Source organism: Hyperolius riggenbachi, chromosome 2, assembly GCF_040937935.1.
Source record: "Hyperolius riggenbachi isolate aHypRig1 chromosome 2, aHypRig1.pri, whole genome shotgun sequence".
NCBI classification, from domain to species: Eukaryota; Metazoa; Chordata; class Amphibia; order Anura; family Hyperoliidae; genus Hyperolius; species Hyperolius riggenbachi.
Window position 1 is genome coordinate 142687146 of NC_090647.1, and position 60948 is coordinate 142748093.

Sequence of the window (60948 nt, forward strand, 5' to 3'; positions counted from 1 at the left end):
TTAAGGAAGTATTAGTAATTTCTGTCTTACTGGGAAGTAACACTGAGTTATCCATGGTACAGGGTGGAATTACAGGAACTTCAATTTCACACAAAAGGAGCTCTGAATCACTCGCTGAATCAGCCAAAGGTGCTGAAGCAGGCGAGTCCTCAGGAACTGAGGAAGTGGAACAATCTCCACTTGACAGTGTGTCTTCCCTGGTATCAACTGATTGAATTGCATAAAAATCGTCCAGAATCATTCTCCACACATCGATCAATGGAGCCACAAAGTCATACCCACACACACCAGTTTTTATTAGGTTATAGGCAGACTTAATGCATGCATTCAATACTAATTCACTTTTTGCACTGTAAAACTGACAAAATGAACTTGCATCTTTCTTCCATTCATAGACCAGAGCTTCCATCTCTCCTTTCTCAAATGGAGGATCCCATGCATATTTAACAGCTGAGCATTCCGGCTGATCATAGTTTGCAAATGTGTTAGTGGCAGAAACATACATTGGGTTATTTAGCAGGTGATTGGCCGATTTCTTATTCCTAAGGATCTCCAATACCTGTAGCAAGTATTGAACTGTAGTGTATGCAAATTTCCCTTGCTGCACGAATAAATTGATCTGTTCAATACTCTGTAATATATCTTCATAATCATATTCAGATAATTCATTTAAACAAGAACTTTTATTTTCCCTGGCTAGCAATGAAAGTTCATTAGTAGTTTCATAGGTCCATTTGACTCCCCTGAATGGTGACTGAATTTCATTATCTACTACTGGCGGAGTCTCATTACAGATCTGATGCGCAGTCGCCAAGGGCAACGACTCCGCTGATTGTAACGCTTTTCTTTTGGAGCGTTTACGTTTGGCTTTAGACCCTGCTGCCTTAGCAGAAGAAAAGTTATCAGAACAATTATCTGCTTGCTGATTATTTTTGTAGGCAGTAGAAGGAGCAGCTGATTGACAAGCTGCCAGGAGCTTATCAAAAGGGCTAGGCAAACCGGTTTTGCGCAGCCAGTTATGGATCACAAACGCTAGAAATTCCAGTGGTCTTTCTTTTAAATTGGTATGATCCAAGACATCGTAGGCCCACTGAAACAATCTTCCCTTAAATAAAACATAAACTAGCTGGGGGGCCCACGTTGAAACAGGAGTAGCCTGGAGCTCAGGATTGGCCAGGAACCTGGCACATTCAGAAAAAAACTCATTTTCTGTTTCAGAATTGAGCTTCTCAAATTTCTTAAAGGAACAGGAACCATAACAAACAGTGTCATTTTTGCTGGGAACCCCCCCCACAATGGGGATTGGTAATGGGGCTACCATAATGTTACGCTTGGGGGTGTAATCTCCACAGTCAGCATACAACACATAAGCTGACGTGAAGGAGGTACACACACCAGCACAAGGGATCAGGATATCCCCAGTTTAGTGGAGGAGAGGACTGACTCCAATAGGAGATTGTGGTGCACAGAGCCGGTGCAGATCTGAACAGCCACAAACACTTTCGTAATAACGTCTCAGCGCAAAGTAGCGCTGAGCGCATAAACCAGGACTGAGGAGATCAGGACAGGTAGACAGAATGAACGCTTGCTAGCTAGCGATTACTTAGCGACAGCAAGCGTCCAAAACCAGACAGACTGGAATGAGGCAGCCAATGCGTTGCGGCGATGGCGTGCCTCACAAAGACAGGACAGGAGAGACAGGAAACAGCAGGATCGAGATAGATGAACGCAACACAGATAAATATACAATAAGTATGTTTTCCTAGCGTATTACAATTACAGCTATCAATGAAACTATTCGTAACGTCTGACTAACATATGTATATATTGGCAATGAACCGATATATGACATAAGCAGGAACTCTGACTAAGACTGAAGTAATACAGGGAACAGGACTCAGAAGGATTCGCTATCTCTTCGCAGAGATGAACGCAATCCACAAACAGGACCAGGAACAGGATTCAGAAGGATTCGTTATCTCTTCGCAGAGATGAACGCAATCCACAAACAGGACCAGGAACAGGATAACTAGCTCAGCACGGGTGTTCACGATACGCGCAAACTACCAAAACGTGCTGGAAAACTGACTAACTGAACACAGGAAATAAACAGTTCGTGTACGTATATATCAGCGACACTGATATATTAACGTAACACGAATACAAGGAAAATAACAAAATGCGCAAGTATGCGTATATATTGGCGATGAACCAATATATGACACAAGACAAGCAAGTAGCAACTTCTAGAACAAGAGCAGAACTAGGAGGACTCGCTGACCCCTTCGCAGGAGTCAGCGCAGTCCACACGGACCAGGAACGAGGTGGGGCACGAGCAGAGTAACAGATAGAGTCTGAAACTATGGTAGCCCATGAGGCATTGCAGGAAGCAGTTCTTTATACTGAGGTCATCCAATGGGAGCAGACCTGCAGACTCCCACACAAGTGAATGGTAATTAATCACAGGCTGATAGCAGGAAAAGGCAGACAATGATATGCAGCCTGTAGGAAAGGGACTGCCCCTCCACTGCAGCAGACAATGTTTGTTTACACAAAAGCATATTAACCCCCCTGGCGGTTTGCAAAAAATCCGCCAGGGGGCAGCAAATCTTTTTTTTTAATTTTTTTTTTTTTTTTTTTCATGTAGCGAGACAAAGTCTCGCTACATGATAGCCGCTGCTCAGCGGCATCCCCCCAGCCCCTCCGATCGCCTCCGGCGATCGGAGATCAGGAGATCCCGTTCAAAGAACGGGATCTCCTGGAGGGCTTCCCCCGTCGCCATGGCGACGGGCGGGATGACGTCACCGACGTCATCGACGTCGTGACGTCAGAGGGGACTCCGATCTGCCCCATAGCGCTGCCTGGCACTGATTGGCCAGGCAGCGCACGGGGTCTGGGGGGGGGGCGGCCGCGGCGAGAGGAATTGCGGCGGATCGGCGGGTAGCGGCGGCGATCAGATGCTACACGCAGCTAGCAAAGTGCTAGCTGCGTGTAGCAAAAAAAAAATTATGCAAATCGGCCCAGCGGGGCCTGAGCGGTGCCTCCCGGCGGCATAGCCCGTGCTCAGCACGGGCTTACCGCCAGGGAGGTTAAACTGTCATTAACTTCAGAGCGACTGCAGATGGAATCAGCAACTAGTTTAAGTGCAAACCAAACTATGCAAGCAAATGCATGTAATGACATTAGAACTGTTTGGTTTGCAATACCACTGCAGTCAACAGTAAACGCTGCAGAAGTGATCATAACACTCGCCTTGTATTTCAGTGCGCGGTGCATTTCCCACAGTTAACGGTTGTGAATCCAGGCACAACATTTCTGGCTGTTCCTCCATTGACCTTTGAAAGGTGGAAGTTTGTTGGGCTGGGAATAGCTCCTGCGAATACCCCATTGTGTCCTGAGGTAATTCATCGGGCTGGTTATCTGGCAGTTGTGTGCGTGGTGTCGCTGCCGGTTGTGTCAGCTTTGTGCCCACTGGCTCCTTGTAACTGGCTGAGGACTCGGACCTCGTGCGTGATGTGCTGGTGCTGCTTAACCCACTGCTGGACGCTTGAGCGGTCATCCAAGTAATTATCTGGTCCTGTTCTTTTGGATTTGTGAGGGTTGTTGTCCTGGACAACATGGGCGGTATTGAGTGGGTTTTCTTGGGTGCTCCCCTGTGGCCTGTACGTGAACCGTCAGGGGAAACACCTCTTCCCTTGCCCCTCCCTCTTTCACCGGATTTCTTCCTCATTTCACTTATCCTTACAGTACACGCTGACTGGCAGCAGTACAGTGGCAGTACAGAAATGCTATACAGTACCACTATTCCCAGCAGCGACACAGAGCACAATGCTATACAGTGACGGGTGAGCGGTGTACCACTATTCCCAGCAGCGACACAGAGCACAATGCTATACAGTGACGGGTGAGCGGTGTACCACTATTCCCAGCAGACACAGAACAGTACACAGAATGCTATATAGTGTGGCTGAACGAGCGGTGTACCACTATTCCCAGCAGACACAGAACAGTACACAGAATGCTATATAGTGTGGCTGAACGAGCGGTGTACTACTGTTCCCAGCAGACACAGAACAGTACACAGAATGCTATATAGTGTGGCTGAACGAGCGGTGTACCACTGTTCCCAGCAGACACAGAACAGTACACAGAATGCTATATAGTGTGGCTGAACGAGCGGTGTACCACTATTCCCAGCAGACACAGAACAGTACACAGAATGCTATATAGTGTGGCTGAACGAGCGGTGTACTACTGTTCCCAGCAGACACAGAACAGTACACAGAATGCTATATAGTGTGGCTGAACGAGCGGTGTACTACTGTTCCCAGCAGACACAGAACAGTACACAGAATGCTATATAGTGTGGCTGAACGAGCGGTGTACTACTGTTCCCAGCAGACACAGAACAGTACACAGAATGCTATATAGTGTGGCTGAACGAGCGGTGTACTACTGTTCCCAGCAGACACAGAACAGTACACAGAATGCTATATAGTGTGGCTGAACGAGCGGTGTACCACTATTCCCAGCAGACACAGAACAGTACACAGAATGCTATATAGTGTGGCTGAACGAGCGGTGTACTACTGTTCCCAGCAGACACAGAACAGTACACAGAATGCTATATAGTGTGGCTGAACGAGCGGTGTACTACTGTTCCCAGCAGACACAGAACAGTACACAGAATGCTATATAGTGTGGCTGAACGAGCGGTGTACCACTGTTCCCAGCAGACACAGAACAGTACACAGAATGCTATATAGTGTGGCTGAACGAGCGGTGTACCACTATTCCCAGCAGACACAGAACAGTACACAGAATGCTATATAGTGTGGCTGAACGAGCGGTGTACTACTGTTCCCAGCAGACACAGAACAGTACACAGAATGCTATATAGTGTGGCTGAACGAGCGGTGTACTACTGTTCCCAGCAGACACAGAACAGTACACAGAATGCTATATAGTGTGGCTGAACGAGCGGTGTACCACTATTCCCAGCAGACACAGAACAGTACACAGAATGCTATATAGTGTGGCTGAACGAGCGGTGTACTACTGTTCCCAGCAGACACAGAACAGTACACAGAATGCTATATAGTGTGGCTGAACGAGCGGTGTACTACTGTTCCCAGCAGACACAGAACAGTACACAGAATGCTATATAGTGTGGCTGAACGAGCGGTGTACTACTGTTCCCAGCAGACACAGAACAGTACACAGAATGCTATATAGTGTGGCTGAACGAGCGGTGTACCACTATTCCCAGCAGACACAGAACAGTACACAGAATGCTATATAGTGTGGCTGAACGAGCGGTGTACTACTGTTCCCAGCAGACACAGAACAGTACACAGAATGCTATATAGTGTGGCTGAACGAGCGGTGTACTACTGTTCCCAGCAGACACAGAACAGTACACAGAATGCTATATAGTGTGGCTGAACGAGCGGTGTACCACTATTCCCAGCAGACACAGAACAGTACACAGAATGCTATATAGTGTGGCTGAACGAGCGGTGTACTACTGTTCCCAGCAGACACAGAACAGTACACAGAATGCTATATAGTGTGGCTGAACGAGCGGTGTACTACTGTTCCCAGCAGACACAGAACAGTACACAGAATGCTATATAGTGTGGCTGAACGAGCGGTGTACTACTGTTCCCAGCAGACACAGAACAGTACACAGAATGCTATATAGTGTGGCTGAACGAGCGGTGTACTACTGTTCCCAGCAGACACAGAACAGTACACAGAATGCTATATAGTGTGGCTGAACGAGCGGTGTACCACTGTTCCCAGCAGACACAGAACAGTACACAGAATGCTATATAGTGTGGCTGAACGAGCGGTGTACCACTGTTCCCAGCAGACACAGAACAGTACACAGAATGCTATATAGTGTGGCTGAACGAGCGGTGTACTACTGTTCCCAGCAGACACAGAACAGTACACAGAATGCTATATAGTGTGGCTGAACGAGCGGTGTACTACTGTTCCCAGCAGACACAGAACAGTACACAGAATGCTATATAGTGTGGCTGAACGAGCGGTGTACTACTGTTCCCAGCAGACACAGAACAGTACACAGAATGCTATATAGTGTGGCTGAACGAGCGGTGTACTACTGTTCCCAGCAGACACAGAACAGTACACAGAATGCTATATAGTGTGGCTGAACGAGCGGTGTACTACTGTTCCCAGCAGACACAGAACAGTACACAGAATGCTATATAGTGTGGCTGAACGAGCGGTGTACTACTGTTCCCAGCAGTGACACACAATGACTGGGGGGGACCCTGGCTAGCGTGGCTGGAGCGCGAACTACCCTGCCTGCCTACCCAAAGCTAAACCCACAGACAAATGGCGGAGATATGACGTGGTTCGGGTATTTATTTACCCGAACCACGTGACAGTTCGGCCAATCAGAGCGCGTTCGGGTCCGAACCACGTGACCCGTTCGGCCAATCACAGCGCTAGCCGAACGTTCGGGGAACGTTCGGCCATGCGCTCTTAGTTCGGCCATATGGCCGAACGGTTTGGCCGAGCACCGTCAGGTGTTCGGCCGAACTCGAACATCACCCGAACAGGGTGATGTTCTGCAGAACCCGAACAGTGGCGAACACTGTTCGCCCAACACTAATACTGCCCTGGCATTTTAGGGACCCTAAACCTTGAGGAGTAGTCTTGAAACCAAATGTCGCAAAATGACCTGTGAAATCCTAATTGTACTCATTGGACTTTGGGCCCCTTAGCGCACTTAGGGTGTAAAAAAGTGCCACACATGTGGTATCGCCGTACTCAGGAGAAGTAGTATAATGTGTTTTTACACATACCCATGCTGGGTGGGAGAAATATCTCTGTAAATGACAATTGTTTGATTTTTTTTACACACAATTGTCCATTTACAGAGAGATTTCTCCCACCCAGCATGGGTGTGTGTAAAATACACCCAAAAACACATTATACTACTTCTCCTGAGTACGGCGATACCAAATGTGTGACACTTTTTTGCAGCCTATGTGTGCTAAGGGGCCCAATGTCCTATTATGGGCAGCACGGTGGCGTAGTGGTTAGCGCTCTCGCCTTGCAGCGCTGGATCCCTGGTTCAAATCCCAGCCACGGCACTATCTGCAAAGAGTTTGTATGTTCTCTCCGTGTCTACGTGGGTTTCCTCCGGGCACTCCGGTTTCCTCCCACATTCCAAAAACATACAGATATATTAATTGGCTCCCCCTAAAATTGGCCTTAGACTACATAATATAGACATATGACAATGGTTGGGATTAGATTGTGAGCTCCTTTGAGGGACAGTTAGTGACAAGACAATATATATATATATACACTGTACAGCGCTGCGTAATATGTTGGCGCTATATAAATACTAAATAATAATAAAAAAAATAATAATTCACAGGTCATTTTAAGGCATTTGTTTTTTAAGACTACTCCTCACGGTTTAGGGCCCCTAAAATGCCAGGGCAGTATAGGAACCTCACAAGTGACCCCATTTTAGAAAGAAGACACCCCAAGGTATTCCGTTAGGTGTATGGCGAGTTCATAGAAGATTTTATTTTTTGTCACAAGTTAGTGAAAAATGACACTTTGTGAAAAAAAACAATTAAAATCAATTTCCGCTAACTTTTGACAAAAAAATAAAATCTTCTATGAACTCGTCATACACCTAACAGAATACCTTGGGGTGTCTTCTTTCTAAAATGTGGTCACTTGTCGGGTTCCTATACCGCCCTGGCATTTTACGGGCCCAAAACCGCGAGTAGTCTGGAAACCAAATGTCTCAAAATGACTGTTCAGGGGTATAAGCATCTGCAAATTTTGATAAAAGCATGGTGGCGTAGTGGTTAGCTCTCTCGCCTTGCAGCGCTGGGTCCCTGGTTCGAATTCCAGCCAGGGCACTATCTGCAAAGAGTTTGTATGTTCTCTCCGTGTCTGCGTGGGTTTCCTCCGGGCACTCCGGTTTCCTCCCACATTCCAAAAACATATGGATAAGTTAATTGGCTCCCCCTAAAAAAAAAAAAAAAAAAAATTGGCCCTAGACTACAGTACTTACACTACATAATATAGACATATGGCAATGGTAGGGATTAGATTGTGAGCTTCTTTGAGGGACAGTTAGTGACAAGATATATATATATATATATATATATATATATATATATATATATATATACACTGTACAGCGCTGCGTAATATGTCGGCGCTATATAAATACTAAATAATAATAATAATAATAATAAAAGGTGGTCTATGAGGGGGCAAATTTTGTGGAACCGGTCATAAGCAGGGTGGCCTTTTAGATGACAGGTTGTATTGAGCCTGATCTGATGGATAGGAGTGCTAGGGGGGTGACAGGAGGTGATTGATGGGTGTCTCAGGGGGTGGTTAGAGGGGAAAATAGATGCAATCAATGCACTGGGGAGGTGATCGGAAGGGGGTCTGAGGGGGATCTGAGGGTTTGGCCGAGTGATCAGGAGCCCACACGGGGCAAATTAGGGCCTGATCTGATGGGTAGGTGTGCTAGGGGGTGACAGGAGGTGATTGATGGGTGTCTCAAGGTGTGATTAGAGGGGGGAAAAGATGCAAGCAATGCACTGGCGAGGTGATCAAGGCTGGGGTCTGAGGGCGTTCTGAGGGTGTGGGCGGGTGATTGAGTGCCCTAGGGGCAGATAGGGGTCTAATCTGATGGGTAGCAGTGACCGGGAGTGATTGATGGGTAATTAGTGGGTGTTTAGGGTAGAGAACAGATGTAAACAATGCACTTGGGAGGTGATCTGACGTCAGATCTGCGGGCGATCTATTGGTGTGGGTGGGTGATCAGATTGCCCGCAAGGGGCAGGTTAGGGGCTGATTGATGGGTGGCAGTGACAGGGGGTGATTGATGGGTGATTGACAGGTGATCAGTGGGTTATTACAGGGAAGAACAGATGTAAATAATGCACTGGAGAATTGATAAGGGGGGGTCTGAGGGCAATCTTAGCGTGTAGGATTGGGTGCCCGCAAGGGGCAGATTAGGGTCTGATCTGATGGGTAACAGTGACAGGGGGTGATAGGGGGTGATTGATGGGTGATTGATGGGTAATTAATGGGTGTTTAGGGTAGAGAACAGTTGTAAACAATGCACTTGGGAGGTGATCTGACGTCGGATCTGCGGGCGATCTATTGGTGTGGGTGGGTGATCAGATTGCCCGCAAGGGGCAGGTTAGGGGCTGATTGATGGGTGGCAGTGACAGGGGGTGATTGATGGGTGGCAGTGACAGGGGGTGATTGATGGGTGATTGACAGGTGATCAGTGGGTTATTACAGGGAAGAACAGATGTAAATAATGCACTGGCGAATTGATAAGGGGGGGTCTGAGGGCAATCTGAGCGTGTAGGCGGGTGATTGGGTGCCCGCAAGGGGCAGATTAGGGTCTGATCTGATGGGTAACAGTGACAGGTGGTGATAGGGGGTGATTGATGGGTAATTAGTGGGTGTTTAGGGTAGAGAACAGATGTAAACAATGCACTTGGGAGGTGATCTGACGTCGGATCTGCGGGCAATCTATTGGTGTGGGTGGGTGATCAGATTGCCCGCAAAAGGCAGGTTAGGGGCTGATTGATGGGTGGCAGTGACAGGGGGTGATTGATGGGTGATTGACAGGTGATCAGTGGGTTATTACAGGGGGGATAGAGGCATACAGTACACAGGGGGGGGGGGGGGTCTGGGGAGAATCTGAGGGGTGGGGGGTGATCAGGAGGGAGCAGGGGGCAGTTTAGGGCATACAAAAAATAGCGTTTACTGATAGTGACAGGGAGTGATTGATGGGTGATTAGGGGGGTGATTGGGTGCAAACAGTGTTCTGGGGGGTGGGCAGGGGGGGGGGGTCTGAAGGCTGGGGTGGGAGATCAGGGGGGCTGTGGGTGAAAAAAAAAATGTGTGGTGTATACTTACTACTGCTTCCTCTTCGCTGGTGGTCTCTGGAACAATGAGACCACGAGGCGAGGAGGAAGCGTGTATAAAGCACTTTGTTTACCTAGCAAAGTGCTTTATACACTTAATTTAACTCGATTGCGGATTTCCTCCGCCCGCCGGCGCTGCTAATTGGCCGGGGACTGGAGTCTAAGTCCCCGGCCATCGATCCCCTGCGGAGGATCGCGTCACGGATGACGCGATCGCTCCGCCCATGCCCGTACAAGGACCGCCGCCTCTGTGCATGCGGCGGTCCTTGCGGGATCCACTTTCCAGCCGCCCCTGTGCAGTGGGCGGTCCTTAAGTGGTTAAAGCTCTCTTTCTCCTCTTTCCAATGATATATAAACCGCCGCCCTATGCCTTTTAGTTTTTGCTATTTTCGCAATTGCCACGGCCACGAATTCAAACGCGAAAATAGAGAAAACTAAAAGGCGTAGGGCCGCGGTTTATGTGTCAACAGAAAGAGGAGAAAGAGAGCTGTAAAATGACATCCATCTTTCCATAGTTACATTCTATTACACAGGGCGACTTTTTCCTAAAGTCAGCAGCTCCATTCTGCTGAATGGAGCTGCTGACTTTGAGATAAAGTCGCCCTGTGTAAAGGTAGCCATACACTGGTCGATTTGCCATCAGATTCGACCAACAGACAGATCCCTATCTGATCGAATCTGATCAGAGAGGGATTGTATGGCTACCTTTACTGCAAACAGATTGTGAACCGATTTCAGCCTGAAACCGATCACAATCTGTTGTGGTGGTGGTGCTGCTGCCGCCGCTTCCCCCGCCCGCATACATTACCTGCTCCGCTGGTGCGACTGCCGCCGGTCACCGCTCTTCTTCTTCTTCTCCGTCTCCGCTCTGGTCTGCTCTGGTCTCCGGCATGCTTCCATTCTTCCTGTCTGGGGGAAGTTTAAACAGTAGAGCGCCCTCTACTGTTTAAACTTCCTGCCGGGACAGGAAGAAGGGAAGCATGCCGGAGGAGACCAGACCAGAGCCGATACGGAGAAGAGCGGACACCCGGGAGTTGCGCCGGCGGAGCAGGTAATGTATGCGGCTCCATTGCGTCGGTCGTCGGGCACTCGAACGCCGCTAGCGATGCGCTCTCTACCCGCGGGCGATCGACGGTTATTTTCCGCACGGCGCGATCGACGGGATCGGACGGAATGGATCGACATTCGGCGTGTAGCGTGAACGATTGGCAGCAGATTCGATCCCAGTGATCGAATCTGCTGTCGAAACGGGCGCAAATCGGGCCAGTGTATGGCCACCTTAATACAATGTAACTATGGAAAGTTGGATATCATTTTAAAGCTCTCTTTCTACTCTTTCTGATGACACATAAACCGCGGCCCTACGCCTTTCCTTTTAATTCTCTCTATTTTCGCGTTTGAAATCGCGGCTGCGGCAATTTTGATTGCGAAAATAGCAAAAACTAAAAGGCATAGGGCGGCGGTTTATATATCATTGGAAAGAGGAGAAAGAGAGCTTTAAAATTATATGCATCTTTCCATAGTTTCTGCACTGCTCGGAGTCCCTTTAAAATTCAATCACACTGGTCCTTTATATCCTGGTTCATTTTTCTTCATATTAACGTTTTAAAATAAGAAATATATTGATTTAAAGTGAACCTTAACCGAAATTTTAAAAAAAGTTTCACTTACCTGGGGCTTCCTCAAGCCCCCTGCAGCCGTCCTGTGCACTTGCTGGTCAGGTGCACCGTCACGGGTTAGTTTCAGTTTCAGCAGCGGCGGGGCACTGGAGGATAGTCGAGGACCGGCGGGGGCACAGGACGGCTGCAGGGGGCTTGAGGAAGCCCCAGGTAAGTGATTTTTTTTTTTTTTTAATTTTAGTTAAGGTTCACTTTAAAGAGACTCTGTAACAAAAAAAAATCCCCTGGGGGTACTTCCCCTGGTAGGGGGAAGCCTCTGGATCCTAATGAGGCTTCCCCTGTCCTCCTGTGTCCCATGGCGGTCTTGCTGCAGCCCGCGGAACGCACAGGCGACAATTTGTGGCGCTGTGCAACATTTACCTTTTCTGGCTCCACTGGTGGCGCTGTTGCGGCTCTTTTGACGGAGATAGGCGTAAATAGCCGATCTCTGTCGGGTCCGCTCTACTGCGCAGGCGACTTGCGCCTGCGTAGTAGAGCGGCCCGACGGAGATCGCCTATTTTCACCTATCTCCGTGCAGAGAACTGGTACTGCTCCTGCGCTGGAGCCCAGGAGGTAAATATTTACATCCACGCCGTTCCGGGAGGATTTTCTCCGCCGCCGTGGGACACAGGAGGAATCCTATCGAGTCTTCCCCCTACCGAGGCGAGTACCCCCCAGGGGATGTTTTTGGTTACAGTTCCTCTTTAAAGGATGAGAATAAAGTTTAGAGTGAAATAAATACATTTCTCAGGAGAAAAATACATATATTTACATAGATATGTACATCAGTCCTAAAAGAGGGAAACATGAGGAAGAAAGGTGGACAGGGCTCCCAAAGATGGACTGTCCCTCCAAAAGGACAGCTGGGAGCTATGCAATAGCACAGAGCCACTTGTGCAAGGAGGAAAAAGCCAAACACCAGCAGCTCCGTGCTACCGAGCAAGCATGGCCCGTACCTTGCACCTGTGCAGCATGGCCGCACAAATACATAAAAGAGAGCATGGCCAAGAGCAATATTCCGTATTAATATTGAATACTGTAAAAAGGGACTCAGCAGAGCAGGGGAGGACTGGGACCTTTCAGCCTGGGAGGGGAAACACAAACTAGAGGCCCGTTTCCATGGCAGCCCCAGCACAAATGACGTCAGACACGCACCACACGTGCTACATTGCTACATGCTGGTAGTCAGGTGGAAATACAGCAAGGACACTTCCAGGGCAGTGTGACGGGTAAAGTATAACTGCACAGGCACCGGTGGTCACATAATACATTTGGAGGGATGACAGCAAGAGGTTACCGTTGTGTCCGTCGTTCGTGATTATCGCACGTCGTTACCGCTGCTCACCAAATCAACCACATCGGCCAGAGATTTCCCAGCATCTCAGATTCAACCAATTTCCGACCAAAATCAGTCAGATCGTCAATTGGGCATGCTTGTGGCGGCACCGATTTTCACCCAATCCGATAATAATTATCAAAACAGTTGGTTGGTCGCCGAGACAACAGATGTACCGCCATATTAATTCCCCAAGACTCTCCCCCCCCCACACACACACTTATGTCCATAGAGGTACTGTCCCAACAGAAGAGGGACAGTTGGGAGCTATAATGGTGTGAAAGCAGCGTTTTTTTTTCTATGAACCCTGCAGGCAAGCCTCTGCTCTGCATCTTGCTGTGTACATTTACCAGCTTACACTTGCTCTAATTGCTCTGTAATTGCACCTTTATTTCTCTCAGCCAGCCTAATGTTTCACATTGCCTTATACAAAAACCTGAATGCAGCAGGCACTGTACCAGCCCTAAATCATTAAATGAGAGGCAGCCTGGGGGGAAATTTCCCCCTTGGCTAGTCCTCCCCTGCAGCAGAGATAGAATAGGGAAACTGGACTGTACAGCGGCTTCCTTCTACTTTATTTTTTCTGGCTTTAGGTCCCCAGCTCAGACTATCCCTCTGCAGCCTCAGAAGACACAGCACAGAGCAGAGCAGACGCGCAACTGCAGCCAGGGAACCCTAAGCAGCAGAGACCCAGGACGCATGACGTAGCCGTCACGCTGACGCTCGGCCCACGTCGGTTCCGGAAGTGATGTTGGACAGTGTGTGGCTGTTAGGCAGCAGTACGGAGATAGCCGGGGGAGCGGTGACAGCAGTGACAGGATACTGGTGTCGGTAGCGGCTGCTGGGGGAGCTGCCCCCTCTCTACCTCCGGAGGAACGGGGCAGGGTAAGGACAGCAGCAGCAGCTTCCTGCTATGTGTATCCATATGTGTGCGACCCGTCCATGTATAAGCTATACCCAGAGGCCTGACTGACCCTCCTCAGCTACTGGAAACAGCACGGTGACAGCAGCCTTCAGCTGCCTGTGCTGCCCCTGTGTATGCAGGCAGGCACTAGTGACACTTACATTACTACTTGGGGAGAGGTAGTGGAATAGTGAAGTAGCACATGACGATTGCTGGTCAGTGTTGACAGCAACAGCTTTCTGAAGTTGTCATTGAGGACCCAGGAGACCCCATTCTTGTTATGTCAATATAGAGTTGAGGGAGTGTATATGTTTTGCTCACATCTTCTTTGTATTGTATTCTGTTAACTGTAGGCAAAAAGCTAGGTTTCCTTGGATTGAGAAGCATGTAAAACTTCTTGTTAGGTTGTGCATAGAAATGAAACATTCAACTCTACGTGATTTTTTTTTTGTCTTCTACTTCTACTGAAATTGATGGGGGTTGCACCAAAACTTTGCACAGGGTTACTTTGCACAGCGTTAATCCGATCTGGAAAGGTAATGATGTTAATTCTGAATTAGTAACCCTGTGATCACAGCTATTGCCATGCATGGCAACGCTTTAGTGTCTGAATACTTGGATTAAAGGTGAAACACACTGTAGAGGAAATATGGAATACGCAGTTTTATGTGTGCATTGCTGGAAGGTTGTTGGTTCTAGTCTACTTTAGGCGACAGGGAACAGTTCTCCAATTACAGTACCCTCCTACAGCACTAAGCATTGTGACTGGCCAAGTAGTGTGGGTCTAGTTTACTACACCCCAGTCAAAACCTGGCAATTCAACACAGTGCTGTCCACTCAATCACATTAGCTGAATTTCCCTATGAGGTTTCCTGATGGGTCCCCTAAAGTAGAATAGCACCAGGAGTTTAGTTTTGCTGCTGTTGTAAAATTTCCATCACTATAGTGCTGTAATTTTTATTTTACAGCCAGCTAACTGACAGCTCAATGTACTGCTTAACTCCCATAGCAACAGTGCTGCTTGTATTCTCTTTGGTGTGCTGTTGCCTTTGAATCGTCCAGAAACTTTCACCATGTGCTGTTGCCTTGGAATCGTCCAGAAACTTTCACCATACTGCAGAAGTATTACCACAAAAAAAGCACAGAATTGCATTGCAAAGCGCATTGCATTTGTCTGTTTGCATTTTCCTTTCTGTGGATCACACAGGCTTTTGAATTTAACTGTGTGTGCAGTGGTGTAGCTAGAGATTATGGGGCCCCCAGATGTAGGCATTCTTGAGCACTGCCACCCCTATGGATATGAGTTAATTTTGCAATTTACATTCTCCTGCAATCTACACTGCTTATAGTCTATGGGCACTGAGATAATGTCAGAGGATGAAAGAACACAAGAAGGTTAATAGTGAATACATCAAGTACTACCTGGGCCCCTCTCTGCTCCAGGGCCTCATAGCAGATGCTATGGCTATTGCTACGCCCCTGTGTGTACGTCTCTGCACAATAAAGTGTGCAACAATGCATTTGAAAAATGCAAAAGCGTTAGTGGGAATGCCAATATTCCCTTTGACATAATGCATGCATACATGTTTGCTGTGTACAAGCTGTTATGCATTTTGAACACCTTTGCTAATCCATTGACTGTAGGAAAACTTTTGAACGCTCCGCTGATGGCCAGCAGTTAGATCGCTCTCCGATCATCTGATCAGAGAGAGGATCCATCTGCTCAATTGCCTCCACACAGATTTTCAGTCGATTTCATAATAAAATCTTCAAAAAACCGTGTGCCTACCAGGTCCCTGTTCCCCTGTTAAAGTAATTATATTTAAAGCAGACCTAAAGTGGGACGAGAGGAAAGGTTAACTTCTTTAGCAGTTGGAAGCCTTCTGTAGTCAGCAGAAACATCACCTGTTTTCCCAGAATACTCTGGGAGGAGAATTCTGCACAACTAAACAGCATAGGCTAAACATCACTGGGATAGTATGTATGTATGTGTTTCTGTTGCTGAGACCAGGGTGATTAACATAAAATTGGGTATCCTGAACAATTTACTTCAGTATAATGTTGTTATTGTAAACTCCAAGTTACCAACAAGAGTGGTTTATTAAATCAGAAATTGTCCCATAAATGGCCCAGCATTCCCTTGTGCATTCTCTGCTGCAAAGGAGCAACCCTGTCCTCCCATTGGAGGTACAGTACACGCACTTACACATTTGGGGGACTACAAGGTTAAGTATACCTTAGGGCTGCATAGCCAGGCTGGACCTGTTGCTGGTACAATATCCAGGGCTCCTTAAGAATTGCAGCCATCACTGAATAGATGTGTGGCACTTGCTTCCTGTGAGTGGCTCCCAATACCTCAGCAGGTGGCACTTGCAGCACCAGCCTGAAGAGAGAAGCAGACCATGAGTTTCACACTGACATATGACCCACTTTATACTATATCTAGAGTCCGTATCAAGTAGGGGCAAAAATAACAAAACTAGTTTACTATAACAGAAATTTTATTATATCAGAGATTACTATACCAGGCATTGCTCCCATAGACTTATAATGAAGATTGGCTGGGATCTGAAGAGAGTTTACTATACCCAAATGTTTACTAAACCCAAATGTATTATGAGAGTTTACTGTATATTCCACTCTGTCATTACAGTGCCTCTTTAAAGGACTACTATCGTGAAAATCTCAAAATTTTAAATACGTGTAAACACATACAAATAAGAAGTGTGTTTCTTCCAGAGAAAAATGAGCCATACATTTATTTTTCTCCTATGTTGCTGTCACTTATTGTAGCTAGTAGAAATCTGACAGAACCGACAGGTTTTGGACTAGGCTATCTCCTCATGAGGTAGCTTTGGGGTTTTGTTTATTTTCAAAAGTGCATAGTGGATAGCAGTTGCTCTGTCCAACTGCCAAAAAAGTGTGCAGCGAGCAGGGACTTCAGGCATACTGCTTAATTTACTGATGAAATACAACAATATAAGACATGTTATGCCTGTGAATATATTTTTTGTACTGGTTAACTAGTCCTGTGATTCAAATAACCCAACAACATAAAAGAGCCAGCATATTTTATTCTGTAAAGGTGCATAAACGCATCTGATTTTATGCCCGATTGTCGTTCAAACCGGACGTTTGAACGACTTTTCACTTAAACAAAAAGTCGTTCGGACTCCTTGTACACAGACGACAGAACGTTTGAAATGCTAATTACAGATAATTTACGTGTCGTTTGACTGGTCAGTGGACTAGATCAAATGACTGATGAAACGACTTGTTGTTTGAAAGTCTATTAGTTTGATACCAATAGACTTTCAAACAACAAGTCGTTTATACACTTGTACGGACCTAACTGTCGTTTGTAGACAATTAGTCCATGGATCCGCCAAGCAGATCAGTCAAAACTGCCACTATCAGTCTAAAGACCCTTCGTACACACGCCAAACTATCGTTCAAACGACCGGTTTGAACGACAAGTCGTTCACAAATATCAGCTGTGTGTACTTACCTTTACTCTGCAGCTAATTATCACAGCATGAACAAAGCTCCCTCCAAACCTGCTGATAGGACAGGTCAGCATATAAGTGATACTGCATGTTTTCTGCTGTAATAGAGGAGGTACAGTTAGCAATGCTGTATAGATGAGCCTAATTAGCTTTCTGTGCATCTGTGCCCTACACAGACTCTATAACTGACTGCAAAGAGTTCAGAAGTTAATATCAACCATTTCAGAACCAAGTATTAAAGAAAACCTGAAGTGAGATAAATATGGAGGCCGCTGATGTTTTGCTCCACTGGTGCAGAATGAGCATGCAGCTCAGATGCTCTGTCCCTGATCTGACTCCAATGGTTGCATGCCATTATAAATAAGCCTACATTCACAATGTTGCGTTGCAGTACGGTCAAATGGCACTTTGTAACGTGGCTTGCTGCAATGCTATGTACTACCACCGATGCAACATTCACAGTGTGGCGGGTGAGGTGCAATATAACGGTGGCTAGCATCTTAATGTAGTGTGTTACTGCAAAATGTGTGCATTAACAGTGACAGTGAAGCATACTTTTCATTGGTATTATGCTTCACTGTACTTCACTGTTTACATTGCAATGCGCAGATAATATGCTGCACCTCTCTTTCCCTGTCACAGGGAACACAATGCCCACTGTGAACATAGCCTTAAAGGAAACCTCCAATGAGGCAGCCGTCCTGTGCCCTCGCCGCAGCTCCGATGGCTCCCGGTCTTCTCCGCTGCAGAACCCGACTTCGCCAGGTTGGGTTCCGGGTCAGCGTCTTCTGCGCTGCACCGTGCGGGTCACGTGGTCCGGCCGACGTCATCAGGACAGTACTGCGCAGGCACTTTAAGGCAGCCATACAATGGTCGATTGCCACCAGATCGACCAGCAGATAGATTACTCTGTGATCGAATCTGATCAAAGAGGGATATATTGGCTGCCTACACTGCAAACAGATTTTAAATCGATTTCACTATGAAATCGATTCACAATCTGTGGAGCTGCCGCCGCCCCCTGCATACATTACCTGTCCCCCGCTCTCAGCTGTCCCTTCTCTGCTCTGGGTTTCAGCTTCACTTTACTTCCTGTTGGGGGAAGTTTAAACAGTAGAGGGCGCTCTACTGTTTAAACTTCCCTCGACAGGAAGTAAGTGAAGCCACCCGGAGCCCAGTGCGGAGAAGGGACACACACCGGCGGAACAAGTAATGTATTGCCACTAGCTTCGATCGTCGGACATTCGAACGCCGCTATCGAGGCACTCCCGACCCGCCGGCGATCGACCAAAATTTTCCATGCGGACAGATGGGATTGATTGATTCCGGACGGAAATCGGTTGATCGGTCAGCATTTACGCATCGATTTCACAGCAGATTCGATCAGTGATCGAATCTGCTGTCTATCGGCGGGAAATCGAGTAAGTGTATGGGCACCTTTAGTGTAGTACTACTGAAGTTGAACTTTCCTGGTATCACATTTTTTTTTCACTGCTGTTTGATTGCCTTATTTGTATAGATAACCCCCTGGTTTATTAACCTTTACAATGAAAAAAGGGACCTCAGACAAGTTCTTAGTAGGCCTAGTACATCATATTCTTTATGGACCCTCTATAGGCTGCACTTCTGTTGCTGGTACTTTTTGTGTCAGTGTTGGGATCCAGTAAATGTGCAGCATAAGCTTACTGTACTAAACTAAAAGCCATGAATGTTAAGCTGCGTTAAACCAAGTTAAAACTGCAATAGCCATGGCAAGAAATGTAATTGTAGAGGGTTGTGCAGTTATTTCACGCACCCAGATTCCAGGCAGAGCTATCTTTGTGTGTAAGCTGAAGATTTCATGACTACAATGTGTCATAGTTGCTCTTGTGCTCTGCCACATATAGGACGGGTTTAAGGTGCCAATTAGGGATATTGATTGAACAATCTTACCAAATCTATGTGGTAGAAGGATGAAGTGAGGGAATATACTGTACTACGAACGGTTATTTATTTATTGTATTTATAAAGCGCCAACATATGACGCAGCGCTGATACTTTAGGTAGTCCAATCAAGCATGCAAAGATCTGGGGCTCCACCTGGATTTCTTGCAGCAAGTTGCTAATTTATTGTGCAAATATCACAGCATTAATCACTAATGCTTTAATCCTCTTACACACATACAAGGCATGTCACATGTCGCCCGGCAGGGCTGGGTCAAAATCTGTCAGCCTTTCACTACCCACTGTAACCCAAATATAGGAAAAGTCATTTATTTGTTTACACTGGGAGAAATGTACATTTTATTCGTAATTAAATTTCACAATTTTGTAAAATTTAAAATTGCATACACATGAAGTGTACATTTCTCCCAGAGTCAAATGTAATATAACTTGTTTCCTATGTCACTTACAGAAGATAGTGAAAATCTGACAGCTGTCAGGTTTTGGACTAGTCCACCTCCTCATGAGGGGTTTTCAGTAGGAAAGGGGTAATTGTCTGATATCTTTGTATAGATCCTTTTTGAGGGACTGCTTTTGTAAAGAATAAAGGCGATATTGAGAATCTCCCATGATGAGACCACCATTGAAAGCTATATGGGGTCTGTACAGTACTGGCCTAAAGTTTTGACCGTGACAAATGTTGTGTTTTGCAAACTTTGCTGCTTCAGTATTTGTGGATTATTTTTCTTCTCCTTTTACTTTTCTTTTTTTTAGAATGTGGCTGCTGAAGTCAAAGGCGTAGCAATAGGGGTTGCAGAGGTTGCGACCGCATTGGGGCCCTTGGGGCAGAGGGGCCCTGTAGGGCCCTTCCTCAACTGCAGTTTTAGCTCTCTATTGGTCCTGTGCTCATAATAATCACTTCTATAGATGCTTTGAATATTGGTAATCATTAACAAACTGCTCCCCATCCCCTTCTTGCACCTCTGACACTGTAGTTTTCATTGGGACGTTTTGGTGCGCCGTATCAATTGTTATGTATAGAGTGCTTGGGGGGCCCCATTTTAAAACTTGCATCGGGGCCCACAGCTCCTTAGCTACTCCACTGGCTGAAGTATAAACATTTCATTCATTTCAAAGGCCTTTATTGGCAAATAATCAAGCTTATGCAAACAGTGAATATTTACTGTACTGTCTATTCTTCTGCAGTTTGTGCTGTCCTGCTGGATATCCGTTTTTGGTGCCAAATCCAGACGGTGATCCATTCCTGTCTAGTTTAGTGCTGACCACAGTTTGTGAGCCTGGTTTTTGAGAATCGACCATAGGTTCTCAGTGTACTGTAAATGAGATCTTATGCTGTGCATAGACGGTATGTTTCTGATGGCTTGATTGATAATTTCTGACGTGTCCAATCACTGCCTGGATCGATTCCTGGCTCGATCTCCGTGGGCAGACAATGGGCAAAAACGAAGCGCTGATAAGGAAGTGCCTGCGGGGACGAGCGGGAATCGATCCGCGCCGCTGGCTCGATTCCGGCGCATAAACATACCGTCTATGCCCAGCATTAGTTACCATGCCACAGGTTCAAAATGTCATTGTTCTGATATCTGAGCCACTTTATTACTATTGTCTTGTAAAATGGTGCAGCATCACAGTGAAAATGCACATATAATCATCAAATTGTGCCTGTTTTTTTGGGAGACATTGCTCTTAAAGGACAACTGTAGTGAAAAGAATATGGAGGCCGCCATATTTATTTCCTTTTAATCAATACCAGTTGCCTGGCATCCCTTCTGGTCTGCTTGGCTGCAATAGTGTCTGAATCACACCAGAAACAAGCATGCAGCTAATAACAATAATGACAGAAAGACCTTATCTTCATATGCTTGTTCAGGGTCTATGGCTAAACATTTTAAAGGGCATGGGATCAGCAGGATAGCCAGGCAACTGGTATTGCTTAAAAGGAAATAAACATGGTAGCTTCCATATCCCTCTTGCTACAGATGTCCTTTAAAGCTTGTTATGATACCATTGTTTATTCATAGCAGTGTTGAGCAGAATTGTGAGCCAACTCCTCCGATGAGAACCCTACATACCGGTAATTGGTTCAGGATGCTTTACTATTGCCACAACACAGGACTCATGGAAGCATTTTCCTGCTCTTTATCAATTTTTCCAGGAGTACCAAAAAGGATTCATCATAAAAATAACTTCCAGTCTTCTACTGTTCATGCCTTGTACTTTCTGTAGAATTTCCATCTGCCCTTAGTGTTTTTCTTTGAATGACTTGGCTTCTTTGCCACCCTTTATGAAAACAAGGCTATTGTCCAAAAATCTTTGCCTCGCTGTGTGTGCAGACTCATGTCAACCTGCTGCCAAACACTGAGCAATCTCTGCATTGGTCGCAACACGATATTGTAGCCAATTTCTTTGGAGAATCTAAGTCACATCCACCTGGAGATCCTAGGATAATCCCATAAAAGAATACTTATTTTTTGTATTTTGGGAGAGGGTACTAGGCAAACATAACTTCCCCCAATACTAATGGAAACAATAGGAAATATTCTCACATCCTGTATCAATTAAATAACAAATGGCTGAATAGGATTTATTTTGACAGGGATTTGTTATAACAGCCAAGAGTAATTAGGATGGAGTGGATCATGAATCAGGTCATTCCTAAATATTAAAAATACATTTTCTTGGCAAATTTCGTACATAGACATGATAAAAACAGCAAAAACATTGCATTTCCTTCAATATTCATTTTTTAGACATACACTGATCGAAATGCTGATCGCATATAACCAGGGCTGTGGAGTCTGTACAAAAATCCTCTGACTCCTCAGTTTATGAAACCTCCTACTCCAAGTACTCAAAATTGCTCCGACTCCACAGCCCTGCATATAACTCGATTAATGTTTGCATTCAACCAGTAAATGGATTATCATTGGAAAGCACACTGCTCACTAGAAGTGAGTAGATTCTAAGCAGAATATTGATCTGTATGTATTTTGATCACTCTTGTGTTCAATCGATGCCAAAGCGCAAAAACGTAATATCAGTTTCTGTACAGTTGACTGAAATTTTCTGTCATGACGGATGAAGGTGTTTTAGTGTACCTGGCAATATCAATCACTTTTGAGTGATCTCTCAGCCAAAAATGTGTATTGATTCTCTCTCAATTTGATTCAAAATTGAATTGAAGGGTCAGTCGTACATAGAAATTGATAAGTGTATAGCCAGCTTACATTTACTTTCATTTTTTGGTGAAAGTACAAATTCTCTTTGAATGTTTATTTGTAAAATGACAAATGAGCCACTTGATGTTTTTGCTATGTAGCTCTTCACTGAGAGATGTGCAGTAAGCCAGGATAGGCAGAGGTCCACAGTTCTCTTTTATCAACAAATGGAGACACTGATAGGGCTAAAACAGTCCAAGTTCCAAAGAGTCTTCAGGCTTAATCATTTGCCCGCCCAAGCACTGGATGGCACCGTAACATGATAAAGGAGTGTTTAAATGAATAAATACTTTTGTCACTCAGTACAGGTAAATGAAAAGTATGCTTCACTGCAACTGCTAACGTGCACGCTATAGGGATGTGTAGCACCGCACGGCTAGCGCACCAATGTCATCCTACCATTACAATATAATTGCATGGCATTAGCAACGCAATTATATTGTGCATGGCAACACACTAGTGTAAAAGTAGCCCCAAGCCTTAAGGTAGCCATACACTGGTCGATTTGCCATCAGATTCGACCAACAGATAGATCCCTCTCTGATCGAATCTGATCAGAGAGGGATCGTATGGCTACCTTTACTGCAAACAGATTGTGAACCGATTTCAGCCTGAAACCGTTCACAATCTGTGGTGGTGCTGCTGCCGCTCCCACCTGCCCGCATACATTACCTGCTCCGCCGGCGCGACTCCAGTCCCCAGGTCACCGCTGCTCCGTCTCCGCTCTGGTCTCCAGGTCCCGCATGCTTTACTTCTTCCTGCCCGGCAGGAAGTTTAAGCAGTAGAGCGCCCTCTACTGTTTAAACTTCCTGCCGGGCAGGAGGAACTGAAGCATGCCGGAGACCAGCACGGACACGGAGCAGCGGTGACCGGGGGTAGTCGCGCCGGCGGATCAGGTAATGTATTGCCGCTCTATTGCGTCGGTCACTCGAACACCGCTAGCGACGCGCTCCCTACCCGCGGGCGATCAACGGTAATTTTCCGCACGGAGCGATCGACGGGATCGGACGAAATGGATCGAAATTCGGCGTGTAGCGCGAACAATTGGCAGCAGATTCGATCCCAGTGATCGAATTTGCTGTCGAAACGGCGACAAATCGGGCCAGTGTATGGCCAGCTTAAGTTGATTGAGTTGCACTTCTGCAACAAGCATGCAGGAAGGAAAGTCGCACATTAGAGTCAAAGCATCTGACCTGCATGCTTATACTGGGACATTGGTTTATCTGATGCAGAGAATCAGCAGAAAAGTCGGGTAACTGGCATTGTTGATTAGAGAATTCCTCTCACTTCAGATTGCCTTTAAACATGCACAACTGGAGGCACATGTTAATAACACCAGCGTCCAAGATATCTTGTATACCCCTAATACATGTCATAGCAATTCCTATTTGTTGTAATAAAGATAGGCTTTAATGTTGGCTTACTACTATACTGAAACAACCCTAAAGGTGGCCATACTTGGTACAATTTTTCAATTAGATTATTTAGTTCGATTATTCTGTTAGATCGAATATAAAGATTTTTCCAGCATGTCCGATCATTTTTCCCGAAAAAACGGGATAATCGTTCGAATTTCTTGATCGAAAAAAAAAATTTCAACTTTCATTCAATTCGATCATTCAGATCGAATAAACGGGAAAATCAAACATTTTTATTGTATCGTGTATGGGCAGCATTAGGCTCAACACACACCATACAATCTTGGTTGTTCAATCTTACCACTTTCATGTAGTATAAGAGCTTATCCATTCAATCATTCAAGGTATTTTCAATCTGTTGGCCCTTATACTATATAGATTTGGTAAATCTGTACAACCAAGATTGTATGGTGTGTGTTGAGCTTTAGGCTTTGTTCACATCTAAAATCGAAATTGCTGACGGCAGCGATTTTTTTTTTTTTTTTTTTGGTGTTCTTTTCCCCCTCCCGGCACTCCACTGCGCAGTAAGATTTTCTGCAAAGCACTTTTGCAGAGCGATTTTGCTTTTTCACTTTGTGAACTCTTTGACCCGGAAAAGAATAAATACAATGTATTAATTCTTAAAAACGCGAATGCAATCGCGGATAAAAAAAAAACCTATTTGTGAGCATTTTGCTTTTTTCCTATACCTTCCATTGTAGCACAATCGCCCCAAAAATGGTACGTGCAGCGCTTTTATGAACGGAAAGCAGATGAAACGTGCTTATATGAACTATCCCATAAGGATTCATTGCACAAGGTATTTTAGGGCTTTTTTCAAAGTTGCCGGCTTTTCAAAAAAAAGTGCAAAACACCCTAGGTGTGAACAAGCCCTCAATGTGCCTGCAAGAGCACACAGCTCTAATCCACCTTCCATTCCCCCTTTTGTTTTTGTTTTTTTGTTTCGTTTTATTTGTAGAGTGTCCATGTACTTTTTTTTTTTTTTTTCTCTTGTTCTTCTCATCATGTTCTTGTCTTAGGCCTGGTGCACACCAAAAACCGCTAGCAGATCCGCAAAATGCTAGCAGATTTTGAAACGCTTTTTTCTTTTTCTGTAGCATTTCAGCTAGCATTTTGCGGTTGTGTGAAGCGTTTTTGGTGTAGTAGATTTCATGTATTGTTACAGTAAAGCTGTTACTGAACAGCTACTGTAACAAAAAACGCCTGGCAAACCGCTCTGAAGTGCCGTTTTTCAGAGCGGTTTGCGGTTTTCCTATACTTAACATTGAGGCAGAAACGCACCCGCAATCCAAAATCTGCAGCAGCCCGGGAGTATGCGTTTCTGCAAAACGCCTCCCGCTCTGGTGTGCACCAGCCCATTGAAATACATTACCCAAGCGGATCCGCACCCGAAAGCGGATCGCAAACCGCAGCAGAACCGCTCTGGTGTGCACTAGGCCTTAGTGTCTTGACTAATTTTATTTTTTATTTTTTTTAATACAGGATAGCAAAATAACAATGAATGCAGTCACATAGCATCTGCTTTGCCCCATAGAGGGACAAAAAGAAAAAAAAAGATGGAGAAGCAAGTAAGGCAGCCTACAGTAAACTGTGGAAGACAGACTCCAGCTCATCCTTGCAATAACACACCTGAAAGGAATTCAGCAGATTTTCCTCGAACAGGAGACAGTAGCCTATCTGTCAATTTAAATATAAAATCAACGGTTGAGCAGAATGGTAAAGAAACACTACAATCAACATCACAGTTGTTTAGAAATCAGAGATTAGATGTGTCTGAGCATAGCTGCTTCCATGAATTTGAGACCGATTCCCAAAACCAAGACACAGCTGGTGATGTTTGGACTAAGGAGTTTCTTTCTGAGTCATCTGAAGAACTTTTGATAGGTGCTACTTGCAACAGCTGTGAACATCAAGGAGAGGGTACGCGTTGCCCTGGTTGTGGTTCATCACAATCCTTGCACTTCAATTGTGGGTTGATCAGCGAAGACATAGGATCAGTTGGTGGACCATATGCTGATATCGGTGATACCTGCAACCAAGACTTGCATGATTACTCTTGCTACCAGCAGCAAACCTTTGACAAGGAAGGAGGAGAAGATGATGGTTTTGGAATAATAGCAGAGGAGGATTCTTACAAGCCTGCTGGTGGTAAAAGAGGAGGCCGTAAAGGAAAATCTCGGAACAATGCAAGGGATGATTCCAGAAAGGAGGGCCGACAACCTCAGTCTTCTAGCGGCAAGCACAAACTAGGCCGTAAAAAGAACCATGGGGAAGGGAAACACCAACTAAGAGCCTTAGTTCCTCAACCTTTGCTGCAAATCTCAAATTACTGTATTCACGGACTTATAGATTGGCTTATAGGTTTGGTACTGTTAATTGGAGAATGTGTAGAATCACTTGGAACACAGCTATATATGAGGTTATGGTTACCTCCTCATGACCTTGAAAGCTTGAAAAACCAGCTGTGGACCTGTGGTGTATGGGTGCAGCACCGTGCTAAAGATTTATGGAGTTTTCTTTGCTCTTGTGGATTATGGATTATACGTGTGGTAAAAATGTTATGTACTCTTCTACTCTTGCTGTTTATGCTTTTAGTGCGTTATGCTCAGCAGTCTTGGAACTATATTAAAAAAGCAGGAGACAAATTTGGTGCAAACAGCAACTGGCGGTCGTGGATTTCAACAAAATTACGGCGAGTTTGGACCCTAGTGATGCAAAGCAGGATATATAGATGTTTGGTCAATTTGCTACAAAAATGGACTGGTAAGTTGTGGCCTTCCAAATCAAGGACAGATAGAGACACAGCAAAGATTTCATCTGGAGGTACAGGAGGTCGTTTCCAGGCTAAAGATGAGGTGGAACGTCTGCTCACCATGGCTGACATTCCTGAGGATGAGCTTAATCCATTTAAGGTGTTAGGGGTGGAGATGGACGCTTCTGATGTGGAGCTTAAGAAGGCCTATCGACAACTTGCTGTCTTGGTAAGTAGTGGAAAGTATTTTCTGAACAGTGAAAGTTGTTTCTTAGGCAATTTAGCAATTTTAATGTTGATTAATTACATTATATATATATTTTTTCCATTAGTTATTAAATACAAAGGAAAAAGATTTTATTCATTCTTAGGCCTCTTGCACACTGCATACATTTCCGATTCCGCTTTTTAATCTGTTTTTACATCCGATTCAGATTTTTAATCTTTACTGCATGCTGCGTTTTTGATCCGTTTTTCTGTTAAATATATTCAGGGAAAATCGGAATTGAAAATCGGAAACGGAATCGGAAAACGGATTTGCAGTGTGCAGGGAGCCTAAATATGTCAGTTTGTTTCCCATGATCTTAATATACAGAGTGCTTAGGAGAAAAGTCACCAAACTCCTCTCTTCAGCCGCTGCTGCCTCCTGCATGCCTTGATGTCTTCCCGAACTGCCAGTAGAGAAAAGATTTGCATTGATGTGAATGAGGAGCGCTTTTTAATAGGTGCCACTATTACATGATACAGTTTGTGATTTGTAAAGCTCTTGCTAATGCAATGCTATGGGTGATTTTTCAAAAATCACATCCCTCAAGTGGGATCACACCCATAGCATTACATTAGCAAGAGCTTGTCAAATCACAAACGCTCAGGAAAGGGATGCTTGTGTGTTTCAGGCCTTGCAGTTAGAAAAAAGGAACTTGGGTAGGATTGGAACTGTACATGCACATGTCTTTTCAAGTACCCTTTAAATACAACCAAAATGTAAAATCTCTAATTTGTTCACTCATACTCGTTTTCACTAACGTTACATTTTAGTGAAACACTTTAAATGATTTATCATGGAAGAAATGCAGTTATATGGGAAATGGCAAATACTTTCTCTTAAGGGAGTTGCTTTTTAAAGTACCTCTGGAATGGATAAAACAAACAAACAAAAAAAACTATTAGTAGCTTTAAAGTGGACCAGAACTCTTGCAGAATACAGAAGGAAAACAGAAAAATGCACCCTGTATGTATTTAGAGAGTTTAGCCTGCCTAATTCCTCGTCATTTGTGTTTAATCACACATTTTAATTTGTCTGCTTCCATGAATCAGGAAGTAGAAATAGTGCAGATTTATTTTAGGATTTGTATCAGCTGTAGCAAAGAGAGGTTTTTTTGTTTAAAGGTTATGCTGTTGCTAATATTTAGAGCAGAGAGGATGTTCTGAGTTCAGGTCAGCTTTAAAATTGGCTCAGCTGAGGGGTACTTTAAAGGGTAAGTGCAGTAGGAGTGAGTTATCAATTGTCCTAGAGACATGCATTCAAACTGTACATGGCCTCCTTCCCTGGCTTGCATCAGCAGGCTACACACTGAGCTGGTGCATGCACAGTATAGTTTGCAGGCCAGTAAACTGATAATCTCAAGGCCACAGTCTTTATTTGTGATCGCATTCCAAGCAGGGAGGATCTGTCACAGTTTGAATGCATGTTGAGGGTGGGTGGGATGGATAATGCACCTTTACTTTATAGTTCTATTACCAAGTTTAGCACCATAAAACCTTATCTACTATAACTGGTTGAAGAATGGGGTTCCACAGCTTTTTGGCCTTTCATGTGACTTGCTTTGTTTTGGCAGGTACATCCAGACAAGAACAATCATCCTCGTGCAGAAGAAGCCTTTAAGGTGCTGCGTTCAGCATGGGATACGGTTAGCAATCCAGAGAAGCGGAAGGAGTATGAGCTGTAAGTACAGGATATGGGAAAAATGAAGTCTGAGCTTAACCTCCTTAGCAGTAACCCTGAGTCAGGCTCAGGACAGAAAGATGCAATTCAGAGCAATAACCCCCGACCATGGGAGGTGTGTAATGTGCAGGGCTGACTCATATCTATCTAACAGTATGATTATTAGGGTCTAAAAGCTTGTGAAAAAATTGCACCGCTTTAAGACAGTAAAATCTGGAAATAATCCTACCGCCAAGGAGGTAAGTATTGTAAAAATGGCTAAGCTGTCAGGGCTGTCTGTAAATTCCTGACCTGTTCTTTAGTAACACTTATCCGTTACTGCCAGTGGCCTCTCACAGTGCACTGGAACATATCGCTTTCAGACAGATACAATATTTTTACATTTTTTTTGTTTTTTTGTTAAAGGAATCAGGCGATTTGACAAAAATCTGCTTTACTCAATTGGGGCTTTCTCCAGCCCCTTGCAGCCGACTGTCCCACGCTGTCACCTCAGCTCTCTGCCGATGCCCTGGTTTCGCTGCACGGTGCAGCGGACGACCGCTAGGTCGCCCTTACTGCGTACCGCTGTCAATTACGGCCATGCTGTCCGTGGCTTACTGCACAGGTGCAGAACTACTGCGCCCCTGCGCAGTAAGCCACGGACAACGTGGCCGTGATTGACAGTGGCGCTTGGCATAGTAAGGGCGACTTCGCGGTCGTCCTCTGCACCGTGCGGCAGCGGAAAGCGGAGGTGACAGTGTGGGACAGTCGGCTGCAAGGGGCTGGAGAAAGCCCCAGATGAGTAAAGCAAATTTTTGTCAAATCGCCTGATGATTCCTTTAAGGTATGATTTGTTTGGTTTTAACTGTCTGTAATGTGTATCCACTGCTGTACAGCGCCAGAGAAGATGCTGGTGCTATATAAATCTAAAACAATATTAAAAAATTATTTAGCAATTTTTGAAATGAGTAATAATTATAGTAGAGTTGGCTGAAATGAATCAGTGAAAATAAATTGATGCCATGGAAAGGAGGAATAGTGGTTTTGGACTGCTTTGAGCAGTTTTATTAGATTTCTAGTTTTATTACATTTTCCCACAAATCCTCTGAAAAATACAAGAGATCCAATGTAGTGCATCAGTAGATCAGGAAGTGTCCACCTTATCTGACAGGTCCTGGATTCAGCGCTTGGCGTGTAATGTAATTGGAGAGCAGTTTCATGGGACATGTTTTATAGCACAGAGTGTAAGAGGTGAATAGCGCCCAGGCGTCTTCTCGCCTACACAAACTGGTGAACAGCACTTGTACCTTCTAATCGCATGAAAAAAAAATGTCTAATATTTCAGAGACTTTTGGCTATTATAGAAAACGTAATGTATTCTATGGTTACAAAGTGGTGGCATTGATGTACTCAACATGTCTTCACCCATGTTTCATAATGGAATGTGATTTTTGTATTTGTAAATGGGGAGAATAATAACTGTTTTCCTTGTCTAGTAGCAAAAAGTTTCTGTACTGTTAGCCAAACATTATCACTTTTACAAAACTTAGATTTTCCTGGTCTACAAAGGGTTTCAGAAAATGAGGCGGACCATGGCAGAGGTTAATACAAGACAAATATTCTAATTTTGCAATGCAGAAAACCATTACCACACTGTGTGCATTGCAACACACGATTCTGGCAATGAATTATGTTGTAGCTGGATTTGTTTTTTGAGTTTTGACATTGAAAAACATCTGGAGCAAGATTCCAGTAAGAAAAGGAACCTAGTAGTAGGAATTCCTTATAGCGATGATAGCTTTTGTACCTCAAATTGTACGTATTGCTGAAGACTCCCTCTGCTCACCCTTGAAATGAGTTCTGATTCCACTCCAGGCACAAATGTAGCCAGCTATACTGGGCAGGATTTAACCACTTGCCGACCGCCCACTGCACAGGGGCGGCCGGAAAGTGGATCCCGCAAGGACCGCCGCATGCACAGAGGCGGCGGTCCTTGTACGGGCATGGGCGTAGCGATCGCGTCATCCGTGACGCGATCCTCCGCCGGGTATCGATGGCCGGGGATTTAGCCTCCAGCTCGCCGGCCACTTAGCAGCGCCGGCGGGCGGAGGAATAGAAATCTCCGGCGATCCATGAGTATAATAGGCTTTGTAATGTATACAAAGCCTATTATACAGGCTGCCTCCTGCCCTGGTGGTCCCAGTGTCCTAGGGACCACCAGGGCAGGCTGCAGCCACCCTATGCCGCACCCAAGCACACTGATTTCCCCCCCCCCCGCCCCCTGATCGCCCACAGCACCCCTCAGACCCACCCCCCAGACCCCTGTTTGCACCCAATCAACCCCTAATCACCCATCAATCACTCCCTGTCACTATCTGTCGACACTATTTTTTTTTTATTCCCTAAACAGCCCCCTGCTCCCTCCTGATCACCCCCCCCCCCTGTGTACTGTATGCTTCTATCCCCCCTGTAATAACCCACTGATCACCTGTCAATCACCCCCTGTCACTGCCACCCATCAATCGGCCCCTAACCTGCCCCTTGCGGGCAATCTGATCACCCACCCACACCAATAGATCGCCCGCAGATCCGACGTCAGATCACCTCCCAAGTGCAATTACCCATCAATCACCACCTGTCACTGTTATCCATCAGATCAGACCCTAATCTGCTCCTTGCGGGCACCCAATCACCCGCCTACACACTCAGATTGCCCTCAGACCCCCCCCCCCCTTATCAATTCGCCAGTGCATTATTTACATCTGTTCTTCCCTGTAATAACCCACTGATCACCTGTCAATCACCCATCAATCACCCCCTGTCACTGCCACAAATAAATCAGCCCCTAACCTGCCCCTTGCTGGCAATATGATCACCCACCCACACCAATAGATGGCCCTCAGATCTGACGTCAGATCACCTCCCAAGTGCATTGTTTACATCTGTTCTCTACCCTAAACACCCACTAATTACCCATCAATCACCCCCTGTCACTGCTACCCTTCAGATTAGACCCCTATCTGCCCCTAGGGCACTCAATCACCCGCCCACACCTTCAGAACGCACTCAGACCCCAGCCCTGATCACCTCGCCAGTGCATTGCTTGCATCTATTCCCCCCTCTAATCACACCTTGAGACACCCATCAATCACCTCCTGTCACCCCCTAGCACACCTACCCATCAGATCAGGTCCTAATTTGTCCCATGTGGGCTCCTGATCACTCGGCCAAACCCTCAGATCCCCCTCAGACCCCCTTCCGATCACCTCCCCAGTGCATTGATTGCATCTATTTTCCCCTCTAACCACCCCCTGAGACACCCATCAATCACCTCCTGTCACCCCCCTAGCACTCGTATCCATCAGATCAGGCCCAATACAACCTGTCATCTAAAAGGCCACCCTGCTTATGACCGGTTCCACAAAATTCGCCCCCTCATAGACCACCTGTCATCAAAATTTGCAGATGCTTATACCCCTGAACAGTCATTTTGAGATATTTGGTTTCCAGACTACTCACGGTTTTGGGCCCGTAAAATGCCAGGGCGGTATAGGAACCCCACAAGTGATCCCATTTTAGAAAAAAGACACCCCAAGGTATTCTGTTAGGTGTATGACGAGTTCATAGAAGATTTTATTTTTTGTCAAAAGTTAGCGGAAATTGATTTTTATTGTTTTTTTTTCACAAAGTGTCATTTTTCACTAACTTGTGACAAAAAATAAAATCTTCTATGAACTCACCATACACGGAATACCTTGGGGTGTCTTCTTTCTAAAATGGGGTCACTTGTGGGGTTCCTATACTGCCCTGGCATTTTAGGGGCCCTAAATCGTGAGGAGTAGTCTAGAAAACAAATGCCTCAAAATGACCTGTGATTAGGACGTTGGGCCCCTTAGCGCATCTAGGCTGCAAAAAAGTGTAACACATTTGGTATCGCCGTACTCAGGAGAAGTAGTATAATGTGTTTTGGGGTGTATTTTTACACATACCCATGCTGGGTGGGAGAAATCTCTCTGTAAATGGACAATTGTGTGTAAAAAAAATCAAACAATTGTCATTTACAGAGATATTTCTCCCACCCAGCATGGGTATGTGTAAAAATACACCACAAAACACATTATACTACTTCTCCTGAGTACGGCAATACCACATGTGTGGCACTTTTTTGCAGCCTAACTGCGCTAAGGGGCCCAAAGTCCAATGAGCACCTTTAGGCTTTACAGGGGTGCTTACAATTAGGCACCCCCCAAAATGCCAGGACAGTAAACACACCCCACAAATTACCCCATTTTGGAAAGTAGACACTTCAAGGTATTCAGAGAGGAGCATGGTGAGTCTGTGGCAGATTTCATTTTTTTTTGTCACAAGTTAGCAGAAATGGACATTTTTTTTTTTGTCACAAAGTGTCATTTTCCGCTAACTTGTGACAAAAAATAAAATTTTCTATGAACTCACCATGCCTCTCAGTGAATACTTTGGGATGTCTTCTTTCCAAAATGGGGTCATTTGGGGGTATTTATACTATCCTGGAATTCTAGCCCCTCATGAAACATGACAAGTGGTCAGAAAAGTCATAGATGCTTCAAAATGGGAAAATTAACTTTTGGCACCATAGTTTGTAAACGCTATAACTTTTAACCAAACCAATCAATATAGGCTGAATGGGGTTTTTTTTTATTAAAAACATGTTTGTCCACATTTTTCGCGCTGCATGTATACAGAAATTTTACTTTATTTGAAAAATGTCAGCACAGAAAGTTAAAAAAAAACATTTTTTTGACAAAATTCATGTCTCTTTTTTGATGAATATAATAAAAAGTAAAAATCGCAGCAGCAATCAAATAGCTTTAAAAAAGAAAGCTTTATTAGTGACAAGAAAAGGAGCCAAAATTCATTTAGGTGGTAGGTTGTATGAGCGAGCAATAAACCGTGAAAGCTGCAGTGGTCTGAATGGAAAAAAAAGGGTCTGGTCCTTAACCCTCCTGGCGGTTTGCTAAAAAATCGCCAGGGGGGAGCAAATCTTTTTTTTTTTTTTTATTTTTATTTTTTTGTTTTTTTATGTAGCGAGACAAAGTCTCGCTACATGATAGCCGCTGCTCAGCGGCATCCCCCCAGCCCCTCCGATCGCCTCCGGCGATCGGCGATCAGGAGATCCCGTTCAAAGAACGGGATCTCCTGGAGGGCTTCCCCCGTCGCCATGGCGACGGGGCGGGATGACGTCACCGACGTCATCGACGTCGTGACGTCAAAGGGGATTCCGATCCACCCCATAGAGCTGCCTGGCACTGATTGGCCAGGCAGCGCACGGGGTCTGGGGGGGGGGGGGGGGCTGCGGCTGCGGATCGGCGGGTAGCGGCGGCGATCGGGCACTGCACGCAGCTAGCAAAGTGCTAGCTGCGTGCAGCAAAAAAAAAATTATGCAAATCGGCCCAGCGGGGCCTGAGCGGTGCCTTCCGGCGGCATAGCCCGAGCTCAGCTCGGGCTTACCACCAGGAAGGTTAAGGGGGGTAAAGCCTACAGTCCTCAAGTGGTTACATTTTCACACCATAGATCAGTGATGGCTAACCTTGGCACTCCAGCTGTGATAAAACTACAAATCCCATCATGCCTCTGCCTCCCCAAGTTATGCTTAGAGCTGTCAGTATTGAATTGCCTCATGGGACTTCTAGTTCCACCACAGCTGGAGTGCCAAGGTTAGCCATCACTGCCATAGATCATTGCAGCTAACTCCCTGGAGTCCCAGCAGTCTCTTCATCTACATCCTGATACCAGCCTGTGTATGCGGTCAGGACATGACTGCACTCAGGAGCATGGTGATCATTTTCACACTGAGTGTAACGACAACTTTCCTTTGGCATTATCTGTACTGCATCTTGTGAACTTCAACCAGACTACCAAGTACAGTGATGTAAAGAAAAGCAAATACAGCCTGTGGAAATTCTTAGCTTTTTGAGTATAAAGATATTTGATTTTCAGTTCAAATACAGTGTTCTTCCCAGAATATTTTCCAGCCGGGTGGCATGAAAAAGTAGAAATAACAAACGAACACACTACCAGTATATGCCGTTCAACCACCTGATATTTAATATAGATCAAAAAGTTTTTTCAACCCTGATTAATCGTAGTTGGGTCTGTGAAAAAGGTTATATATATATATATATATATATAGCACACCATTATTATGCACAATTTCTCATTAAACGGGGTGTTGCCCCACAATGTCTCAAACAGTAAGTCTCAGGGGACCGTACACAGACCAGAATATAACTAGTTAACCATGTCACTCCTGCACGTGGGGGGAGGCGGGCACGGACACCTACAATGCCAAAAGATTAAAGCATCTAATATGCTAATTGCCTTGTCAAACGTGTCCGCATCACCCCCCGCGCAGTACGTCCTGAGGAAGTCCCTGGGCGGGGCGAAACGCGTTGACGTAGGCCTGCGTCACGCGCTGAGATGTGCCTCTCTGCCCTCCCGCCGGATCGGAGCACGGTGCCCGCAACTATGGCGTATACCTTCAATGACTGGACTCCCGCTTGGTCGGGGTAACATAAGTCTGAGGCCCTGAGTTTGATACTCCCGCAGATAAACACTATGGATATTGCGGTTAGCTGGGCAGGCTAAAAACAGTCTATGCGAATACTGCATTTCGTATCAACGGAGGAGGTGGTAACTATGAGAAACAGTGCATATAGCATCTATATCCACAAAGTTTATGTGTATATCCATCTATGGTGAAGCACTACATGCATGAAATCCTTGACGTTGTGATATATGGCTTGGCTGGAATATTGAACTGTTTTGTCGGCATAGGCCTACAAATTTACACTACAACAATTTGGCTAGGTGCACCAGCCTTACATGGTCTGAAAAGACTCTTGAAAGAATACAGTGATCCTTCTATGACGATCTCTTTTGATGTGGAACTCTGTTTCATGCAATTGAATCTTGGAAGCAGGACCTGCTGTGGGATTTGTTCACATATACCTTTGTGGACTGTGTTCTCTAATTTCATGCCATTTTTTCTATGGGTGACGACCCATGCAATTTAGTAACCTTATGTGATTGTCTGTATGCAGGGCATGGTGTTGTGATTGCGGGGGGGCATAGGGGGGCTTTGGGGGGGGCACATTTTTTATTGCTGTTGACCACTGTGATGTTAGCGCGGGGGGTGATGCGGACACGTTTGACAAGGCTATTAGCATATTAGATGCTTTAATCTTTTGGCATTGTAGGTGTCCGTGCCCGCCTCCCCCCACGTGCAGGAGTGACATGGTTAACTAGTTATATTCTGGTCTGTGTACGGTCCCCTGAGACTTACTGTTTGAGACATTGTGGGGCAACACCCTGTTTAATGAGAAATTGTGCATAATAATGGTGTGCTATATATATAATCTTTTTCACAGACCCAACTACGATTAATCAGGGTTGAAAAAACTTTTTGATCTATATTAAATATCAGGTGGTTGAACGGCATATACTGGTAGTGTGTTCGTTTGTTATTTCTAGTTTTTTGACCAGTGCATGTACCCACTTGTTTTGCACACATTAGCATGTACACTTTTGGTGTAGTAGGTTTTTGTGGCATGAAAAAGTAGCCTGGTGGGGAAGATCACGTTGGGTGCTACTCAGGGGGGGTCACACTGGTTGCTACTGGGTGATGAAAGGATCACACGGCGTGACCGGGAATCAGGCTGGGGGCTATATGGTGGCGAGAGTGTGTGTGTGTCTGCTTCTAATAGAGGAAAGGTGGGAGTCTCAAACATAGTGATGCTATTGGGGAGGGGCATTCTCAGTCAGGGTGCTGCTGGTGGATTTGAAGACCTCTCTGACCCCCCTATCTGCCAACAGCACTCTTGAGAATGTCCCTCTCCAACAGCATTGCATCTATGAGACCTTTCCAGCCAAGGTGAGACCCCCCCCCCCCTTCCTCTATTAGCAGCAGCCAGTGTGAACCCCCTTTCCTACCCCATATAACACATTGAGCAGGGGGTTGATATCAGGTTTGGGACTAATTTGTACCCTTGTGCAGCCTCCGTACCCAGAGCCAGATTAAGACTAAACTGGGCCCTAGGCAAAGAAGCAGCTTTGGGCCCCCATGTTCATATCACCGCTTACTGTTGGCCTCATTCGCACAAACACATGAACCCTTTCTACTCTCTATGTTCATGATTACCAGCAGCTCTTTTTTTCTGATGTGCTGGAGGGGAGGATGTGGGTAATCATGAAAATGCAGTTGCCACCTTTAAAAAAGATGTTTTCACAGAGCTTAAGTTAACAGAGCATCCAGCAGCCATATGCAGTGATTAAAAACAAGAGGAAGAGCATACTTGTTTGTTTACCTATTGGAAGCAGTACCATGTTGGCCATCAGTAAAAGCAAGGAGTTTTGAATCAGGATGATTCCATTTATTGGCTAACTTAAAGGGACTCCGAGCTCTACTTAAAAAATAAAATAGTACTCACCGGGGGCTTTCTTTAGTCCAGCGCTGGTCGGGAGGTCCCACGACGGCGTCCTGGCTCCTCTCCTAGGCCCCGCTCCGGAATGGCTGACCGGCCGCAGCCCGGGCGACACTCTGCTGAGTGTCGGGCTGTTCCTTCCGCGTATGACGCGGCTGACGTCACACACCGGCCGCCTCGCGTCATCACGGTGGCCGGCGTGGCAGTACGGCGCATGCGCGATTAAAGCGTGCATGCGCCGTACTGCCACGCCGGCCACCGTGATGACGCGAGCCGGCCGGCGTGTGACGTCAGCCGCGTCATACGCGGAAGAAGGAGCCCGACACTCAGCAGAGTGTCGCCCGGTCTGCCGCCGTCCAGCCATTCATTGAGAAAAAATAAAATAGTACTCACCGGGGGCTTTCTTTAGTCCAGCGCTGGTCGGGAGGTCCCACGACGGCGTCCTGGCTCCTCTCCTAGGCCCCCTAGGAGAGGAGCCAGGACGCCGTCGTGGGACCTCCCGACCAGCGCTGGACTAAAGAAAGCCCCCGGTGAGTACTATTTTATTTTTTAAGTAGAGCTCGGAGTCCCTTTAAGTTAACAGAGCATCCAGCAGCCATATGCAGTGATGAAAAACACACATACGACGACGAACGAACTTTTAATTGACGAAAGAACGACCTAAGTAAAGTTAGCTTTTTAAAAGGTGTGTAATGATCTGATCGTTAGAACGAACATTACATCACGTAAAGCAACTATTGCGCTTGCGCGTAAAATTGAAAAGTTCCATGGAGAAATAGTGAAATGTGCATGTCAAGCCTAGTACGAACGACAGTTTCCAACGATGTACTACTTTTGCAAACGATCGTCGTTGGAAAAAATCCGCCAAGAGAGATCGTTTCGTTTTTAACGATCTAGCGCGTCCGTCATTAGACTTAATGGTCGTTGGCTGCTTTCTTTTAAACGATCGTCGTTTGAAATGATCGGGGAGCGATTGTTTCAAACGACTATAGTCACATGTGTGTACGCACCTTTAGAGATGAATAAACAGTAAGCTTTTGGCTAATAAGCCTTCATCCAAGAAGCTTGCTGTTTATTCATCTCTAAGTTAGCCAATAAATGGTAACATCTTGATTCAAAACTCCTTGCTTTTACTGATGGCTAACACGGTACTGCTTCCAATAGGTAAACAAACAAGTATGCTGTTCCTTTTTTTTGTTTCAACCTGTAATATTTTGCAACATGAATGGACTGTGCTTAACCACTTCCTGTCCCTATGACGTGAAAGGCTCTGGGGAGAATTATAAAGAAACATTACCTACCGCCGCCCGCAGCCTGCATGTGTACACCACTGCCGCCCACAGCCTACATGTGTACACACCAACTGCTACAATTTGTGCATGTATAACATTCTTTGTTTACTATATAGGATAGCCTTATGCAGACAGGACAGTGTTGGTCTTCATTTTTTGTCTATTAAGTAAAATATCTAAAGAACAAATAAACTATTCAATGCAAATACGAGAGATATATCTCCTTGCAGTGGCCAGGCTAGGGAAGTATACCTGGAATTTGGGATTATGGAGCTTGCTGCTGCAGACCAACCAGAAGATAAATTTGTTACAGAAGAACTGAAATATTGTTGTTGTTTTTTTCCTCCCTAGAAAACGTATGTCAGAAACTGAACTGGCTAAATCCATGAATGAGTTTCTCACCAAGCTGCAGGATGACTTAAAGGAGGCAATGAACAGCATGATGTGCAGCAAATGTCAGGGAAAACACAGGTACTAAACTGCTGATCAGTTAACCAGCCAGCAGCTGTGTAAATAACCCTATGAGAGGTATACCTAGATTGGGCCTGTAGGTTTAAAGAGCTCTTTACAGAACAGGGTATCCACCTTCTAAGTACTCCACTGATAAATTATTCCAGATAGCTTGAAGACAACTGAGGTGATTTTGTGAGTAAGTGTTATACTGCACATGATACCTTCATTTCATTTGTATAGATACCCTTTAAAGGGATACTGTAGGGGGGTCGGGGGAAAATGAGTTGAAGTTACCCGGGGCTTCTAATGGTCCCCCGCAGGCATCTAGGTCACCAGGGGCGTACTGCGCAGACACAGACCATACTGGGCCTGCGCAGTACGCTCCTTGTGCCATCAGCGGGAGGGAGGACACGGCAACGCAGGCGCAGTGGTTTTCAGACTTAAAGAGAATCTGTATTGTTAAAATCGCACAAAAGTAAACATACCAGTGCGTTAGGGGACATCTCCTATTACCCTCTGTCACAATTCCGCCGCTCCCCGCTGCATTAAAAGTGGTTAAAAACAGTTTTAAAAAGTTTGTTTATAAACAAACAAAATGGCCACCAAAACAGGAAGTAGGTTGATGTACAGTATGTCCACACATAGAAAATACATCCATACACAAGCAGGCTGTATACAGCCTTCCTTTTGAATCTCAAGAGATCATTTGTGTGTTTCTTTCCACCTGCATCTCTCATGCACTGAAGTTTCAGGCTGCTCTTTTCTTCCTGCAAACAGCTTTGCCCTTGTCTGAATTTCCTCAGTATGTGAAAGCCCAGCCAGCTCAGAGGACGATTTATCCAGCTTGTAAAAGTTGAGAGAAGAGAGAAGCTGCCCTTATCTAAATAATACACAGGCAGTGTGCATAGAGGGGCCTGAAAGGGGGAGTTCATAGCAGAACCACAACACTGAAGAACTTGGCAGCCTTCCAGACACAGGCCGACAAGTCTGACAGGGGAAAGATACATTGATTTATTACAGAGACTGTGATAGCAGAAAGTGCTGCAGTAAGCCAGAACACATTAGAATAGCTTTTGGAACTTGTAGGATGATAAAAAACAGGATCCAATTTTTGTTACGGAGTCTCTTTAATAGTCTGAAGTTCCAGAAGTGAACCAGAGGCGAGGCCGGAGCATCGGTGAGTGGCTGCACAGGCACAGCATGTCTGTGGGGGACCATTAGAAGCCCTGGGTAACTTCAACTTTTTTTCCTCTGACCCCCCTACAGTGTCCCTTTTTTAAGTCTGTATGTAGTTTTATTGTAACGTAACTTGCACTAGAGATGTCAAATTCTAAATGAAATGGAGTAGCTTTGCTAAATTTAAGGTACAAACAATAAAATAAGTTTTGTCTTTGAATAATTGGGCAGCACGGTGGTGTAGTGGATAGCACTCTCGCCTCGCAGCGCTGGGTCCTGTTTTGAATCCTAGTCTGGACACTATCTGCAAAGAGTTTATATGCGTTATGGTTTCCTCCCATATCACATGCAGATAAGTTAATTCGCTTTACCCTAAATTGGGCTTATACTATGATGGACATATGTCTATGGTAGGGATTAGAGTGTGTGCTCCTCTGAGGGACAGTTAGTAACAAGACTATATAATCTGTACAGCACTATGGAAGATATTGGTGCTATATAAATACTAAATAATGTACGATACAAATTTGGCTAGTTAAAAAGTTGCAAGGTAAGTTATTCCTCAACAACTTTACAGCTAACCTAAATCTACCTTACAGCTCTTCTAGTACTAGTAAGTTAAAAGACTGCTATTGTATTTTAAAATGTACAGTTGAACACATGTGTAAGCATAAATGTAAAAAGTAAATGTGCTGCTAGAAAATGTACATGCAGAATGGATCTGAGAAGGGTGTTTGTCTCAGCAGCATGAGCTCACTTCTGTATTTACTGGTCACATTTATTTTGCAGACGATTTGAAATGGACAGAGACCCTACAAGTGCTCGATATTGTGCCGAGTGTGGAAAAATGCATCCAGCTGAAGAGGGGGACTTCTGGGCAGAGTCTAGCATGCTTGGGCTTAAAATCACTTACTTTGCTATGATGCAGGGCAAAGTGTTTGACATAACAGGTAGGTTAAGTTAGTGAAGCATTAATGTCATTCACTTGCTGAGTGATTGTTCTCCATCTTGTTCTCCATCAAAAAGTAAAAATTCTATAAAGCATGTGGATCAATGGCAACGTTGCTGAATTAAGAATGGCTTCGTCTATAGTAAGTGGTGTTGCTACCCAGAGCAACCAGTTTTACACTAGAGAATGAAACTCCCACTACTATATTTTTATTTAAAAAAACCCAAAAGTTTGCTTTCCTAAAACAGAAAGTATTTGGGATAATTCAGGTTGGAGTGAGCTTGAGATGTCTCCCAGTGCATCACTGCTGAATATATGCAAATTAACCATTGTACCCTTAGAAGCTAAACACACCTCCAGAACCGCTGGAATGCAATGATGTGTCAGCTTGTTAATTATATATTTTTGCTTGTTAAAATATATTTTTATTTAAAATAGGTCCTCCACCCTCCCAAATAGCTCATCCTGCTCGTAATGCTGAGAAAGAGGAAGTTGCCGGGCAGGCGGATGCTCTCGACTTGGCCTCTTTTCTGGTAGATACGGGTCACCGTGGCAATGGCTGATTCATTACTGCTCACCGCGCGGCTTTCTCTGGCCCAAACACCCTGTTTTCATAGAGAGACCTTTCTGTTTGGGCAGACCATTTATTTTTTGACCGCCTTTCCTTTTTTTTTTTCTTTTTTTTTTCCTTTTTCTTTTTCTTTTCTCGTTCCGTTTCTGCTTTTCCCTGACTAGGGTCCACCTTTCGTCCTGTTTTTGCACCACGGTTTATCCAGCTATAAATGCCTAAAATGACACAGGGAGCGGGAGATATGCTCACCAATACCCTCTTCTTCATTGCGGCCGTGTTCCTGTCCTTGTACAAGCATGGGCTCATTGCGAGAGCTCACTTACAGCCCGCTTGTGCGCGGAGGAAAAAGCAGCGCATTAGCTGCTCAATGCTACCACACTGGCACGTGTTGCACCTGCACAGTGCTGCCACGCTTGTGCACGATGGAAGCACAGCCACATTGAACATATGTTCAGAGGGTCGTGGGGGATGCCTCTGGATTATCTAATTTTTTTTTCTTCAAAGGGATCCTGAAGCCTGTCATAAGAAATCAGTTTTACTCACCTGGGGCTTCTGCCAGCCCCCTGCAGCCGTTCAGTGCCCTCGCAGTCACTCGCGATTCTCCTGTCTCCGCCACCAGCCAGCTTCGCTTTCGGCCAACAGGCTTACTGCGCCTGCGCAGTCCTAGCCACGTGTCTCATTCTTTGCGTTCCCGTCGGCAATACCGTCCTGTGCAGGATGCTATTGTGGACAGGAACGCGAAGAAGACTGCGTGGCCAGGACCGTCGGGCCTGTCACCGAAAACTAAACTACCTGGCGGCGTGGGACAGGAGGATCCGCGAGTGACTGCAAGGGCACCTGGCGGCTGCAGGGGGCTGATAAAAGTCCCAGGTGGGTAAAAAAAATTTTTTTTTTTTTGACAGGCTTAAGTGTCACTTTAAATTTCACTTCAGGTGCACTTTGCGTTGATAGCTTTCTGTCTCACTTTGACCTGTGTGAGAGATGCTGGTGCACATTTTTGCATGCTTGTTTTGGATCTGAAGAATTTTTTTTTTCTTGACTTTTGCAGTCACTTCATTCACTAGAAACCTGTTTTGTTTTTGGGTTTTTTCTTCACTTTTTCCTGGTGAGCTAAAGATGGGTTAATATGCTTTATGGTAATTATTGGATTAAATAACAAACTTGATGCATCAGCTGAGAATGCTTGACTGATATTTTGTGCTCACATTTCCATGCTAAGGCAAGATCTGGGTTACTGTTGCAGTTGTAACAAATTCTTACAGATTTTGTAAGTGTTCAAGATAATGCAGGATATACGTTTTTAACCACTTAAGGACCTGCGGTGTTAAACCCCCCTAGTGACCAGGCCATTTTTTACTAATTAGGCCACTGCAGCTTTAAAGCCTCGCTGCAGGGCCGTACAACTCGGCACACAAGTGATTTCCCACCCCACTCCTTTTTCTTCCCACCAACAGAGCTCTCTGTTGGTGGGGTCTGATCGCTCCCCAGATGTTTGTTTGTTTTTTTGTTTTGTTTTTTGATAAAAAAAAATTTTTTTAATAAAAAATGTGTTTTTTTTGTTGTTGTTTTTTTTTTAATTTGTGTTCCCCCTCCCTCCCTCCCCCCGCCAGCTAATCGGCGTGATTGGCTGTCATAGGCTTCAGCCTATGACAGCGGATCACTTCCCTGCATACAGAGGGGACAGCCGTGTCACACAGCTGTCCCCAGTACAGCACTGTCTTAGATCACAGCACTGTACATGATTATTAGATGGCGGTCTAACAATCTCTGTGCGTCGATCGCTGCTGGGAGACTGAAGGCGGAGCTCTTTCATTCCAGCAGGGATGTGCGCATGATTCCCTGCAATTCCTGTCCCTAGCCATTCACGCCGATCAGCGTGGAGTGGTCCTGGGGCTGCCGCAAGGTTCACGCCACTTGGCATGGAGCGGTCGGCAAGAAGTTAAAGTAATGAAAAGACAAGACCATGAATGGTGTTCTTATAAAAAGAAGATCAATACTACAGTGATACAGTTGTAATGTGACAAACCTGTGTAAATTCTGCTTTCCCCACCTGTTTGTAGAATGGGCAGGATGCCAGCGTGTTGGAATCTCACCAGACACTCATCGGGTCCCTTATCACATTTCATTTGGATCGAAGAATTCAGGAAACCCAGGACGACAAAGGTTTGAATCCTTTATTTGCACAGTTATTATTTCTGTATTTATAAAGCAATGGCTTGTGCAGGCTGTTAAAGGGAACGTGGAATCCTTCACATCTGTCCCTGTCCCCAAAGAAGTTCACAGTCCGATGTCCCCACTGCTGTCACACTTTCTGCCAATATGGTGAGTCAGCAGTTATTCTGCCAGTACATTTTTGGTAAATGAATTTGTAATGGAGGAAACTTTCAGTAGATCGTGTTCTTAGAACACACAGTGGCAACAGTGGACTTGTATACAGATCTTTCAGGAATATGTTCTATTTCTGATCTTTTACAGTTTTAAGCAGCTCTTCCATTGACTGCTTTAATATATTTCACTGACAGCCCATTATGAAGTTACATTCATAATGCACCGGAGCTTGTGAAGCAGCCTATGCCCCTTTTGCAATTACATTTTTCTCCCGAGTTTTCTCCTAGGTTATATTTTCTCACCTCATCAATAAAATCAATAAAATTCCTTTGAAACCACCAGCAAGCAAGAAAATACTCTAGCGTGTGCATGCTTCAGCAGAGATTGAGATTTATCAGATCAGGTTGCATTTTTCCAGTCTTCATCTATGCAGCCTGGTCATGGGTAACAGCAGTGGAAAACCAGTATAGTCTTCTGCCATTATAGCCCATCTGCCTCAAGGTTTTGTGTGTTCTGAGGTGCTTTTCTGCTTATCACAGTTGTAAAAAGTAGTTTTCTGAATTAGGGCCCGTTTGTACCGCATCCCTCCGCAAGTATTTCCGGTTGTCTTCCATACAACCCAATGCGACGTCATGCGGCTTCCCGTCAGCGGCTATGGGGAACTGGATGTGTGCTGCAGAGAACTGCAGCATGTTATCCATAATTTCCCCCGTGTCGCATTGCGCCGTCTTACCACTTCCCTTCTCGGTTATCTGTTATTAACAAGGTATTTACTGTATGTCTATTGAACACTGTATGGTTTTCATACTATTCTAAGTAAACAAGAGACTGCCAAGATAATCCCAGGAGAGCAGTTACAGAAATGCTCAAACCTGTAACTGGGGTACATCTTAGTTCTGATTTGCTGTATTTTTATTTTATTTTTTGTGTGTTTTTGTTTTGTTTTTCAACTTTCCTTCTATTTAATAATTGACTGATTTGCTGTACTGTATCAAAATAAAGTCTTTTCCCTCCCTGAAACATCTTAAATGCCAAAATACATCTGTCCCTAAAAGTGAACACACATACTTTTTTTTTTTTTTACATTTAGATCATACATGTCAAACTCTGGCCCTCAGAGCCATTAATTGTGGCCCCCCAAGTGGTTTCCCCACCTTGTATTATGTTTGGTCCACTCTAGACCACCAGGGAAGCTATATTGGAAGTGAAGCCCTAGAGCACCAGGGAAGACCTATGGGGAGGTTGGGGGGAAATCACTAAATACTAGGGAATTGTATAGGGGAGGGAGGAGGACCACTAGACATCAGGGAACTGTATAGGGGTTGGAGGGGAGCATTTGACACCAGGGAACCTTCTAAGGAAGAAGGTGGCCAGTAGAAAATGAGATTGGCCAGTGACTTGGTCCCAGTGTTCAATTTAGGCCCACTTTGTATTTGCGTTTGACGCTCCTGGTTTAGATTGTAGATGTGTGCATGGCATTGTCTCCTGTTCTTTCTTACAAGCAATGAAAGTCCTTGGGAGAGTGAGCTAGGAATTTAACATGCACTCATCAGCAGCAGCCTGTGCTGTAGAGTGGGGAAGGGGGCATCTGGCTGACAATTATCCAACTTAGTAGAGAGCTAAGGAGGAAGGAGTTGATGTTTTCGGAAGACTTATATACTGTATATACATAGCTTCAGTTGCATACATCTATCCCACCTTTGGGGCTCCGATTAGGATTGTGTAGCAAAGAGTGAATTATTGACACGGTGCAGCTTCCAATTAAATTTGCCGTTTTTTCTCTCCATTCTCTTATGTAGGTAGACCATGCTTATTCATAATTACTGCCATTAATGAACAGTGCATTAAAGCAGTAGGATCAGCCATAATATGCCAGGGGAAAAAAACACATATATAAGTAGATAAATACTTGATCTACTTACATAACACATGTATTATACTGTCCATGTTTTGATTTCAGTGAATGTTATATAGTAAATTACGATAATTCTGTTCCTGGTGGAGGCCATGTCTTTTGCCCACAGTTAAGGCTAACTCGTGATGTCATTTCTGCCCTTTACTTTTTTTCTTGTCTCCTCCAATCGCTGAGTCGCCTCAGCCTTGCTTGTAAACACAAGTGAGTAGGGGATTAGGTTTCAGATAAGAAGCTGGCAGGGAAATAAAGGGAAGAGGAGGAATAGATTATAGATAAAAAGACCCCCCAGCATGCAATTCTTTGGCACGACTACTAAAGGGCCAGTGTTCCTTAAGTATGTGATAACTCCAAATCATAACAGCAGAAAAAGTTTTGAATGCAGGAATAGCATCTGTATCACTTAACCACTTGCCGACCAGGGGATTTTTCACTGATCGGTGCTGCGTGGGCTCTACAGCCCGCAGCACCGATCAGGAGTGCAGCAGGACGATCAGACTACCCCCCTTTTTTCCCACTAGGGGGATGTCCTGCTGGGGGGGTCTGATCGCCGCCGGCTGCAGTTGCTTAGCGGGGGGGGGGGGGGGGGGAGGCTCTTCAAATCTTCAAAGCCCCCCTCCGCATGGTTCTCCTCAGTCTCTCCCGCTCCCTCTCCCTCCCCCTGTGAGCTGCGCAGGATGGATTTCCGTCCTGCGCATAGAAGGATAGGCTTCAGCCTATCATATGCCGGCCAATTAGAGGCCGGGGATCGCCGATCTGCCTTGCTGCGCAGCAGCGCCGTATGATGTAAGCAGCAGGGATTTCTTCCCCGCCTGTTTACATTTTGCCGGCAAGCCGCGATCGGCGGCTCTCCGGCTGTTCACGGAGACACCCTCCGTGAACTGACATGGAAAGGCCGCTCGATCTGGTAACCCGCAGACGACCAGTTTACGCCAATCGGCGTTAGCTGGTCATCAAGAGGTTAATACACTCAGACCAGTTGCTGTTGAAATTTGATTTTCCCAGAACGTCATTGGACAGCACCCCTGGTGAGAGACATGTCTCCCTCCCAATCGTGGACAGGAACTGCAAAAGAAAAGATTTGCATAACAAATTGGCAGCCATACATAAGCCACTATCTTACCACCAGTAACTCAGTTCAGTTTCCTGTCCCGGACGGGAATGCAGAGGAGAGGTCTCCAGGATGCTATCCATGACAGATGGTCAGGGGCAACGTCTTTCAGGGCTCCAGGCATGCTGTACAGTGGACAGTCGGAGCCCTGCAGCGTGGAGGAGGCTTCTCCGTATGAGGCAGCAGAGATATAGCGCAGGCGCGCTTTCAGACCAAGATACTTCCGGGTCAACCCGGAAGTTGTCACGCACGGCGTCCGGCGTGACTCTGATCGGGCGGCAGGGGCCGCGGAGGTGATTGCGAATCAGCATCAGCTGATTCGCTGAGGTAATTAGCAAATAGCGCGGCAGGGGCTGCGGAAATACGAGGTAATTATGCATATCTATTAAGCGGCAGGTGCCGCGACGGGGGACTATGCAAATAAATTATGCTAATGGGCTAGTCAGCTGAGCCCTATTGTTCATGTGGATTTAATCCTTTTCCCTGTCTCACTCTGGTGGTTTATGTGAGCATGGAGGACGCTTCTGGGTCAGCTCCTGCGCAGTCTGCCAGGCCAGCCCAAGATACCTCTCTGGCAAGTACAATGGAAATATAGATATGCAGTGTGTATATATATATATATGTGTGTACTAGAGAGGGTGCTAATGGTTGGCTTATTATTATGTTTTATAGCCTGAAAAACATGAAAAGCCTGAAAAACATGATAAAACTGACAAGGGTCAGCATGCATCAAGTGGATCTAGCAAATCTGCGAAGAAATGTGCCATTTGCTCCACTCGCTTGTCATCCTCATCCTCTAAAAAGTTGTGCCAGGATTGCACAAATAAACTGGTTAAAGATGAATCCCCTGTCATATTTAAAGATCTGATGGGTTGGATGCGGGCGGAAATGTCTTCAGCAATCAAAGAAATTAAGGATTCTGCTATTTCTTCTCAAGCTGTAGGCCCCAACCCTGCTGATGTTCCTGACCCTAGCAGTGACGCTGCTGTTATACCTATCAATACTGGGTCTTCTCCTACTCCGGCGGCACGTATTACTGTGCAGGCTAGGAGGAGTAGGGAGAGTGATATAGAGGGCTCGGAACTCTCTGAGGGGGAAATATCTGCATTAGAAGAGATATCTGAGGGTGAAGAGATAGAAAAAGCTGAGAAATCACAGAAATTTGCTTTTTCCCCAGATTTAATGAAAGATCTCCTAACCTCCATGCATGAAACAATGGGTATTAGATCAGAGCAAAAACCCCTGACACCCCTGGATCAGATGTATGAAAGTTTGGCGGACCCCCAATCTAGATACATTCCGGTCCATTCTACTCTTAAATCTATGATTAAGAAAGAATGGGAAAATCCTGAGAAAAGGGCCTTTTGGCCCAAATCTTTATCTAAGCGCTACCCCTTTGCCCCGGATGATCAGGCTTGTTGGGGTCCTCCGCCAAAGCTGGATCCTTCCTTTTCCAGGGTGTCAAGAAAATCAGACCTTTTGTTTGAAGACTTTGGTAACCTAAAAGATCCAATAGACAAAAAAATGGATAATGTTTTGCGTAGGGCTTGGGAGTCGGCTTCATTAACTTTCAAACCGGCTGTGGCATCAACAGCAGTTAGTCGTTCTCTGAAAACTTGGCTATCAGACCTGCAATTTAAGATTGCTAATGGAGTTTCTAGGGAAGAAATTCTAAATGACTTCCCAAAAATTACGAATGCCTCAAATTACATGGTTGATGCGGCAGATGATACAGTAAAGTTGGCAGCCCGAACCACGGCGCTAGTCAACTCGGCTAGAAGGGGAGTATGGGTTAAAACCTGGAATGGGGATACTTCCTCAAAATCTAAGCTTTGTGGTATCCCCTGTGAAGGTAATCTGCTGTTCGGTTCAAAGCTGGACGATACACTAGATCGTACGGCGGATAATAAGAAGAATTTCCCAAGGAAGCGCCCTTTTCAAAATAAGCGGCCATTTCGGGCCCCCGCCAAAAATGAAGCGGATAACAAATCTTCCAGGGGTAGAAGATGGGCCCCTTATAGACAACAAAGACCCCCCAATACCTCTACTAATACCAAAAAGACAAACAAGCAATGACGCCATCATTCCAGTGGGGGGGAGAGTCACCAACTATTTCGAAAAATGGCAACAACTCTTCAGCAATCAGTGGTTACTGAATATAATATTAGAAGGTTACAAAATAGAGTTCGAGCAGCCTCCCCCTCAAAATTTTGTCCTAACCCCTTGTCCAAAAGACCCATCCTTAAGAATAGCCCTTCAATCAGAAATAAGGTCACTTCTTCAGAAAAGGGTAATTCGCCAGGTTCCAGCATGCCAAAAAGAACAAGGATTCTACTCTCCAGTCTTCCTGGTGAGGAAACCTCAGGGAACCTATCGATTTATTCTAAATCTAAAGAAACTAAATCTGAGGGTCAAATACAGAAAGTTCAGGATGGACAATATCCGATCTGTAGTTCATCTCTTACAGAAAGACGACTTCTTGGCATCTCTAGACCTGAAGGATGCATATCTTCATCTGCCAATCCATTTGTCCTGCCAACAATACCTAAGGTTCGCCGTGTGGATGGAAGGAGAGGTAAGACATTTTCAGTTTAATGCCTTACCTTTCGGATTATCTTCAGCTCCATGGCTATTCACCAAGGTTATGTCTGAGGTACTAGCCCTTCTCAGGTTAAAACAGATTAATATTGTCGGTTACCTTGATGATTTTTTATTATGGGGGTCTTCTGAGAAATCCGTTTTTGATCAGATAACTACAACTTTGAGCTTCTTCCAGGATTTGGGTTGGTTGATTAATTGGGAAAAGTCTGCCCTAGTTCCTTTCCAATCCTTAGAGTTTTTGGGTTTCGTTATTTCTACTAGAAAGGAAAAATTGTTGTTACCTGATAGGAAGATCAGTGCTATTATTGACAATGTTCTCTCGTTTCAGAAATTGAGAAGCATATCGCTAAGAAAGGCCATGGCACTTCTAGGTCTTCTAACTTCTTCCTTTCCGGCAATACAGTGGGGGCAGTTCCATGCAAGATTCTTACAGATGTGGATACTAAAATCTTGGAACAGGTCTATGACGTCACTGGACAAGAAAATCGTCATTCCACAGAGTATAAAGGCTTCTCTGCTTTGGTGGAAACAGCTGGATCATCTATCTCCAGGTCGTCTGTGGAGTTTTCCTCATCAGAATACAATTACAACCGACGCCAGTTTATGGGGTTGGGGAGCCCACTTCAATGCTCAACCGGCCCAGGGAGCCTGGAGTATGACGATCAGTTCACAGTCATCAAACAACAGAGAACTGCAAGCAGTGTGGCAAGCTTTACTACATTTCGGGCCCCAAATCAAGAAGTCTCATGTGAGGATAAGGACAGACAATCAGAGTGTGGTGGCTTTCCTAAACAGACAAGGGGGTACGAGGAGTCAATCCTTATGGGAAAAGACGACGAGGATCCTATTTTGGTCAGAAAGGAATCTCTCATCCTTAACAGCGACACACTTAAAAGGAACCTCAAACCAACTGGCAGACTACCTCAGCAGGAAGAGGTTGGATGCGAACGAATGGTCATTAGATCAGGAAATATTCCAGCAGGTGACGTTACAATGGGGCTGCCCAAAAATAGACTTGTTTGCAAGGAGAGTGAATACGAAATGCCAACAATTTTGTGCCCTGTTTCCAGAAGATCTACCATGGAAAGTAGATGCCTTCTCGATCAATTGGGGGGAAGTAATGATGTATGCATTTCCTCCAGTTCCGTTGCTAGCACGAGTGATAAAGAAGATTATACAGGACAAGGCTCGAGTAATCTTAATAGCTCCACTGTGGCCAAAAAAACCATGGTTCACGTCACTGAGGGCACTAGCAGTAACAGATCCGATAATATTTCCTCCTCTGCCACACTTGCTATCTCAAGGTCCAGTATGGCATCCGAACTTACACATGCTTCACCTTTCAGCTTGGAACCTGAATGGGGCATCCTGAAGTCCAAAGGGTTTTCAGATGAACTATCAGAAACTTTGATACAGAGTAGGAAAAAAGTGACTCGAGAAATATACCAGAAAGCCTGGAGAATATTTAACGATTGGTGTAGGGAAAGATCCTTTAACAATTCATCTCTCAAATCCGTATTGGAATTTCTTCAGTGTGGATATAAGAAAGGTCTTAGTATCAGCACCCTGAAAGTACAGGTATCTGCTCTTAGTGTGTTTTTAGAAAAACGACTGGCAGAAGAAAATCTAATTGTACGTTTTTTTCAGGCTTTAAAGAGACTTAAGCCAGCAATTAAAACAAAAGTACCTGCTTGGGATTTAAACATTGTTTTACAGGGTTTGTGTGAGGCTCCGTTTGAGCCATTAGCGCAAATTTCGGAAAAATTTCTTACCTTAAAGACCATTTTCCTGCTGGCAATTACTTCAGCCAGGAGAATTGGTGAATTACAATCACTATCCATTAGAGAGCCTTATTGCACCATTTCAGAGGATAGAATAACATTACGTCCTGATGCAGCCTTTCTACCCAAGGTAGTTTCCTCTTTTCACAGAAATCAGGAGATCTTCCTACCCTCCTTTTGCGAGAATCCTAGTAATGAAAAGGAAAGGAGACTCCATTCCCTTGACGTAAGGAGATGTCTTATACACTACATGGAAAGAACAAGTTCCTGGAGGAAAACTGACGCAATGTTCACCCTTTTTGCTGGAAAACAAAGAGGCAACAAAGCTTCCAAAGCAACGCTGGCACGATGGATAAAACAGGCTATCACATCAGCATATCAGGTTCAAGGAAAGCATTTAATCTCTCCAATCAGAGCTCATTCTACAAGAGCAATATCAACCTCCTGGGCAGAGAGGGCAGGGGCATCTATAGAACAGATATGCAGAGCTGCTACCTGGTCAAGTCAGAACACTTTTGTGAAACATTATCGCCTAAACATCTCGGCTGCAGCAGACTTATCATTTGGAAGGAAGGTGCTGCAGGCAGTGGTCCCTCCCTAGATCCTATATCTTGTACATCGTCTCACCAGGGGTGCTGTCCAATGACGTTCTGGGAAAGACAACTTTACTTACGGTAACGTCTTTTCCAGTAGTCAGAAGGACAGCACCCCTGCAACCCGCCCTTCTTTTGGGTGGAATAATAATTATGTAAGTGAGCATCTATGCGGTCCGTGTCATCTATTGTATTAACTGAGTTACTGGTGGTAAGATAGTGGCTTATGTATGGCTGCCAATTTGTTATGCAAATCTTTTCTTTTGCAGTTCCTGTCCACGATTGGGAGGGAGACATGTCTCTCACCAGGGGTGCTGTCCTTCTGACTACTGGAAAAGACGTTACCGTAAGTAAAGTTGTCTTTTTTATGGTGACGATACCGCTTTAAGGAGACAGTATGAAAAATGATTGCATTGTAATGTTGAATTGCAACAGCTATATTTTTAACTCTCATTTATTCTTGCTGCAGGGCTCCATCAGAAAGCAGTCCAACATCTGTTGCTGATTTGCAGAATCTCTTGACCAGAATATTTCAGGGCTCTCCAGGTCAGATGCCCAATGGGAACATTTTCACCCCTCCACAGCAGCCCCCTCCCGGAGCTCAGTCTCCTCCTGGACCTTCTAAACCAGACTCTGCTCCTAAGAGCGACACCAAGTCCAAACGGAAGAAGAAACCGAGGCGTCCTGTACAGCGATGATCGAGCTACACTCACTTGTATTTTAACAGTCTTGTAAGTGGAGTGGATGGTCAGGACATCAGTTGCACAACTCTTTCCTGACCATGTAGGCTCCTGCGGTTTTAGGTCAGTTTGCTGTATGCTGACTAGAACCTAGATGCCAAGGGCTTTCAGTACTGTTCAAGTCAATTCCCTCCCCCTGCTCACTTTTGTTAATTCTCCTGTCGCAATGGGGACCAGAAACCTTTCCATTGCAAGCACCTTTAACAAATTCCCTGACAGAAATGTTTTCGCTTATAGAAAAGCCTACTCATCATACCAAAGATAGCTGGTTTAGACCTCTCTCTGGAATTGTTGGAAGACACTTCAGTGCATGCAGCGCCTGCGGAAATGGGTTCTGGTGTTACTAGAATGTATGAATGTTCTTTGTACAAGAAAGCCCAATCACACCCCGGATTCTACTGCTCTGTTGGGACTAAACAATACCATTCTTGCTTCATCGCCCTGTTAACAAGATGAAGAACCTGATGTGAACAGCGTCAACATTAGGAAAACGAAACAGACCTTTGTTCATTTTTATTTTTTCTATACATAAGTAGGAAAAGCATTTCAGCATTTTGTTCATTCTGTTTTGTTTGCATATAGTTTTTTGTATGCTGCTCATTGTCACAAGAGAGTGGGCAGTCTGGAAAGATTTTGTGGGGTTGATTGATGGAGACGTACTCTGTGTTCACTTCAAGCACCTAATTGTTCAGGAGAATTTAAAGGCCAACTGACCTGAGAGGGATATGGAGTAATATGCCATATTACTTTCTTTTTTAAACAATGCACATTGCCTGGCTGATCCTCAGCCTCTAATCCTTTTAGGCTACTTACACACCAAGACGTTGCGTTTTAGGGGACGTTATGGTTGCATAACGTGCCCCTAACGCAACGCATGGTGGTGCGGGAGAGGACGGTAGAGTGAGCCGCGTTAGGCGGCTCTATCCGCATAAGGTCTCCCAGGGTGGCGCTGTTTGGCCGACTGGACCAAGTGATGCGGAGTGAGACACTCCGCATCACGTGGTCCCGCCGGCCAATCAACGGCCGCCAGTGCAGTGCATATTAAGTAGCCATGTGCGCGGCTACTGTAGCGACCTCTCCCCTCCCCCCACTGAGCATGTGCAAACAGTCTAACGCGGCTAAAGCCGCTAGAACGCACAGCATGCTACACTTTCACTACAACGTGCAGCGTAACATATAACGCAACGTGGGCAGTGTGAACAGCCCACTTGTGTTACATTGCTGTGCGTTGGGGGAGTGTTACAGGCTGCACTAACGTGCGCCTGTAACGTCCCTGTGTGCAAGCAGCCTTAGTCATAGACCATGAACGAGCATGCAGATCAGATGTTTGACTGCATTTGGCAGTGTTTAAGGTATGTGATTTAGACATTACTGATGCATGAAAGATCAGCAGGACAGTCAGGCAACTGGTATTGTTTAAAAGGAAATAAATATGACAGCCTCCATATCCCTCTCAGATCAGTTGGCCTTTATAAAAATGTGAATTCCCTGCACAAGAGGTGAACAGAGAGTCGGTGTTCTCTAGCATACATATTTTTACGTAAGTAGCCCCCAGAAGTGATGTAAAGAGTGTTTTCTTATACAGAAGGCTTTTTATTATTGAAGCTAAAGACGAAATTGAATCAAGGTACTGCTAACTACTTTCTCACCCGTGCCTGAGAAGGGAGTGGCAGCAGAGAGCGTTCATTTACCTGTATGACCTCCTCTTGCTCCACCATCCTGACGCTCGGGAGGATGGAGTTTAGTGGCAAGAGATGGGAATCCAGGTAAATGTAACCCTCTCTGCTGTGGCCCCCTTCTCAGATACAAGCGGATGCAGATTAAAAAAAAACTGCACGCGCTCCATTTTTCTTTTCTTTTTTTAATCTTTTTAAAACAAATTAAAAAAAACAAAAACACAGTTGACAGTGTGGGTCAAAGGAAGCTTACATTTTAAAGATTACAATAGCATACCGTATATAATCAATTAAGGGTCAACCAAAAACAGTAAACAATATCAAGGGAGATATGTTTGGCTGATGGAGCATGTGCTCACTCATCCTTACTACACATTCTATACCATAATGGACTAAATTCTACTTCTTGGCCAACTTACAGTTCCTATGGTGAGCCGCAGTGCGACTCCTGCTGTTTTGTCTTGCCCACTCTTATCCCCATAGGACAGAATAGGCAGCTCAGCACAGAACCAAACAGTTCATTTGTGCATTGCTCAGAGTAGAATGGAGACATCGGGTTCATAATTACTACACTACTTTCATATCCTAATCGTTTAGCGTGAGACTCTACCTGATTTTCTTGATTTTTCAGCCTCTATTGAATTATTTCTGAGGTTCAGAATTTTTCATCCTTGAACAGCTAAGATTGAATTTGGGTTAGATTGAGTTTTTCAGCCCAGCTGCTCTTGCCGCCAACATGACTTCATTGTGTTCTTCCTGTTAGAGAATCCAGTAGAAGGTTTCAATAGATACTCTGCATCCCTCCTCTTCTATCATTTGTCTCACAGCACACTGTATAGAGCTGTGATGACAGTAACATTACCATGGAGCTGGGATTAGGCAGGCACAGTGGTGGAGGGTTGTGAAGACCTGTTAGTCGGTTTTGGAGTTTCTCAACTGTTTTGGTTGTGCACAGTGCAGCATTATAAACCCACTGCTTTTAGATTGTATTACAAGTCCAGGCTACTCTGAGCCGGAAAAAGGACCAGCACCTCTGATGATAAATTAGAAAGATCCAACTCAATGATTTCTGAGCCCAGAATGTCATATGTCGTCACATCAGACATGCATTTTTATGCATTTCACATGGACACACCACATTTACCCATAATCTATGATTTTAAAGAGAACCTGAAGTGAGCGGCACATGGAGGCTGCCAAATGTATTTCCTTATAAACCATACCAGTTTCCTGGCAGCCCTGCTGATTTATTTGGCTGCAGTAGTGTCTGAATAACACACTTGAAACATGCATGCAGCTGAACTTGTCAGAAACATCTGACCTGTATGCGTGTTCCAGGTCTATAGCTAAAAGTATTAGAAGCAGAGGATCAGCAGGACTGCCGAGCAACTGGTATTGTTTAAAAGAAATAAATATGGCAGCCTTCATATCCCTCTCACTTCAGGTTCCCTTTAAGCATGGTGTTTGTGTTTTAAAGACATACAAACTGTGTTCCAAAGACATACAAACTGTGTTCCATGGTTACCCTGTATTTAATTATATGACCATAATCATCTGGGTCCACATGAATATTTGAATGCAGTCTTTAATTAGCTCTTCACAAGTGTGGCATATGACATCTGTAGTGAGTCACTGTTTGGGATTTATTAGAGACTGCCAGGTGTCAATAGCCAGACTAGCTTTCTATTCTAAATGCGAGCGTCCTCACAGAGGCCCCACTAGAGGCCTAAAGATGGAGTGCCCCTTTATACTTTCCCACTAGATCTCTTTCAGCAAAAAAGCAGTTAGATATGTCCAGGAGGAGAAATTAACCTGTTTAAGCCCTAAACTGAACAGATTCAGGCTCTGTCCATTAACAAGTGTGAGGATGTTACACCTACCTTGCATTTCATTTTTCTATAAACCGGTGTCCTCTTATGGATTTGGCAGCCTCACATGCAGTAGACAACCTATTTGTGCATTACATCTATGTTTAATAGATTGCATTAATGTGGATGGTTAGTGATCTTTTCCACAGAAATAATGGTTCAGCTCAGAAATGTCTGTATTTACTGTTAGTATTCAAAATATAATTTGGTTATATTTGAAATGTAAACTTGCCAATGCCTGTCAGCTGACATTGCTGTTTAGCTGCGGATGCGTTAAATGCCCGCAAGCATCTTTGTTATGTTCTAGTTATACTCCAGTACCTTTCCGTGCAGCAAAGTATGCTTTATAAAATCTCAGGCCTACACGTAATACCAGCCTAAAAGCAAAACTAAACTTGTGAGATGAAAAACTGTATTTGTGCAGCTAATCCTAAATGGAGCTTTTCTGGAGTCCCTGATTCTTATTGTCATTTAAAAGATTGAAAAAGCAAGGTTAGAAGTTTCAACAGCAGCCTTGTCAGTGTTTAAATCTGGTTCGCTATAAATGTGGTCAAGTCAAGACCTTTATTCATTGTAGGCTTGGGATTCACAGATACTCCCTGTGAACAAAATGGAAGAACTGGCGTATAAAGGTAGTTGCAGGCATGCTATGACACTTGCACTCAAGCAGTAGTAACTGTTTAGGAACTCCAGGTCATTTCCTCTGTTCAGTGGAGGCTCATGTTTGTAGAAGCATCCGGAGCCCACAGAAAAAAGTTCTAGTTAAAGCACACCTGACTTGAGGCAAAGCTCCCTAAGCACAGAGGTGCATTCATGCTGGAACCACATACCTCTGTGTGTTGTCCATTCTTCTCCTCCTCATTTCCCTGGTTCCAATAATCACTCCTTGAAATATGACTTTTGGCTGATGTCAAATGTTCAGACCGGAAGAAGCAGCCTTGGTGCAGCGTTTCCTCCTATCACCTATTCCCTCCTCTCCCCTGACGCATTCACACTCCTAAAAGGGAACCTGAAGCAAGAGGAATGTGGAGGTTGCCATGTTTATTTGCTTTAGAACAATACCACTTGCCTGGCTGTCCTGCTGATCCTCTGCCTCTAATACTTTTAGCCATAGAACCTGAACAAGCATACAGGTATGATCGGGCATTTCTGACATTCTTGTCAGATCTAACAGTATTAGCCGCATGCTTGTTTCAGTTGTGATTCAGACACTACTGTAGCCAAATGGATCAGCAGGGCCGCCAGGCAACTGGTGTTGTTTTAAAAGTAAATAAATATGGCAGCCTCCATATATCCTTCATTTCAGGTGTTCTTCAAGAGGAGAGCGTAAAAGGTTGATAGGAGGGAACATCTCAGCAAACCTTGCCTCTTCCTGTTTGAAAATTTGACATTAGCCAAAAGTCATATTTTTCAAAGAGTGATTATAGGGATCAGGGGGAAACCAGGAGAGGGATGGATGGACACCACACAGGGGTATCTGGATCCAGCAGGAGTATACTGTACCTCTGTGTTTGGGTAACTTTGCCTGGAGTTAGGTATCCATTAAGCAGCAGTTTCAGATGAGACCTTCCAAACCCAAACAGACTAAGTTTCAAGTATTCACGGTGACATAATTACATATGCAATAGATACCTAATATTTTATGTACAATTATTTGGCTGTATCCATTCTTATGTGCGATCAGTCACAAATTGTTAAGTAGAAGCTGGTTTCTTGGATCTGCAATCTTCACGTGTGACCAGAAATGTATTTCAGTATGTTTACCTCTGTAAGCTACTAAACCTGTTGAAAGCTTATTTGTTATTAGTTTTACATGGGACAGTTTATATTTGCTTAATGCTTATCAAAGCAGAGTTATGTCTAAAATGCACCTAAAGGTTATTGGTTTTTTTTTTTTTGCTGTTTTAAGAGGTTTTGTAAGGAAGCAATATTTAGAGAAAGTCTCTTGCTTTTATTGAACGACACTAAAGTACCCCCTCCAGCATAATATCACACAACCCATGCCTTAGTTTCAGGAAAAAACACTGATCGGCCAGATTTGTTTGAACACCCTTTTCTGAAGACCCTCCAGTAGAGACTACCTGATTGGTTCCTTGGTATCAGTCATATGACTGGCTGTCAGATTCGTTATGGTAGCCGTTTTGTTGCTGTTCCGAGGTTCTCTGATAAAATGCAGGCTAAAACTCCCCTTTTAAAATTTTGAACATACAGATTTTTGTTTTCTAGACAAGAAGCCATCATTGTCTTGATGGACATGCTGTGCTTGTGGTTTTTACCATTCATTCATCCATCCATCCTCCACTCCTATTCATTTATGTCACCCTGACCAGCTGCTTTCACTTCTTTTTTTTATGTTGTGCACTCAGGCAAAGCAAGCAAGGAAGCCGTCCATCCCCAGCTGTATTGTGACAGTATTTTGAGCTCACAGATAAGGTCTGCTGTGGCTGCTGCAATGCTGGCTTTTATTTTTGGTCTGATCTGACCACTCAGACATAGATTTTATTATATGGTAAATTTCTGCAGGAACTGTGTATAGGACAATCAATTTTAACAGGATCTGTTTTGTTTCTGAGTATTTTATATTTTCTGATTGTACAAGTGTGATATTTCTCAGTTCTGAGGCTCATCCTTCAGCAGAACAGTGGAAGCCACAACATAATGCTATAGTAGAGGTATAATTTCTGAATCAAAGTACTTGCTGTTCAGTAACCATTTGTAAGGGGAATTGTGGTGAACCTGGCAGTTAAAGTGGACCTGAGATAAAGAAATAAATAATGCATACCTGGTGCTTCATCCAGCCCCCTTCAAGCTAATTAGTCACTCTCTGTCCTCTGCTGCCGCCTGGATCTTCCGCTACAGGCCCTGGTACTTCAGGCATAGTGCGCACACCTGTCCTCGCACATCCCGCCGCTGGGAGCATTCTGCGCCGATGCAGTACTACTGAGCAAGCGCAAAATGCGCCCGGCCTCAGGAGCGCCACCAAGCGTGCATGGCTGGACTGCACCGACTGGCCGAATTACCAGGACCTGTAGCAGAAGATCCAGGCTGTGGAGGATGACAGAGGGACCATTTGGCCTGAAGGGGGCTGGAGGAGGCACCATGTATGTATCATTTTTTTTCTTTATCTCAGGTACACTTTTTAGCTATTTACTTCATTTTATTTGCTTCTCTGTATATGGAGTAATAGGATGACTTGTATATAATAATACTGCTTTTTTGCACTTTGCCATAATCCATTTAGGTTCTTTATTGCACACTTGGTCTGCCTGTCGGATCCCTGAATAGTGGGCTATGCAATACATTCTCTTGTAAAGCAAAACACACAAATATTTGAGTTCAGAAGCAATGCAGGGTTGGGAAAAAAGATGTTCAACCATTGCAGCTATTGGCTCATTAGTGCGACTGGTTCTGTTGCACTTAATAGTGTATACACTAAATCAGTTTCATTAGAACTTTTTTTTATTTTTTGATTCCTGCAGCTTCACAATGCATTAAACAGAGGGAACAGCATTTTAGTCAATGAATGGCTGCACAGGAGAGGGTGAACCTCAGGACTGAGTGATTACAGTGGTCTTGTATCACATTTTATTAAATTAAAATTTTATGCTTTGAATTATGTCTGCGTATTCTTATTTATTGGACTCCAAAACTCTGCTGACTTTGCTGATATTCTGTGGCACCCTGTGAAGACAGTCCAAAGAAAATATCTACATAGTGCCTAAAATCTTATAGCTGTAACTGAAGACTCGTGGGGTGTGACCTGGCAGCTTGTTTCAGGTTTGTTTATATTTTATCTTCAATAAAGGTGTGTTTTATGCATTGTGTAGATTTAGTTTGGACTATCTTCTAGACTACATACAGCTTGGCTACTGCCTTTAAGCGGGTTGAGCGGTTTTTGTATTTTACTGTTTGACATTGGTAATACAATAATTCTACTAATTACCATTTTTTTTTGTTTAGTTTTTTTGCATTATAAGACTCACCTAATTATAAGACGAATCTAGGCTTAGGGAAAGAAAATTAGAAACTATTTGGAAACAAATCATAGCTTCCAAGGTGGTCTAGTGGTCCCCCACCCCGATATAACGTTCCCAGGTCTCTAGTGGCCCACTCGTTCCCTGGTGTCTGGTGACCCCCTCCTTTTGCCATATAGTTTCCCTGGTGGTATATTGGCCCTGCATCCCTAAAAGTAGAGTAGTGGAAGCAAAAGTGCTTCAAGAGCACTCCTGATCCAGGACAAGATGACACTGCTCAGGGTCTCCCATCTGATCCATCCTCTAGGGGCCGCTACTCAGTCTCTACTACCTGCTTCTCCTGCATGTTACGATGCCACTACCCTGCCATTAGGGGACGGTGGGTTGATTGACAGTGTCCTCCATATTCACTCCATAAGGCTCACACACACACACCAACATCTAAAGAGAAGTCCATCTTATGGAACGGAAAATACGGTAAGCATATTCAAAAATTCAAACTTTCTGGAACATTCTTTTTTGTACTTTGTCAAGCAATAATTATATATATCTCTGGCAAGGAGAATGAAGTGTGGCTTAAAGAGGAACTACTGAAAATAACACAATGAATATAATTGCTTATTTTTTACAATATTACTTTAAAAATTATTTAGTCTGTTTGCCCACTGCAAAATCTTCCCTTACCCTTTCCTCAGCCTGATTTACATTCTGAAATGTATCACAGGTGGGAGACCTCTTTACTGCTGGCAAGTACATCTCTACAGGATCTTCTAAAAAAATTAGCATATTGTGATAATTATTCATTATTTTCTGTAATGTACTGATAAACATTAGACTTTCA

The 60948-nt window shown here is 44.7% G+C and overlaps 1 protein-coding gene across 1 annotated transcript; it reads left to right on the top strand.

The window, feature by feature from the left end:
* The first annotated feature begins 13704 nt into the window (after positions 1–13704).
* DNAJC14 (DnaJ heat shock protein family (Hsp40) member C14) lies at positions 13705–59746 on the top strand. The gene is made up of 7 exons (XM_068267585.1): positions 13705–13842; positions 25430–26928; positions 28538–28644; positions 38726–38845; positions 40793–40953; positions 43584–43686; positions 52319–59746. Exons 2-7 carry the CDS (start codon positions 25504–25506, stop codon positions 52545–52547), a joined length of 2145 nt encoding a protein of 714 aa, XP_068123686.1. The 5' UTR covers positions 13705–13842; positions 25430–25503; the 3' UTR covers positions 52548–59746.
* Positions 59747–60948: the final 1202 nt, after the last annotated feature.

What these genes read in the sequence shown, in the direction of transcription:
- DNAJC14 (XM_068267585.1), top strand. Translation starts at nt 25,504, where the DNA reads ATGGAGAAGCAAGTAAGGCAGCCTACAGTAAACTGTGGAAGACAGACT. An exon ending in ATCGACAACTTGCTGTCTTG is followed by an intron (nt 26,929 to 28,537) that starts GTAAGTAGTGGA and finishes TTGTTTTGGCAG; the next exon opens with GTACATCCAGACAAGAACAA. An exon ending in CAAAGTGTTTGACATAACAG is followed by an intron (nt 40,954 to 43,583) that starts GTAGGTTAAGTT and finishes ACCTGTTTGTAG; the next exon opens with AATGGGCAGGATGCCAGCGT.